At 41.0% G+C, this 60,948-nt stretch overlaps 4 protein-coding genes across 4 annotated transcripts in view; 2 read left to right on the forward strand and 2 right to left on the reverse strand.

The window, feature by feature from the left end:
- GABRR1 (gamma-aminobutyric acid type A receptor subunit rho1) overlaps window positions 1–1,111 on the forward strand; it is an 11,862-nt gene extending 10,751 nt beyond the window's left edge. Inside the window, exon 8 of the mRNA XM_058801819.1 lies at window positions 824–1,111. Within this exon, the coding sequence (XP_058657802.1) occupies window positions 824–1,111 (288 nt within the window). The remainder of the gene's footprint in view (window positions 1–823) is intronic.
- A 5,649-nt stretch (window positions 1,112–6,760) lies between these two features.
- PM20D2 (peptidase M20 domain containing 2) lies at window positions 6,761–23,638 on the reverse strand. The gene is made up of 7 exons (XM_058801700.1): window positions 23,204–23,638; window positions 22,979–23,127; window positions 19,286–19,428; window positions 16,112–16,266; window positions 13,642–13,777; window positions 9,318–9,425; window positions 6,761–8,791 (listed from the first exon to the last, which is right to left on the reverse strand). Exons 1-7 carry the CDS (start codon window positions 23,636–23,638, stop codon window positions 8,589–8,591), a joined length of 1,329 nt encoding a protein of 442 aa, XP_058657683.1. The 3' UTR covers window positions 6,761–8,588.
- A 23,787-nt stretch (window positions 23,639–47,425) lies between these two features.
- PNRC1 (proline rich nuclear receptor coactivator 1) lies at window positions 47,426–49,693 on the reverse strand. The gene is made up of 2 exons (XM_058800773.1): window positions 49,120–49,693; window positions 47,426–48,563 (listed from the first exon to the last, which is right to left on the reverse strand). The coding sequence occupies exons 1-2, from the start codon at window positions 49,498–49,500 to the stop codon at window positions 48,123–48,125; spliced, it is 822 nt and encodes a 273-aa protein (XP_058656756.1). The 5' UTR covers window positions 49,501–49,693; the 3' UTR covers window positions 47,426–48,122.
- Window positions 49,499–50,958, forward strand: BORCS6 (BLOC-1 related complex subunit 6). The gene is given in 6 exon segments (XM_058801510.1): window positions 49,499–49,564; window positions 49,611–49,682; window positions 49,684–49,858; window positions 49,861–49,887; window positions 49,890–49,941; window positions 49,943–50,958. Coding segments are annotated over 6 exon segments (1,125 nt in total). The 3' UTR covers window positions 50,676–50,958.
- Window positions 50,959–60,948: the final 9,990 nt, after the last annotated feature.

Consider the following 60,948-nt stretch of genomic DNA (forward strand, 5'->3'; position numbering starts at 1 on the left):
TTCTATCTCCAACGTCATTTTATTGCCCCTGGGAAAAGGTGTGGCAAAAGTCTGGAAATGTTCAAAGCTTTGCAACTGCAGCTCTCAGCTGCCAGGGGAAAATGCAGTGTGTGCAAAAAGACACCAGCAGTGAGGCATTGCAGGTTATGAAGATTTTGCACACACAACCCACACCCAAGCTCACTGCTCTTTCTTTGGAGTCTGCGTGGGCTAACTTAGGTATAGTCCTCCACTGCCTGTACAAATGGGATGGGTTTAGGATTTTACCTTTAAATATTTTTTTAATAGTGTAGATTAAAACCTGTGGATAGAATCAATTGAATTCTGAGGTTTGGGTTTCAGATAACATGACAGATATCCCCCACTTTTGTCTGTGCACAGTCTAAACTTATACACAGGTCCCAATTTTCTCACTCTGCCCTTGTTACATTAAATTTAAACTAAAATTTCAGCCTAAGGGAGTTTCTCTCCTGCTCCAAATGAGGCAGGCTTCATTCCTTCTTGTGGTTTCTCTCTGTCTTCCTCTGATTTTCTCAGCTACAAAGCACAGTTCCAACCTTTTTTTGCGCCCTAGTACCTGTGCCTAAACCAAAGGAACTTTTCCACAGACAGCCTTGCTCCCTCCCTGACTGCACCTGTGCCTCACAGACATGGAAGTGGAGAAAGCTCCTGCCCAGCTCCACCGTTTTGTTCTTCCTTTTGCATCCCAGCAGCCTGAATCCCCCAGGCCTTTCCCCACCTCTGTGGGATGGGAGGAGGAAAGGGATGTCTGTGAGTGTGTGGACACGGCTGAAACCCCTGCTGCCCCTGTCTGTGCCCACAGCCTGCCTGTGCCTGCAGCCTGCCTCAGCCGCGGGCCATGATGGTGGACGGCAGCTACAACGATGGGGACGTGAACGAGCTGGGGCACTTCATGTCCGAGGACGGGGACAAGCAGGAGCGGATGATGGTGCAGCTGGCGCTGGGCTCGGAGAGGGGCTCAGCCAGGAGGAAAAACCAGAGATACGTCAGCATGCGCATCGACACCCACGCCATCGACAAGTACTCCAGGATAATATTCCCTGGGGCGTACATTCTCTTTAATTTGATATACTGGTCCATTTTTTCATAAGGATTTGTAACTTTAGTCACAGAACATTGTGACATGAAATGAAAGTACAATCTCATAGGCTAAGAGAAAGAAAATAGGGAATAGTTTTATTTGGAAGGAAGATTGAATTTTTCCAGGATTTTTTTTTTATTAGAGGTAATTCACATGTGGCATAAATAATTGTGGAAGTTTCACATGTCAGCAAAATATAGGATACACAATCTCAAATTTTATACTTATTTAAAGATGTGCTATGTTCCTTCTTGTGCCTCACAGGCCACTGTAAACTAATTTAACAAGTGACTATAATTGCCAGTTGCTTATATATGGTGCATCCTCCATTTTGTGCCCCCGAAATCCTAATTCACTGAGTACCTGAGTGCATGCATCTCTCAGCTCAGCACACTGACTACATTCAATACCAATAAATATAAGACTATGCAAATACTTGCATGTTTGCAGGATGAGGTAATTACAAACACAAAATATCCAGTACTGGGAAACGCTTTGGCAAGGTTATTGATGGCTACAACTTTCACAGCTTAATGCATGACTCAATAGCAGTACTGCACTGACAGGTCCACATAGCAATACTTTCAGACTTGTGCTTTGTCTTAATAGTATTTAAAACATGGAAATATTTCCAAACTGTCTTGACTAAGAGTTTTAAAATACGAGTTGCAATGTACATTTAAGAAGGAATGAACAAAAGCCAGACTTCCTGTAATACTTAACCAAATCCTCTGGGAAACACAGGAGCTCTCCTTGGATCTGCTTATTTGGGTCACTGGCAGCTTTGCTCTTGAGTTTCCTGGGAGTGGGTTTCTCTGCAAAATGATCCAGTGAAGACAATCTGTTGTCTATGAAAAAAACCCCAAACTGCTTCAGGAGAAGCCTCTTTCCTCTGATATAGTCTGGGTATTGCCAGCCTGTGTAAGCCTGAAAACCTGTTGCAGCCTGCAATGCCAGCAGTAGTTGTAACTCGCTTTCAGGAAAATCCAGGTTCACCTGTTTGTAGAAAAAGCATAACAGAAAGGTGCTCAACAGCTGACAAAGCAGTAGTAAGGACTTTACAAGAGATACCATGCCAAAACCTTTGGAATAAAGTAAGAAAACAGCTTCCACCATAAGACAGCAGCTCCACTGCAGACACAGGTACAGCTGACAGAATCTGCTTTCATGCTGCATGGCCCCCCAGCATCCTGCAGCCCACCATGCCCTCAGCGAAGGCTCAGCACCTTCCAAGGCCGAGCAAGGGGACACAGCTGCAGCTGGGGGCAGCTGGCACTGACTTAAGTCCCAACCCTCCAACACAGTGTCTGCAGAGCAGCCTGTCAGTGTGAATATACTCCATATGGAAAAGGCAGAATCTGTAATACAGAAGTGATAAAATAGTTCAGAAAAACAAGAATCAGTTGAATGGAATCAGGGGCCTTTACAACACCAGCAGCACCAAAGGTGTCTCAGAATTGTGATAATTCAGTTTTTCTGCTGCTGCATGATATACACCTGTGTTCACAAAGCTACCTGAGGGTTTGCATTCACAGGACTTCAAACACCACATGTTTTTGCACACAATTGCAGAATTCATTACTGCCTGCACAGCAGATACTCTCGTGTTTTACAGGTGGAGCTGCTCTGAGCATCAGACCAAAGCAGTTGTGACTCCAAAAGGAGAGTGAATCTTCTTACATGGCACCTGCCCTGTCCTGCCTGTTCTGTCACTCTACCATCAGGTGTGTGACACAGTCATTGCAGTTGTTTGAACACTGCTGGTTGTTGTTTTCATTTCTTATGTAAATAAATGCTACATAAACCTACTCAGCATTTCTTACAACTGCTAAAATTGTGATCTGAAAAACTCCCTACACTCATCTCACACAGCCTACACTCCATAGGTAGGGCAGTAAAATCACAAAAGCTAAACAACATCAAAAACCACACCCACCCATAAGATAGTTCTGCTACTTATTTCTACAGAGAATTTTTTTACATGCACATGTACTATCCTACCTTATTTTATCAAGTCCCCTTCATAGAATATTAGTCTCCTGTAAGTTTTTACAAGAGATTTAAAAATTGCCTTTTTTTAAACCTGTAAACATTTCAGTCAAATTAAAGTAGAAAGGTCACTCTGGTAAAAGCAGATAAAATGTTGACTTCCAGGTTTGCCCTCTCTACATTATTCTTTATTCCTTATTCTTATGACAGGTTTCCCCACAAATAGATTTTTTGGGCAAACTTGCACAGGAATGTATTTAGATTCTCAGTATTGCAAGAACCCATTTACTTCTACAACTCAAGAATAGCATGAACAAGAGTGCCAGATTTTATAGTAAGCTCTTCAGCTCCATAAGAAGCTTAATGTTCTGTAGTTTTCTGCAGTATGGTACATTCCTTTATAGACTCATTAATCTCATACTACATACATTATTTGGCATCTGATCAGTATATTAAAAGGAGATTTTGAAGATACAAATGGGAGCTGGATTTTGAATTCACTGGCTTTCAGTGGGAACCTAGTTTCCAACTTCCCATATGATTTTTCAAAATTTCCCTTCTAGCACAACCCCCTAAACTTATTCCCCAACCTCAGTGTTTGGATTTACACTATTAATTTACTTGTGTTTTATTTGGGAAACTCTAGTGCCTTTTCAGTCTTATATAAATGTGTATATACATGTACTCTATAACTACAGGATATGTCATATACAGTCAGTGTTTGCTATCAGCAACTGTACTCATTAAACATATTTACATATGCACTTTTTTGGCTTTTAACCTTTCACTGTATAGGTTTTGTATCCAATCATTAACACTCTGCTCCTTTCCACTTCTACAATAAATCAAAGAGGTTTGTTTGCTTTTGTTTATTTCTAGAAACACTGAAAATCACAATAAAACTTCACATTTGTATATCATCATGTGTTTTCTACCTTCAAAAGCATGATCTCCGTGAGTTTATACATGGAGAACTCAGGACCTGAACCAGATGAATACCAAATGCATCCTTAAATCTGGTTATGCAGGTAGGGCTGGAGAGTCCCAGAGTTTCACAGCAGGGCTCTGATAAGAAGCCTGGATGCAAACGCCAGATCACCTTGATGGTGACATTCAGCTTTCCATCTCACACAGCAATTGAGCATTACCATCCTCACTCTCCTTGCTTTGGGTAACACTCTGCAATTTCTGTGAGATGGACCCAAAGCCCAGCCAGGAACGAGGCTGTGTGCAGAAGGCAGGTCTGTGTGTATTGTGCATGGACACAGGGTCTGCCTGTGAGCACTTCTAGCTTTGGAGGCTGAAGCCTTTGGCAGTCTTTAAGGATGATGATAATTACTGATAGGGTAAAGCAGCAAGGAGGCAAACTTCAGTCTGCAACTGAGAAGCTGCAGATATCCCATCCCTGGGAGTGTTGAAGGCCAGGCTGGAGTAGGAAAAGAAATTGTATTATTCTAGGAGTAGTGAGAAGGCAAGAAAAATTAGATGGGCTTTTAATCTCCCTTCCAACCCAAACCATTCTGTGATTCTCTAAACTCTAGAGCCATTATAAAAATAGCCAGTGAATAACGACAGGCACAGCACCTCAAAGTTTCAGTGGCAAAAAGCCCCACTTGAAAATTACAGCCCATTTTTATACAGTCATCCTGTTTTTCAAAGTCATCCTGTTTAATTCTAATCAATTAGTAACATTTTTGCCACTCAATTCATTAGTTAGAAGGTGCTTGTGTGTGCTAAGACTCTCTCTTTACACAAGTGTTTACATATTTTCTTCACAGATTCTCTTGGGATAGACTTTTTATTTCTCACAGGTGCAACCCATTTTTCTCAGCAGGATAGACTGTTATGCAAAATGATTTTCATTCCTAGAATTCTTTCTCATGGGAACTGAATGGCTAGCTGTTAATTCAGCTGAGGAAGGCCTGATTTTATAAGGCCTTTCTTTTATAAGGTTCTACCTGTATGCAACAAAAACAAGAGCACCATATTCTTACACTATCCACAACCATATAGACTCATTAGGACTGAAGCATTGGACTTCCCACTTTATTTTTAAATAAAGACATTAGATGCAGTTGTAGCTTGAGAAAAATCCTCTGAGTTTGTCAGATTCTTCTGACTTCCATTAGTGCCCAGAGGAATCTAAACCAGCAGCAATCTTATCCAGCTTTGGCTTAGTACAGTCTGGGTATGAGCCCTTATGCAGGATGCACTTTTGCTCCCTAGTAAGAACAAAATGTGGGTGGCAGCAGCAGTCAATGAAAGAGTCTGGTGGACAAAGGCTCTGTGGAGGGCTGCTACCTGCAGGATAAGGAAATTGCACACCTCAGGGGTAAAAAGGAAATAATGTAGAGTGACTTTTTCTTTATAATTTCAAAATTATTTATTCCTAAACATTTTGCTCTAAATAAAAGATCGTTTTCAGGAATGCTGTTAGCAAGTTAGGAGATCACTCGGTGAATACTAGAGAGACTTCAACAGCTAATGTGTTGTGGCTCTTCCACAGAGGAACAGTCCTGCTCCTTGTGACTGTAATGGGAGCAGGTACAGAGCACTCACAGTAGGGGGAAGCAATTACAGAAATGAGATTCACAAGAACACAAAACTGCATCCCATTTATGGTTTGAAGAGACTGCTGGGCTCTTCTGCACCAGGAACACAGCAGGTTGCAAGTTCTCGCCTTCAAATCTTTTCATAAAAAAACAAACCCATCACATTTCATCTTTTATTTTTTGCTTTGCTTTGTATCTTTTGCTCAGGTCCTAAGACAGATACTAAATAAGCAAATACAGTAGTTTGGTAGGCTGGCAGAGGCTTTAAGTTCCTCACAACATCTGGACATCATCACCTCATCCTTTCACAGCTGTCATTTGCCATCAGCAGTTCAGAACAATTTCAGGCATTACAGTCCATTACTCACACATTTTGATTCATTATTAAGAATACTGTTCCTGACAAATATCCCAATAGTCTGAAATTACAAACAGCTTGGGGAAGACTGCAGTTAGGGCAACTTAAAAAGCATGCTGGATATGTTCATATATGCGTGATTTCTGAGCATGACTGAAAAATCAAAGTTTTATTCCCACATGATCTAAACTTTTCCCATACATAGTATTACTGTGATAGTAAAATTGCAAGGTTAAATCCCAGACTGCTTTAGTTCTGGACCTCAAGAATGAACATTCTGAGACAAACTGGAATTAGCTCACATGGGGAATTGAGAAAGGAGGCTGAAGGAGGATTCAAGGATTTGGCAAATGAAGCCAAGATCACCTGACCTAGTGCTGGTGATAATCCCACTTCAAACTGGAGCTAGACCAGCTTTAGCCTAACAGAGACCCTTCACAAGCTCACATTCTAACTTATTCTATCAATTCCAGCATGTTTTAACAGTTAAAACAGCCATAGGATTATAAAGACTAACATTAAATATGGCATTTGGAAAGCACTAACCCTCACAAATGCAGACCAAAATGGAAAGCTTAAACCACCCTCAATCTTACATATTGGTAACCAACTAGGGGGGAAAAAGAAAAAATCAAACATGCTACTCACAATCATTCCAATATTAAGCAAAGGACAAGAAAATTCAATCACAATTAAATTCCTTTATTAATATCAACTCATCTTTAATCAGTACTTCAATTCCATTTTTATTCCAGCAATGATTACAACAAAATGAAGACATGCTTTTAGTTCAGAGAAGTTTAATTAACTGATCTTGGATATGATGTAGCTAAGAAGTCTGAACAAAGAGAATTGAGAAGGCTTTAATGCACATCAGCTTGTAGGAAACATAACAACACAGCAAGTGCTATCTATGTGGGATCCAAAGACTCCAAAGCAAGAAGTTAAGCAGTTCTTGCAGGAGGAAATAAAAAGCCACGTGTGGAAAGGAAATCAATGCACTAGCCTGTTAACAAAGTAGATCTTAATGAATTACAATCATGTCTGAGAATGAGCAAGGCAGACTGTAAATGAAAAGTTAAGGACAAAGTTCCTCTGACAAACCTTAGAACAAATTTCAGGTATTTAAGGATTTAGTATTTAACTTACTATCCTGGACACATCTATAGCTCAGAGTCCCACCTTCACCTGTTTCTCACATCCATCTGTGAAAACCCTTTGCTAATGAAAACAAGGATACTGGTGTAAAATTGAAGTGAATATAGAAATAAATAAACTGTAAATGCTGAACAGAATTTTAGAGTTTACCATTTAGAGACTGTTTAAAAAGTATATATATATTTCTGAAAGTCAGTTATTCTGACTTCCTGAGGAATACAGCTTGCCTGCCTTCCTTTCCGAGGCTTTCAGAAGTACCTGTGCTTAGGAAAATGTTAATCAGGAAGTTGCTTTCTCACTCCATCTGTCCATTGACTTCTTTTCCGTGTACTCACAAGATCCTTTAACCAGTGAATCAAAAAGCATCCTAACATGTCTGGGTACACAGAACACCACCTAAATAAAACTGCAGTATCAATGTCCTTGAGAAGCAAAATAAAGAATAAATGGACTAACCACACAACACACAGAAAGGATGACTGGCAAGACTTTACAGATCTGCTGCTTAGGACATGGGAACAAACAGGTTAAAAAAGCCAGCAGTCCTCACTGCAAGCTCCTCTGAGATTACTAGAGAGACTTGCACACAACCATTTATTGCTTCATGGCACCACACTTGTAGCTTTGTCACAAAGATTTCCACTGGTTTAGATAAATTTATACACCTCCTCCAGATCAGTTAAGCTAATGCAACACCTTGTGTGGACACCTTCATTGCCTCAGAGCAGAATTTTTCTTGCAGTAGTTTAAATGTGTTGATTTAATCAAATAAACATTTAGCTGCTTTCCAATTTTGTGATCCATGACTTCTCCACGACACCTCCTAAATTTACCAGGAGGAAAATCAACACATTTCAGGACAATCAAGCTTTACAGATTGCACTCCTATTCAAACAGTCCTTTTCCATTGCTGGAAGTTACTGTTATCAAAACCAACTATATTTTCAAACATAGCCCCTTCTCTCCAGTGAAACCAGCTCATTTTTTAAAAGTCTCCATCTTGTCCCAAGAAAAGTGACTGACCAGAAATTTCATAAAAGCTTCACAGATCAGATTCAGCATATGATCACTGAATGAAAAGGGCTTATTTTAGAACAGAAAACTACTATATTTCCTCTATAAGGAATATTAATATAGCACTACATAGAAAATCACTGACAAGGGATCTAAACACTATAATTCATTCAAAACTGCAAATTAAAGAGAACATATTTGAGATCTCTGTATGAAAATCATCACCATACTGAACACAAACATTACAGCTAGATGAAATTTCACATTTTTGAAAGCAATTATACTATTTACTTCTCCTAAAGTCCAAATTAAATAAAATCATAATTTCTTCAGTTATGTATTTATCCAGCCCCTATTGGGATTTAAATACAGCATCTCCATTAAGTCAATGCTACTGAGAATGTTTTAATCAAGTTTAGTGTGATGCACATGCTCCTTCACCAACACCAGATTCTCTTTTAGGTTCTACTGGATTTGTTTGTTCCTCTTCTTTTAGCTTCACTTCTCTAAAGTCTTCCCTGACTTCTTCTAACAGACCTGGCTTGAAGATGACATCCAGGGCTGTCATTGCCAAAGCCTTTGCTGTGCGCAAGGCGTAGAACTGAGCAGTCTGTGACCCTGCAGAAAAAAATGTAAGGGGAATTTCAGCTTAGATTACCAATATTGAACCACTTGCTTGCTGCACAAGGGATATTTTATAAAGTAAGATTATAAGTTTCAGCTTCAAGAACATTTTCTTTAAAATCTACTTGCATGAAGTAAACCTATTTTCCCATGCCTCAAAACATTTTTTTCTTTTGCAAGTACTTAATTTTCTGCTACTGACACAAACAACTAAGACTGAGAACAGGAATGTTGAATGTTCATATTATGCCCTTCAGAAAATGGGGAGACTTATAAGCTAGCAGTGTTACATTTCCTGTATTTGAGGAGTAAAAATTACTTATCTTTCAGCTCATGTTTAGAAATTCTTCTGAATATGCGGTTATAGATAATCCTTCTAATTTCTTTTTTATCTTTTAGTATGAGGAGTGGTTATCCTACCCGTATACATATAACCTCAAACACAAACCAAGAAATTCTATATTTGTCAGCTTTTTCTGCAACTCTACAATTAATGTTAATTGTTTTCACTTCCACTCACCTGCAGCTTCTGTGTACTGCTCAGTATGATTCAATGCATCAGAGCCAATATAAAAATAAGGATGAATCCCAGGGACCACAAATGTAACATTTCCAAAGTCTGTGGAACCTAGAAGCAGCACAGAGATTTTCTTAATAAAAGTGCTTAATAAAAATTTTGAATGCTGTAAGAAAATGCATGATAGACATTCTCTCCAGCCCATGTCTAAAATGGAGTATCCTTTGCCCTAGATACTAAAATAAGAACATTTCTAATGAGCCATTATCCATACAAATATATCCTGTCATCAAGGTGTTTTTCCCTAACTAGCCATCTTCAGGAGCTGCCCTCCAGTGCACTTCTGATTAATGACCAGTTACTGGACTGCAAGGAAGATGTATCAGCATGTTCTTATTCCTTTTACTGCTCATTTTTATCAAGCATCTCCTGACAGTAAGCTGTTAGTTCAGAAACAGGAAAGCTGCAAACCTTGGGAGTGTCAGGCATTTCAGCTATTTCCCTGTTAGAGCCTTCAGAACTAGGCCAAGCAATTCCTGCTTCTCACCAGTATGCAAATATTCAGCATTCTGTAGGGGACTAAAGTAGAAACTATTAATCTTTAAACAAAAACAGATTGGGTAACTGGTTTTACCCCCACGTGTTTTGATTATTCTCACTGATGGAAATCTCAACAGCACAAGCACCCTTGAAATAAAATCAGAAGTAAACTCCAGATAAAATGCTAGGCCTTTGTAGACAAACACCTGATAGCAATGTTGCACATTTCAATGATGATTCTTTCATGCCTATCACTTTCAGTAGGTTATCTAGCACCTATCTCACAGCCTTATCTACTGAATGGTGTCATCCCAAAGTAGAAGATTCTTCATGGTAAATCATCCAAGAGTCTACAACTACATCCCAAGTGGCTTTGGCTTCTTCTTTTTCCCCCCAAACAAGCAACCCACTCATTATTTGTTAAAATGACATTTCAAAGCTGGAGAAATCAATGTACCACTTATTGTGAAATCCAGGTACCAGAGGAACCATTGTTTTATATCAGGGAAAAAGAGGGATGATCACTAAGATCCCAATTAACTTTCTAGGGCCAGAGATGCAAGAATTTGTTTCTTTAGTAATGGTGTATAAAATTTAATTTTAATACATCAGGTAGCATCTATATTTGTGATACTTTATGAAGAGAAGATATTGCTAGTGCCTTAAGAATTAGTAATTAAACAATGGAAAAACACAGATTTTACTTGGAAGCCTGTAGTTATTGAAAGTGAGTCCACAGAGCCTACATTATGAGGACAAGAGTTTGCTATTTACTCTGCTTACAGATAAGGGAAACAGCAAAGCTTGTTCAAAAACATCTCTTCCCGTAAATTCAGGATGCATTTGAAGAAAATCCAACTCTTGGCACAGCAATAAGTCATTTTAATTTCCAGTAGTCGGTACTACTGATTCCTTCTTTGGTCAATCTGGACACACAAACCAGAAGTTCTGCACGCTCCAGACTAAACCAAGGGTTCTAGACCTGCCTTTCTAAGTCCCAATACACAAACTGCTGCAAAGACTGTGCTGCCCTTTTCCCTACTTCCACTTAGCAAATGAAGCACTAGAAATTTCACGGCATCATAGCTCTCAGTCATGTCATTCCTCCTAAATTTGTATCCATAGTCAATGTACTACCAATTGACATGTTATTTTTGCTGAGTAGAAGATATTTAAATTGGGTATCTTCTAGCAACATGGAGAGGCAAAATCCAGGCAGCTTTTAATAAAATTCTAACAGCTAAATCTTCCCCTCTATCAGACAAAATGTTACACCCTTTATAGGAATAAGATAGAGGTATGTTTAGAACATCAGGTGTTTGGTAATTTCCATAAAAACACCCGAAATTGTGTGCTTGCTAGACACATATTGATTGGGATTCTTTCTGGAAGCATAAGTAATTGCAGTTACCAAGGCAATATACATAATGCAATATATATACATATACCTTTAACAGAGAAATACTGGAGTTCCAGCCTCTCAAAAATATATCCTGAAGCCTCTTCAAGTCACTGCATATTTAATGGAGTCAGTATTACCACAAACATGAACAGAGGGGAAAACACAAAAGATTCCAGGAAACATTTATATAGAATCCCAAGCTTCAAAAGTGGAATTTTCAAATATACTAGACCTTCTTAAGATCTTCTTTATCAGTTTTGTGCACAGGAAGCCAATGAACCCCATGAATACTACATTTTGACTAGATTAAGTTATCACAGGTGTGGGTGCCTCAATTAAGCCCTGTGTAACTAAGCCATCTGCTTTAGGAGATTACGGATATCCTGTAGTAAAGTCCTACGAACAGCAGAAGGAGAAACAGGTCCTGGCACCTGGTCCAAGCTAGCTCAGTCCCACAGGATGTCACACCCCCTGGCTGTGTGCCTGTGGTCTGAGGTGCTCAGGGAAGCCCTGGTGATGCTTATCTGCCTAGAGTGGTACCTGGGAGCAGAGCCACACTAATGCCCACGCAGAGGTGGCAGCGAGTGCGCCCAGCTCTGAACGACTGTTCTGCTGCACAGACATGGAGAAGCAACTGAGCTATCTTCCTTCCCTTTCAACAGAAGAAACTGACATCCTAAAAGAAAACATTGAAAACCACATGAAAACTAAACAGAAAGAGAGGTCTTGAAAAAGATGACACAAAATACTCAATCCCCCCCCCCCCAGAAAAGGGTAGCATACAAAGTTCCACTCCTATGGCTCTGGAGACTCTCCTGAATTCCCACTTCAAAAATTCAGAGGAGAAGCTGTGGAGAGAAAATTCAGTAAACCCCACTGCAATGTGAGATAAAAAAGCAATTGCTCAAGCACATTTTGACATTTGACACGCAATTCAAGGACAGGACAGCCATACAGGGAGTTTTGGTTTAAGCAAGTTAATGGTTAACACTGAACATATCATATAACTTACATATGGAAGCCCTACTGCAGCTGGGTGTCTGTGAAAAGTTCACTTCAAGACCTCTGAACAAAAGCAAAATCACTGATATACATGATCGTTCTTACTACAATGGTTTGAAGGAACCAACTAGCAGAGCTCCAGGAAGTTGCACTCCAGTAAACATTTTAAGGTTCCTCAGTCTCCTTCTTTGGCTAAACAAGCAAAGCAGTAAATCTTATTTGTATTACACTGAAGAAAGTAGGAAGAAATCTGTCTTAAGTTTTAATTTGTTCTTAAACACAAGACAGTGAACCACTGTTTAATTTGAAAGGGAAGTAAGAAACAGAAAAAATCCCATCACCATTAGATACCAAGAATTTCAATAGATACGTCTCCCCTACCCACAAAATGAAATATGGAGAGCTGCTCCTAAACACCAAATTTGTCCAAACTCCAAAGATAATCTGCATTTAATAAAGAGAAGTGCCACAATCAAATTAATTAAAATAACTTTTTACTGAGAACAGTATCTTCCTTCTAAGAGAAAAACCTTTAGCATGAATGGAGTAAAAACGTTCATAAACACAGTTAAGATCAGTAGTGAAGGCTCAAAATATGAGCAGAAGTTGAGACTTGAACAGAGCTCAAGAAGGTAGATTCTGAAGGAATCTGTAGGAAGATTCTGAAAAAGAAAGTGTTAAGGATAACAAGAAATCCACCTAAGCATTCAAGAATTCCCATTGCTGTTACAGCTCAGAGACTAAAAAAGTTAAATTGTTTAAGACATAGTCAAGATCCAAAAGTGAACACCTACTTGAAGAGCACCCTTTGGAAAACTAATCTGTTGAACTCATGAACTAAAATTAGAGGCATGTAATTACTTGTTAATGAAAGGATTAAATTAGAGTTAGTGATAAACTTCAAGTTATAAATCTTTCCAAAAACTCCCTCTAAAATAATTGCTAGATTCTAGTATATTTGGTTATATGTAAGCTTGGAAAATGTTATTAAACAAGGTTCCTGAAAACAAAGTCTCATCCCCATTTATAGCAAACCAGGATTCTGTATTTTAAAGCCACAGAATAAGAGACAATTCATTACACATGGTCATATTCTCAGAAAGACTGCTCTTAGCTTTCTATCCCTTCTCCCAACCAAACTGCTTATTACTTGAAATATTTTCAGAATTATTATTAGAAGGTGTTCACTGCTTTGCTTACCTGTTCTTAGCTTCTACAACAAATACAGAAACGCAGGCCAGAGATATAAACCTTCTACAGAGCTTTAGCTCTGTAATCTGGCTTTTTCTTCTGTGTTTAACTTAGCTCTTATGTGTTATTTTATACACTTGAAGCTTGATGAACCTAAGTTTAAGATACAATGAAAAATGCAGATGGAGTTACCTGACAAACCATTCAAGATAGCATCTTCTGATATAAAATCTATTCCAAGCTTCTTTCCATTCTCCTTGTAAATTTTCTGCAGGCTCTTATTTGGAAGCACATTGTAGTAATCATTTTCACCACCTTTTATTTCCACCTAGACAAAAACCCCAAATCACTGTAAGTTTTTCTCCAGTGTAAGCCAGTTCAATGTAAACAATCTGAAGGCCAAAAAAAAACCCTACATATCCAGACTTCAAGCCCAAGGCAAAACAGACATAAGTGCTAAGTTTATTTCAAAAACACAACATTCTGCCAAATATTACCCTCCATCAAAACACAGCTGATGTTCTGTTCAGTTTGCACTAGACAGCCAAATTCCAGAAGAAAGGATTTCAAAATTTTCTCCAAAAACAGGAAACAAATATTTCCTGTAACAGTGTCTAATGATTTTGCCTGCAAGTACTACTAAACTACATAGAAATAAACATAGGCTTTTATCAAACTATGTTACCTTTTTTCAGAATGCTTCCAATAACTACAGCCCCATTCATGACATGGCTTCATACAGATAAGAAATTTGAAAACAAATGAAAAAAAAAAATCTATCAATGTCATAAAGTGCACTTTCTGAACCTCTTTTCTAGATATAGTGAAGGGGACACGATAGGAAAACAACTTCTATTGTCTCAAGAAGACTATAAAAGTGACATTTGCATATCCCATATCTATTTGTTTTGATGATCACATACATTCTTTTTACAGCTGAATTAGTCATAAGCTTGTAATTAACAGAGCCAAGTAGAACCATCTATCTTAGCAACATAAAAAAGGTAATCTTATTGCTTGAACCAGCTAGATGAGACACACTTCCATTTACTAAAAGCAAAACAAATGAGAATGCTAATTGAGAAATCACTCTGTTGCTACATGAACCTGCTGTTTAATGGGGTAGTGGACCTAATGACCAAGAATATGGGAAAAAAACAGACAGAATACCCAATACCTGTTTTGCTTGTTTCTACAGGTGAGGTTTGCCATCAAGCCTCCCAGGTCTCTGAGCCTAGCAGCACTATCTGTAGGATAGAAGCATCACCCACAGCAAAACAAAAAGAAATTACAGGACACTTAAAGAAATTGAATGTACATGGGATCAGGCAGGATGCATCCAAGGATGCAGAGTAAGAGAAGCAGAAATGCAGTCTGGGAGCTATTATTTTTTTAAGTGTCACTGAAACAGAGGGATGTTCCAGCTCACTGAACAACACCTAAATGTCACATCCTCTTGAAGGGCCAAGAGGAGGTCCTTGAAAACTACACACTCCTCAGACCATCCTAGTCTCAAGTTCCCAGAGGGATTACAGAGCAAATAAATCCTCCTAGAACTCATGCCCAGGCTCAAGAATCACAAGGTGAGTGTAAACATCCACCACGCAAGATGGAACTCATTTAAGAGCAGATAGTGCATGATCAAGCCTTGCTTTACATGACAACATGACTGGCTCAGATGACACAAGACATGCAAGCTCCAAGTGTTTTATAATCAGCAGCACAAAATACCACATTGCTGCCTGTTACTGTAGCACCCATCTGCAACTGAGACTGGTGCCATTAGTATTTTAGTATTTTTATTACTGATGGAGTCAACCCCTGTGACACCACAGCTGGTGCTGTGCTCGTTTGGTTTCTCCTCAAATCAAGACTGGAGCTAGGCCAGGGGAAGGCCACCAAGATGACTGGGTGGAGAACACAATGTACAAGGACAGGCTGAAAGAACTTGATCTGCTGAGCCCTCACAGAACAGAAGGTTAGTGGGGGCATCTTACTGCTGTCTAGAGTTACCAGATGGGAAGGGTACAGCGAAGGCAGAACCAGACTTCTCAGATGTCAAAGTGATGCAACAAGAAGCAGCAAAGGAAATCCTGTTGGATACAACAGAATCACAGAGGGTTGATGTGGGAAAACACCTATGGAGGTCATCTTGTCCAGTTCCCCTGCTCAATCAGGGTCACCTAGAGCTGTTTTCCCAGAACCATACTGAGGCAGCTTTTGAGTATCTCCAAAGAGGGAAACACAGCAATCTCTGCAGGAAACCTGTGTCAGTGCTCAAGTCATTGCAGCATAAACATTAGGAAAACCCTTGCTCACCACGAGGTGTGTAGAGCAGTTTTTGAGAGGTGGTAGAATTTCATCCTTGGAAGTATTCAAAAGTTCACACAGCACTCAGCAACCTGCTCTCACTGGTCTTGCTCTGAATGGAGAATTAGACCAGATGACCTCCAGAGGTCTCTCCCAACACATATTCCTCTAGGATTCTGTGGCATTCTATTTATAAACCAAAGCTTTCTCTCAGGACACAAAGCAACAAAACAGCAAAAAGTGTACCAGTAATTTAGATTTACTTTGGTTAAACACTATGCAGACAAAGTAAACACTGATTTCCTGTTCTGATCTGTGTAACAGAAACACATGACAATGAATATGTTCTTACCTTGCATCCTGTGGCCATTGCTGCAGATTTGAAGCAGTTTTCAACCTTTTCTGTCAGAACAGAAAGCTCTTTCCTTGAAGGAGCACGCAAGTAAAACTCTAGTTCAGTGTAAGAAGGAATGATGTTAGGTTTCACACCACCATTTTTTATTACACCTGCAGAAAGGGAAAAGTTGTGTTGTCAGTATTAAATGCAATTGTTTGATCTTCAGCCCTCTCATTAAATTCCTGGGTCAAGAACTAAAAACATATAAACAAAAACAACAAAACATCAGCTGAACATGAAATACAAGGAATGTAAAAAATGCAGTGTGTGGACAAAGTTTCTTCATCATGTCATATTACATGTGGAACATGTACATGTCTTTCAGCACAATTTCACAGCATTCTTTGGTTAGACATCTGTTTTACATCCCAGAGTCAAGCCAAACTAGCATTTCTAATTAATCCCCTAAAATTCAATGCATTAGAGTCATAAAGTAATCTGTCTGCCAACAGGGAAAAAAATTGCTAAAAGGGATAACTTGGAGTCCAACTTTCAAATGTTTCCTCAATTAGAATGTTTCCAACTTATTTTGTGATCTTGACGAAAATCTGAACAAGTTTCTCAGCAATACTGAAACAATGTATGTATTGCAGTGTGCAGAAAGTTCATTTAATTGCTCATTTTAATTCTTCAGAAATACTGGAATGTATAACACCTGTAGCTTTAGTCACAAGTGCAGTTTGAGCTGAAAGTGCTCCCTCAAGGGAATGTGTGACCAACTACATCTTTTACCATTATGGCATCAAATGCATTTCCATAAAATACAGTAATATTTAGATATTTTGACAAGAACACATCACAGATCCCAGTTTCACATTAGATGTAACTGCACTAACAGCTAGTTGTTTCCAACAGGGTGTTTCCCTGGTCTTCTACCCTCAATTTCTTTTATGTGGAATTAGATTTGTTTTCTGTAGAACCTGAGAAACTTCTACCTTAAATGGAAATATTGCAGAAGTTACTGATGTGTGTCACTGAGGCCTGAAAAGACAGCACTATATTGTTGTAAACAGACAACAAAATATTTCTTTTGGTGCAGAAAACCCATTGAGATTACCAACTTCACCTCCAGTCTCAAATACAGTCCAAATAAAAAACAGTGTTGAATTAATCCAGTATCAGTATTTGTCCATAACAATAGGAACAGCTCAGATGAGAGGGACAGACATCACAGGAAAGGAAGCAGTAAGTATTCATGCAAATTTGAATGACACATATCCATAACAAGCTTTCTCAGAACAAGTAGCTTCATGAGTAAACAGTTTTCACTTGTCTTGTCCAGAACAATTGTAAATGGAACTGGAGAGAGTCTGAATAGGTCTACAGTTAAATTTCAATACAACTGCAATATGGACTGGACAGCAGACCTGAACTACAAGTAGGCTGCCTGCACACTGTTGTAGCACTCAATTTGTCCCTCTGGATAGAAAATCTTATTTACAACCTGTTTAATACAACTTCTTGAACAGGAAAAAAAAAATCTACATTCCCGTTTTTAAGGGGGCAACATATAGTCCATTCATAAGCAGGGAAGAAAGATCACATCAAAATCTCAGATGAACTCAAGACAATGATATTTCAGTACATGAAGCATTGGTTAGAAATTCTAGACTTCAAGCAATGGAAATTATTCCAGCTTTTGTAAGCGGGGTAACACTACTATTTTTAGAATCACTTAATTCAGCCACTGATTATACAGAAAGTCTACAACATGAAGTCTCCTACACAATGTTATAAAGAAAGCATTTCTAAAATTCCATCTCACACTCTGGCTGCTTGTCCTTTCCCAGAAGTAATTTAAATACTTCCACTTTGAAAAAACCAGGTTTATGGCAGCAGTTGTATCAACACAGTAATTTCAGTTTTGCCACTGTTCAGGAAGCATTACCTTAGAAGGCCTTACTGTTTAGGTACTTAGAGTTTTTGCCAACATTACCCATGTAACCTTTAGAAACTATAAAGAAAGCAGTATTTAGGGGTTTAGGCTTAGATTCAACAGAAAACTTAGGCATCTTCAGCCTTAAACCTGCAACACATGGGTTGCAGACACCAAAACTCTAATTATGTGCCTTGTTTTCTACAGAGAAATAGGACAGAGAGGCTGTGCCTGCTGTCTGAAATTCATTTGGGCATGCTGCACAGCAGAACTGCAAATAGCTTCATCTACAGTCAACAGGATCAGGGCTCCATCCAGATATCCTGGAGAGAAATGCACACTTGAATTACATACAGCACAAGCAGCCAAGATACATAATGATCAGCTCAAAACATCTGGAAAGATTTTTAGCTCATAACAAACATTTCAAATAAACAGCTCTACATTCAGAAGTCCTGTAGAATTGGCAAAGTTTCTTATTTTCAACTTGGCAAAAGTTGTGCTGGGTGCAATAAGGAACCCTGGGTTTATAGCTATAGAGCAGCTTCCCCTCACCTTTTGAACCTTTCTCACTGTACAGGTAGAAATGCACAATGTGAAGGAGGACAAATCAAGCTTAATGGTTAACATGTCTTTCTGCAAATTGGCCTGTCTAATCCAAAGCCTACTAGATATTAAATATAAGAATACAGTGAACATCTAGTTGATTGGGCTACTAACCAGGACTATGATCTTCTGCCATCACTTGTTCTTTGTACTTCACCAAATAAACTTCATTCCAGACCACCAGACCCTTCCAATAAATGCCAGCTAATTAATGGAATGTCTACTCAAAAAGTGATGCAGTAAGTAATACCTCACTTTCTGGAACTATTTAATCTTACACCTTTGCAAATCCACACATATTAAGGAATTCAAGGCCATGTACCAAAATAAACTTTGCACTTTTTTCTTTTCTTTTTCTGAACTGCAACTTCAAGACTTAGAATTGATCTAACCTCTACCTAGGCATCGGAGTCCCCTTTCAAATCTGACCTCTCAGCCTATTTTGAGCAGTTAGTTCTGGACACTGACATCACTGTAAAAATTGCAGACAAACCATTTAAATGAAATGGTGCTGTTTCATAATATTTGAGGTGACTAAACTAATTTAGTGCTTTAGTGCAATACTTTGCAATGTGTGATATTCTATGTTAGTACTTCAGCAGCCTAAACTCTAACTTGCTGGACATTAGGTTTAAGAAAGATCTCACCATGAACTCTCCAGGTCGGTTTCATCTGCTGTCTTAAAACAGACAGATTGTTGTAGGCAAGAACAGCAGCATCTAATGCATTAACTCCTTCCCAAGGATAAGCAGCAGCATGAGAAGCTTTTCCATAGTATTTCACAGTCACACTAGGAAATAAAAGGCATTGCTTATTTGTTTCTCATTCACTGAAAAAAAAATCTTTGAAATGAAAAACGTCCTTTTGTTCCCACAAATATATGTTATTTAAATTTTGGTCAGCATAACACCAAACAATTTACCTGGCACTTGACTGTTGCATAGATAAACTATCTTTGAGTGCAAAAAAAACCCTGAAAGACTTCTAGAAAAGCAGCAGAATGGAATGATACCAAGAGCCAGTCAGGCAAGGGAGCTACTGGTAACATCATTATATAGCCTTTTCCTGAAGAGTACACATTCCACATATTAATGAAATTTCTCCTCTGCTTTTTTTATGCTGCCTGACTCTTCTGAAACTTTAAGTTAAAAGCACTCTTCTCAGAGGATAAACAAACCCTTTTCTCTGATTCAAAACTGGAAGTTGAGCGTCCTAATTCTTGTCAAATAAACTGTGTACAGTATGTAAGAAGCAAAAGCACGTAAGACCACATATAACCCATGTCTAAATAATAAAAGTCAAGTTTTATGAGTATGGAAAAGCACAGTCTCTTGTAAAACACACATTATTATGCTACAGCAAGGATCTTCTCTTCTTGCACCCTTCTAAAAAGGTGGTAGAAAGGCTTGCAACAAGGAGGAAATCTAATGCAAAGGCTATCCTCCAACTTCACAGATGTCATAAAATATTGCACCTTAACATATCCAGTAAAAATGAATGCTTTGCTTCATCCGAGGGCCACTAATATTAGCCTTACAAAGTAACTTAGTATTTTAGACTGTTTATGAGAACTGTTTACAAAAGAGGAAAACATTAAATACTGACATCTACATATAAGGTCTCACTATTTATAAAATGCACAAAACAATCTGTACTCCATATCCACTCCTTTATAGAAAAAACTCAATCTTCAAGTGTTCCTCCCACCCCAAGACACACAACCTGTCTCTTATCCAGCCTAACTTGCTTGTCCCCCTGTCTTGCACAAATGCCAACTCAACCAGTTATCCTGAAGTGACCCCCTTGTGCTCAGAACCATGCCACAGCTGCAAGTTAACACCAGCACTTAAACTCTGGAAGGAAAAGGGACACAATGCAGTGTACTGTTGCAACAGGAAACATCTCTTACTGCTCCTGCAACCCAAATTAGGCTTTCCTTTTTTTTATCCCCACTGATCTTCCAAGACAATCACAGAACCCATTCTCTAGACTAAGAATTTTATTTAAAATTTATTATCATTAAGAAATGTAAGAAACTTGTCCATTAATATCCCAAGTATTAGACTGCAACCCCTCAAATCAACTCACAAAGATCCCTGGACATTCTCAAAAAAACAGAAAGAAGGCAAAGTACAGCAGAAAGTCATGCTGCAGTATTCTCTTCCAGAAGGAACATGTGTTTCTTACTAAAAGAAATTATTCCAGCATTCCTTTACTTGTACTTCTTTTGCTACACAAATGTCACAGACACTCAGAAAAACCCAAGAGATTTTGCAGAATAATAACACCCTAAGCCAGTTTAAGAATACCAGCAGAAGAATGTGGATCCTGTTTGTCCAACAATAAATAGGCTGATTAAGTGAAGGGTAATTGAGTAAGAATCAGCAAACTTTGGCATGTATCCACCAGTTATCCCAATATGTTAATCTCATTTCAGGCACAAGCCAGTTTTCAGAATTGCAGACACAGAAATAGCAGCAACTTAGTGAACACCAGTGCTTAAACTCCCTGCAAACAAGCAAAGACCAATTAAAATTAGAAAAGCTGTCTTTCTACCTTTGAAACCTCACAATTACATAAAATATGCAAACTCAGTATTTCAAGCTTTTGGAGGTAATAAGTTGTTTCACTCAGCACTTCAATTCCATGCCCCCTCCATGTTCAAAGGTTTAAAGGCTATCTAGGATTTGCATCCTATTGCAGACTCTGACCTCTTAAGAGAGATTTCCAAATCTTACTGTATCAAACTCAAAAGGCTATTGCAAGCAGAAAGACAGAACTATCATTGAAAACTACATCTTGAAGATTATAATATAGTCTTAAGGTAAAGCAAAGGCAAGTTGGGCTAAGTCTTGAAGGAAGGTGCAACAACCAGTTAAGACTTTAGAAACACGAGGAAGGAAAGTAGCAGAGAACTGGCCAGGTGATGAAAATTAACCCTGTCTGTTTTACCATGTAACTTGGCATTTACAGAAGCAAATTATCCACTGGAAACAACCCTGGTAAAAGCAAAATGGTCAGTAATATCAAGCATATCATAGCACAACAAATCTGAAAACAGTTCCCAGTACAAGTCATAAATGACTGGAAAATTACTTATTTAAATAAATCAGAATTTAGTCTGAAACAGTCAAATGTAATACTTGCAAAAGCTTTTGCACTGGAGGGAGTTTACTAGTGGAGACTCTGCAAGGTAAGACCCTCTGGGATCAGGAATCACATAACAATAGAAGAATGTGACATAAAACATAGGAAAAAAGCCTGCTGGCAGACTACTGCTGGGACACTGTGGAAACAGACATTTACAACACCAAAGGAAGAACAACATGGCCTTGCAGACTGGGAGAGAAAGAAAAGAATGAAGCTCCAAAGCACTTTTTAAAAATCATATACTTAAAGACCAAGCATTTGCCCAAGAGTTGATTGCTTGAAAATGGCTGAAGAGGAAGTCTCAAACGTGCCAGCTATCTCCAAAATTGTAAGGAAACACTATGGTCCCTGCAGAAGCTGAGTAAGACCTAAGGCAATTGCACCTCGTGTAGTGTGTACAATTTTGGGGATGCACATCCAGCAAGGTGCGCTTTAAGGCAAGTCAAGTGACTCAAAGCACAAGTGAGCCAGTGCTGTCTCTGAACATCAGGGCCAATCAAAAGAAGACAAGATATAATTTTCAAAGAGTTATATGGCTGGCAGAAAAGGCAGCTGTGTAGGGTAGGACTGTTGTCCATCCTGACACTAGGGGCAAACATGAAGAAAAGACAGGTACTACCATGGATCAAAACCAAAAAGTTGGTGTGAGAGTTAATACACACAACATGGTTCTGACTAAATTTAGTATGGAAGTTACTACTGATCCAAAGTTCAGTCAGGCTTAGCTGGCCAGTTATTTTCAAACCGAGGAAGGCAAACCTTCCAAACTGATTAAAAATCCATAGAGAACCACATGACTGGCATCCAGGAAAGCATAAAACAATGACCCTTGAGAGAGACCCTGCAGTTGTATCTTTAAATTCTACTTCAACAGATGGCATCATCACATGAATGCTTGCAAGAAACGCCTAGAACCATCACAACAAAAGATGGATTTTTGAGATACGTGGAAGATTATCTCAGATCAGTCAGGGATTTGAGCACTAGGCTGAACACAGCACTTTGGAAGAACGGCTCCGAGTGCCATTCCCTAACACTAACCTGGCTCCTTAGCTGAGAGCAGACACCTTTGTCTGATGGGCACCTGCAAGTCTCCGGGTTCAGCCACGGCTAAAGCAGGTCCCCTTCTCAGGAAGGGGACAAAAAGCTAATAACAAACCATCTCTTTCTACCTGAACCCACGCACTCACTCATGCTCGGCCACGTCGGGCAGGTAAGCAGCGTTTTCTTGGGAGGGGTGCGCCATGAAAACCACATCCAGGCCATCGAACGCCCCAGCCTTGATGAGGTCTATTTTGCCTCCTCCTTGCTCTTCCGCGGGGGTCCCCAGCACGGTGATCTGCAGCACAAAGGCACGGAGAGAGTCAGGGGCTGTCAGGGAGCGCCCACCAGCGCTCCCCCGGGAGGACTCGCACCTGCACGGCCACGGGCTCCGCCAGGCTCTCCAGGGCGGCCTTCAGCGCCAGCGCGGCGGCGGCTCCCACCTCGGCGATGAGGTTGTGGCCGCAGGCGTGCCCCAGCCCGGGCAGCGCGTCGTACTCGCAGAGGAAGGCGAGGCGAAGCGGGTCCTGCGGGGCCGCCGTGCCCCAGTCGGCGCGGAAAGCGGTGCCGAGCTTGTAGCGCGGCTGCACGGCCCAGGCGGCGCCGGGCACGTCCCCGCCGGAGAAGAAGCGGGTCAGGACGTCGTGCGCCTGGTGCTCCGCGTACGCCAGCTCGGGACGGCTCCAGATGTCGCGGCTCAGCGCGCCCAGACGCGCAGCGTTCAGATCCACGCTCTCGCACGCTCGCTGCTTCAGCGCCTCCAGCGCGGCGGCGGCGGGGCCGCTCTCCGGAGGCTCTTGCGGCTTCATGAAGCCTCGGGAGCACCGATCCTCAGCCGAGCTGCACCAGCCGCCCACACCTGCCCCCCGGCGCAACACCTGCGCTGTTCCCCCTTTTAATGCCTCTCTTCGCCGCGAGGCACGGCGGGAAATGTAGTTCCCAATCACGGCCTGGCCTGCAGGCGGCGCCCAGCCGGAACTCCCCGCCCCAGCGTGCCTGGCGCGGCCCTCAACCAGCCGGCGGGGGTTCGGGGGCCCGCCCGCAGCCCGTGCCGGCTGTGCTGCCGGGGCCGCTCACTCAGTCCCCCACCCGCGGGATCGCGGAGGCAATCGGAAGGGTAGAGGTAGGAAACTCACAGATTGAAGTAAAGACAGTACCATAGGGAAAGTAAAAGCCACGCACACAAGCAAAGCAAGGAATGAATTCCCTGCTTCCCATGGGCAGGTGGGAGTTCAGCCATGCCCAGGAGAGCAGGGCCCCATCACACCTCAGGGTCACTTGGGAACACAAACGCCATCGCTGCAAACGTCCTCCCCTTCCTCCCTGCCTTATATACCGAGCGTGATGTTCCATGGTCTGGAATGTCCCTTTGGTCAGTGGGGTCACCTGTGTCTCCTCCCAGGCTCCCCAGCCTGGCAGCACAGAAATCAGGAAACGCCTTGGCTCTGTGTAAGCCCTGCCCAGCAATAACAAAAACGTCTCCACATCATCATCACTGTGTTCAGCACAAATCCAAAACACAGTCCCATGCCAGCCATTGTGAAGAAAATTAACTCCACACCAGCCAAAACCAGCATAAAATATTAGATAAATTACGTGTTGGAAGAATTGCCTTGTTAAACTTTTGGGCTTGGTGTGCTTCAGTGATCTCAGACCTGGTGGGGAGAGGGTGGTGTTAAAAAAGCTTGGGAAGAAGGATGTCCTGCTGATAATGAGTAAAAAGAATGCAGAATTTCCAGACCACAAGGACCTTTGGTAGAGCTCCCTCGATAAGGAAGAAACTAACAAAGCCAATTCAGCAACTGAGCTGAAATCAGCTCCAACTGGGTGAAATGTAATTCTGTAACCACCTACTCATGGCCCCCTGACTCAAAAGAAGGGAAAGACTGAGTATGTGTACTAATTAGCACAAGAAGAGAGGGACTCACTTTACCAATAAAAAATAGAACACTAAGTAGTAGGAGAACTATGGAATTTGTAGCCAAGGAACAATAATGCCTTTGCTAAAATGTGCAAGGAGTGAAATCTTTTGATAGTGGATTTGCCACCCAGCATGCCTTTCTTTGCAGAACTGTAAATAAATATCTGACTCTGAGTGTGGATTGGCCTCTTGCACACTGGGTGTAAGAGCCTAATTTGGCACAACATGCTGATGGAACACATGCCTTGTTACATACATGTGTTACCATCAAAACACCCAGAGGTTGCATTCAAGTGCAAGGTGTGCTGTGGCTGTTCTGGGCTTGGAAACACCCTGTCTCCTTTGACATCTTAATTTTTTTTCCAACCAGGATTCCTGTTTGTCTGGATTTGGGTTAGATCTTTACATTTCTCTGGGATTTCTGCAGTCCAGGCCTGTGAGAGCCAGCTGGTCAGGAGTTTCAGATACAGCTACATAGCAAGAAACCTGCCTATTGAACCAACCCATAGCTGACAAAAATTGAAGTCAACAGGATCAAAATGATAAATTCTGGGTTTTGGAGGTTTTTTTCCTTAATTCACTGTACTCTTTCTCCACAACTTTTCTGTCAGCTGGAGAGGTGCTTTGGTGTGCTGAACTGCAGGATCCCCCTCTCCACAGCAGTTGAGGAAGGTTCTTTTCCTCCTGACACCCAAACCCTACAGGACTCTCGCTCACTCCAAGAAGAGCTCAGGCTCCCATGCATTACATTTGTCATGAGCTATTTTTACCCTTGGAACACACTACAAGTATGTTGACAAGTACTATGGTTATGATCAGTTCTTTCCTCCACCCCCAAATTCTTCCACATGGAATAAAGCCATTAGCCCTAAAACGTGCTGAACTTAGTTTGAACTCTGGACAAATGTTGAACTGTCCTTATGAATACATGCAGTAAGTATTTGTCAGCAGCTGAGGGGGCACATACTCAGCAGAGGGTCACATAATTCAGATCTGTTTGCCAAGGGATTTTTAGGGCTGAAGCCCTTTGGAGCAGGCAGAATGTTCTTGAGCAAAGTGCCAGGCCAGCATTCTTTAGGAACAATCACTTTAGGCATACATCAAACTCAATCACTCTTGCATTCATGGAAAAAGCTGGCTCCCACTTTAAGTTTTAGTGAGAAGGGGGGGGAAAAAACCCTTATGTATGTTTTCTTCCCAAATACCTGATTCCTTGAGGCACTACTGTTCATTATACAGTTTTGTATTTCTTCAATAAAAACACAGGCACCTGTTGGACCTGCACAGATTCATTGAGGACACTCCAGAGCTTTACATACTGATCAGTGTGTGGCATTTCAGCTGGGAATGCTGAGCCTCAGAGCCACAGCTAACAGGAATGGTGAGGCTTGGCCACAGAGCACATTGTTCTGTGGCAGCTGCCTCCAAACAGGCTGGCTGCTGGCTGCTTGTTTGGAGGGCTGAAGAAGGAGTAGAGAGTGCACACAAATGCCAGCATCTGAAAGTGGGACAAAGTTAGCACTGGCTCCTCCAGGAAAATTTACCACTCATGGGGAACAGCTAAATTACTTTTAGGGATTATGTTATCTGCTTACATCTTGAGGTTTTCCTTTCCAACTGAGATCTCAGATAATCAGAGGGTTGAATTACTAATGTGACCACTGTCTCATTTGCTTGAAATTAACCTTTAGAATACAGTTGGAATCCTCTTTGTCTGCTGTGAGGATTTGTGAAGCATGCAGCACTAAGACAGCCAATAATTTTAGAAATTTCAGCATTACAGAGTTTATGCCAGCTTGAGAGTTCCAATTTGCATGTTTGAAAAGGGGCAATATGTATCATAATGAGTGTTAACATCAGTTAATACTGGGTATGTTTGTTATTTTGGTATGTTCCTCTTCACAACCCCAGATATTTTGTGTACAGCCTGAAAGTGTGGTTCCTTGGGAGGGACTTGCTGACCGGAGAGTTTCCCTCCATACCTCCTGGAATGTGCTCCTGCTGCTGCTTCTCCTGTGTTCTCCTGTGTTGTCTTCAATGAGCTAGTTAAGTCATTAAAAATCTGCTTAGAAAAGAAAAATGGATGTATTTCATGAAACAGTTTTGCAAGACACACAATAGATCTCTGCTTCCAAAAGTTCACAGTTCCATCATGATTTTCCTTCATCCAGCCAAGAATTTGTGCCACTCACTAGGCTGCCTTTGGTATTTGCAGGACCTTTACCTGAGCTGCTGCAATTCACTAAAATGGCACAAAAAAGGCTTGTTCAAAAAGTTTGGTAATTTTCTGTTGGTTTAGTGAGTTACATTGGGCAAAGGTCCATGAAGAGCCAGGACAAGGAAGTTGTAGTGAGACTAGATGTGTGGAAGCAGGAGCTGCCTCTCTGATAAATCCTACCCTGAGAGAGCTGCTGGGAGCATCACTGGAAAGGACAGCCCACAGAACTAAAAATAAACACAGCTGCAGCACATATTAAAGCAAAGTGGGGGGCTTGGTTGTGAGCAAAGCCTTCACATTAGCTGAAAACTAAGCAAGGCCACAAGAAATTTTAATCTGGCACAATAAAAACAGTGCTGTGATTCCTGAAATCAGTCCAATTCAGGAAAGAGAAAGGAAAGGGTATAAAGTTCTTTTATTCATAAGAAACAGATGCCTGTTAATGAGACTTTCATTCCTTTAATAAAGAGCCTTTTCACTCCCATTCTTGTTCATATTCTGTTGTTTGTGTGGAAGAACCACTGGATATTTTCCTCAGAGATGGGATGGTACCTTTCAAATTAGCAATAATTTTCTTGCTCCTTATATTAGGAAATTTCAGGTCTCAGTTACTACATTATCATATATTTTCTTCTAATTTAGGAGAAGGCATCAGTCTTTTAACCTTTTATGCTGATTTGAAAATTCATTGAATATCTTCAAGAGGAAGAAAACATTTATATTCATTACCTTTGTTTGCTATAGGTTGTACCTTGGGTCATGATTACAGAAATATTTTATTATAGTCAATCTAAGTTATAAGTCAACAAAATGAAAAACATATAACCATAACATGTTGTTTTCTAAGACAGAGGAAAAATACTGGTCCATTTTTTAAAAAAAAGGTAAAAAATACTATGATGATATTTTGATTGTGCTAAACAAATTATAATGGAGCATTAGACCGTTTAAAATACTGTTACTATAGAGAGGAAAAACCCTGGAAACATTTCTTTGGAAAAAGCAAGAGTTGTACATATATTTGTTCATAAATAAACAAGAACAAACCTCACAGCTGCTAATTCAATTCATATTCCTGGAATCAGCCTGTAAACAAATGCTTGTATTTTTGTTTTGGAGGGTGGATGAAGTTCAGTAGCTTTCCATTGGTCTAAAAGAAGGAACATCTGTTGTGGCCATAAAAAACTGGATGATCAAGTTTACCACATCCCACATTAGCAACATTAGGCATTGAAATCCTGATCACACTGAACTCGGTGAAAGTTTTGCTGTTAAATTCTGGGTGGCCTGGATTTCAAGCCAAACTCCAAAGCTTTAAAAACAAGAGCACAGTGAATATTAAAAACAAAAGTAGGCTGCTGCTGTGTGTAGGAGCTATGCACTGACCTGCCTAAGATAACATTCCAGCCTGGTCTACAAATAGCTTTATATTAGGCAGTTCATATCAAGACATACAATGCTACAACAGTGAATCCTATGTTTAAAAAGAAAGCATGGTAAGGGCTTCCTTGGTCAGATCACAGTATCAACACAGAGCAGAGAATTTTTAGGAACTCAGGAAGATAAATAGCTTGAGTCACTGAAGCATACTGTCTTTTTTAACCATTACTGGATCAGGGATGCCACTACACATCTTATACATTTCTTATTAAGGGAAAATAATGCAGGGTAGGTGGGTTCAGAAAAGTGAAATCTTCTCCCTGTAGACATCTCATTGCCACCACTTAAGAGTTAAACACAGTGAAGTCAAAAATTCAGAGCAGACTGAAACAGAAAACATGAGCTTATTGTTCCCTCTTAATGTCTGGTTACATCGTGTCCAATACTCAGAATTAAATCTGAAACCCCTCACATGGCATGTTTTATTAGCTATTTGATTTAGTGGGTAAGGCCTCACCGTTGGCCCAAGTGCTGTGAGCCTGTAGCAGAAAGGTGAGGGACGTGCTTGGAGCTCAGGCTCCCTCTGTGAGAAGGCAGCTGTGGCTCTTTGCTGCTGCCCCCAGCTCTTTGTGCCTGCCCCAGCTCTGGTGGCAGAATGAGACACAATTGCTTCTGGGCTGTTCCAGTGCAAAGTCCAAAAGCTTAGTTCAAGCTGCCCCCACCCCCCTTGGCATTTTATGCTTTAAACGCTGGATTTTATCTTGAAGCAGCTTGGAGTTATCTGTGTTCTCAGTCTGCTGACTCCACCATGTGGGTGGTATCCTCTGGGAGACAGGCAATAATATTTTAAACTGACACAGTTATTTTCAAAACAATCACTTTCATGCACCATTAGCCACAGAGGCTAGTATAAGCTTTGCCAGCTTTAGACTGGTTTAACAAATAGTACTTTTCTATCTGATGCAGATTTTCATTTGCACTCTGAAAGCTGCAAGAATGCAGCAAGGGATCAGCTGTAGAGCTGTAGCTATTTTTACTTTTTTTTTTTTTTTTTTTTTTTCCGGCTGGGGTGAGATTGTTTTAACAAGGAACATCATTTAACTACAAGAGAAGTTCAAAAATTTCCTGACTTAAACATTGCCAATTAGAGCAGATAGCTCTAGTAAAAAAGGTAGAGCTAGATAAACTTAGATTTCTTTTTTTGGTTTGTCTCTCTGAAGAGTTACATAAAACTTATCAGCTACGAGGCTCTTAGAAGTATGCACAGCGTAATGTAAACAGGGAATTAAATTACTGGTATCCAAGACTCTTAGCACACAAACTTCCTGACTGCTTGCTTTCTCTTTCATACTCAAATTTTACTTTTGTAACAGCAAGAAAAATGTCAAACATCAGAGATCTTACCTCAGCAGAAAATGCCTTTGAGTCCTCACTCCTCCAATAAACTATGCTCTTTTGTTTCTTACACTGTTATATATTCATATGTATTTTAATCTGTGATATGGTAATTATTTCACATTATACTAAAGGTCAATTGTTATATTTGTATAATTTCTGTAGTAGCAGCATCATCCCAGTCATATTGCTATGCCAGTTTGAAAAGATATGTGTTGAAAGCAGTCTGATGATGTACGTGTTTCTTCAAGACACTTGATGCTAAATCAGCTCCATTACTGACAATTATAAACTTTTTTTGTTTTATTTATTTAAGTATTACTTTTTTAATATTATATTTGGTTGTAGCTTAGCTGCTTAGTTCCTTTCTTCCTGTAAGAGGCAGATTTTTCTTATTTAATGTCAGATAAATTCAATGCTTCATTTCATAGCATTGATGCCTTAAAGACCTATAAGTAAAACAACATACTTTCAAGACAATATTAGTATAGGAGGTAATATAAAGGCTGGTCTTTATTGGAGTCTCTAAGGGATGGCTATGGAGAACTGCCCATCCTGCACAGGTAATTTAGCAGATTAGCATAATTGACAAGAATCCCCAGTTAGAAGCACAAGTGATGAAATAATCACCCCCTTTTTGTTCCACCTCTTCTGTAGCCCCCCCTTTAAATAGGAACTAAACTTTGTTTATGAAACTGTGTCTTGAAGAGCTCGTTTCAACCTTGGCTCCCAGGAAGAATCCAGACGGGATAGGGGCCTTGGACCCCTCAGGGCTTGGAGCCTCTGGAAGGTGTTTTGTCTTTCTGCCTGTCAGGGTGGGGGAAAGTACTGGAGCTAGCTAGGAATTATATACAACAATAACTTAATCTAGTCTAATAATCATAAGAGCTATGAATATATATATATAAGAAATATAAAAAACAAAATCATTCTGGCAGCATGAGTTACTAACTGGGCAACAAACACTAACAGCCCAGAATGGAAGGAAAAACTGATGATAAGATGTGGAAAGCTTAAGTCTCTGTGGCTGCCAGCTCCTCTTGAAGGCCTGAGGTACCTCAGCTTTGGCAGGAGAGGAGCCTGGCAATGAGCAGGGACTGCAGCTTTCCCACTGTACGTGTGCTGGCTGACTCACAGACCGCAGCACAGAAAACAAACACACAAAAGAGGTAGGTGTGCTATGGCCACAAACTGCAGCCACTCTGTCCATCGGTGTTACCTGCCCCCATTACCTCTCCAAGAGAGTTAATCCATCCCTGTACACACAAGACCAAATATTTTCCCTGTTAAATCCTGATTGAGCTGAAACAAAGTCAAAAATTGTTACATAATTCTCCACACATTTAATTTCTTCTCTTAGCTCCCAGTTTAAAAATGGTTAATAACATTTTTCATATTTGCAAATGTAAGTGAAAAATGAAATCTAGACTGTGTTAAAATTTTCAAAGTAATGAAAAAAATCTTATCTTTCCTAATGTTAAAATGACCCTTTAGTTGTGCCAGTAATTATTTACATCCTATGCTGCTAGAAATAGTTTAATTTTGCTATTGATTCAAACAGAACCACAGTTAGGTCCTAGCTCTTTTATTCCCTTGGAGGAAGAAAGTACTTTGCAGCTCTTAAAGTTCTTTGTTTTTAATACAGTGAGCCTTTGAAGTATTACAGCTGCTTGTTCACAGACGGTATGTATTTCTGGGTTAAATAAACAGAAGATGACTACTCAACTCAAACAATTCAATATATAATTTTCTCTTTTTAAATTTATATTTAAATATAGATGGGCATTTTCTTCTCACAAAATTTATGTAAAAGCCTCTAGTTTGTTTCATATGAGTATACTATTTTGCAGATAGACAGCAAATTTATTATATCTTTGCAATCCACAGGAACCTTAAATGGATTACATCTGTTAGACATCAAAAATTACTATTAAATACTTTGTTGTGGATTTAGTGGTACTAAGGAGCTATTAAGACAGAAAACCAGCAGCTTACTGTGTCTAATTGAAAATCTCTTTACCCTCAAAGCTTTTATGTTATTATTTTTTAAAAATCAGAAGTGTGATATATTGCATAATAATAAAAACACTTGTATTAGGTGTTGACATTTTCCATAATACCCTGGGAAATGACATTAAAAATAGTAATTATTTTTGTTCTTGATTAGTATAAATTATGCAAATACAAACAAGCCTTAAGGGTGTTCATTAATAATTATTTGCTTAAGATATTAATTTCAAAAAATACGTTCAAGCCCATATTTATCTAGTCACAGTGGGAATATACAAAGCAACAACACAGTAGCTATAATTACTATAGCACACAATGATTTATTAGTCTTTTTTAAAATTTAATTTGTAGTATTATATTGTACATATTATTATGTAGTAATATAAGTAAACACAGCGTATGTTTGCACTCACCATGTATACTTCTGCATTTACTGCTGACAAAAAGAGGTTTATGGGTATAGTGACTTTGCAGGTTTATTGAAATTGATATCAGTTTTCTGGGAAAAAATAAGCAGGTAAGTGAAAAAGGAGAAAAATATATTTTTCTACAGGGCTACTCAAAATAATCATATTTCTAATGTACAATACTATGAACTTTGCTAATTTTGTACAGATAACTCATGAAAGTTGGATTTCTTCAAATCAATGTAACACATGGGCAGAACTTTGTCAGAGTTTCAGGGTCATTTTGAACTTGTGCAGTCATCACCGTGAAATGAAACAAATATGGTTTTGTATTTTTAAAATTCAAGGGAAAAAAGGCATCCAGTATATCAGAAACCTGTAAACAAGAACTGACAACTGCAAATAGTGGAGGTCAAGCTGTGTTACTGAACAAGCTAGTCCAATGCATTTTGGTTTCCACTAATGGTTAAGATGATTTTGAGGTGAAGTCATACATTGCCCAGTGACGTCTGGCAGACTTAGGTAATGTGTTGTAGTTGTTTCTAGCCCAAGAGGGCTTGATCTGTATCTACCTCAGCCTGTTTGTTGTTGCCTACACTTAAGCTGTTCATTTTTAAAGCACATTTTAGAGAAACTGAGCTGCAGTTTATTGGGATGCTTTACTAAAATCCATCTAGTAGCAAGGTGGTCAGGGCCAGTTCCTGTAATTAAAAGCCCATCTCCTACATGCTCAGGCACAATGTTCATGTACCAATGTCTGTGTACGCTGTACAATGTTTTATGTATGTTCTATATAACATGTATGTGAGCTCCCTGCTCCTTACCAATGCTGCTTACTGTACCACATACCAAGGGTATTTGTTGGGAGTTGTGTGCCATGTCAGCGTGGCACCCATGTGGACATGTGCCTTTCCAGAAATCTTCCTGCGGATAAATTGAATATCATTACTTGAAATCAGGAGCCACTAGTGTTTTGGACTTTTTGAAATCATCCTCACAGTGTGTGGGTGATTCACAATGAACAGGCACATGGCAGAGTCCCGAGAATGCTGTGCAAGGAACCTAAAGGCAACTGTGGATGTGGAATACTCTTCAATTCACATACCCACAGTTAGAGAACAAGAGAAGCAAATTTAACTACACCCTGAAAAAACCTATCTGAGGACTGACTGCTTTCTTAAGCTTTCAACAAGGCTGCTGGAGAAGCAGAAAGCAGGTGGAGCACCTCTTTGTTGAAAGCCCTATTGCCCAGGATTCACCATCAGCAAAAAAACCAGGCCCTTCTTGTTGTGTTCCCTTCCCTCTCAGCCATACTCACCTCTAGTATATTACTTCAAGACCTGCACTCCTTTGCATTATGTGATTGAACAAGCTGTTGTGATTAGTAGTCTCAGTACATCCAGCAGCTAGGTAGAGCAACAGGGTATTAAAAATACATGTTAAACTGCAGGAGACCACAGGGAATCTGGAAACCTCCATAGGTTTTAAGTGTCAACAGATGGCACGGCATGACCTACTTTGGAATAAATAAATTAAAGAAGAAAGGGTAGAGTTGCTCTGTCAAGAAGTGTCTGTGCTGGTACTGGGAAGCTGTGGAGCTGCAGAGCTCAGGGGACCAACAATGGGGTGTCTGGAGGCTGCCAGCTGACTTTGCAGCCCAGGCATCATTAGTATGTGTTGGCTGTTCAGTAGCCTACTCAATATGTGCTGGTAATATTAATCTGGGTTTCCTAGCAGCAGGTGCCTCTATCATAAGATTTTCTAGCCTGATTACTTTGCAGATTGGCAGAAAGTCCAAGGTTTGAGTGACTCAAAATAGCAAAATTAAATTTCCAGCCCTAGCAATGTCTCTTCTGGAGTCAGGCAGGGTACTGATTCTATGGTATCACCTTTTACTTTTAAAGGATGCTTACAAAAGAAGACTTCATTCTCCAAAGAAAAGAATACAGCCCAGTACTTTCAATAAGGACCACACACATAAAAACAATTGTCAGATTTTTCAACTCTCATATTTACTTTAAGGTATACACCATCTATTATTACTACTGCTAATTTCAATGAGAACATGAATTGTGTTCTTTCCATAGCATCAAGGTGTCCTCACTCCCCTCATCAGCTATTTTATAAATTTCACCTATCTTCATTATTGTATCCAGCCTTTTCCAGAATGTCCCTTTTAAAAGGAGCGTATAAATCCTTCTAAAAGCATAAAGAAAAAAAAAACCAAACAAACTGGAGAACATTGTCTGTTGTGAGACACAGTGTGCAGACAGGTCAGATGCTTTACTGAGCTCTGCTTGTGGAGTAACATGGATGTGAAGCTCACAGTTCCAGCATGTATTCACTTGATTTTATGGACAGTTAATGCAAAACTGCTATTTGCTACCTGGCAAAGAGAATGAGCTATCTTAAGCCCACTGAGCACCCTGTTTGTAGAACAATATAACCAATTAATTATGTAATATGGATAACTTAAGTTTTTTTAATCTGTTCAAATTTTGACAAATTAAATGCATGTAAACATTCAGTTCAGTTATGAATACAGTGTATGTTCTTGGCATCCTACTTGTAACATAAGGATATGCTTTCCCACCAATCTGGGACAAATCCTCCCAAGGGACACTAGACTAAATAACCATTTGATTTTAGATGACAGTTGAAGAATGAAAACATTTTACATAAAACCCATTGTGATTTTTTAAATCTGCTTATTCTTTTAATCCTGTTCATTCTTAAATATTTTCAATCTTTCAGCCCTTTTAACTCAATATACAGGTAACAGGGACAGATTGATTTTAAAGCTTTTCCAACTTGTTAGCATTATGGAGATATATTTATACTCTCTGACAGGGAGAATCCTGTATGACAGGGAAAGGCTAGGGGCATTCAGCCATCCAACCCTCTGCCAGGCTCCATTTCAGATGGTCAGAATTGGCCCTGGGTAACCTGGCCTGACCTGGCAGCCACCCCTGCTGTGAGCAGGAGGCAGGACCAGAAGACTCCTGAGATTCCTTCCAGCCTGCATTACCTCATGGTCAGGTTTTGGGAGCTACTGGTTACATTGGACTTTAATACCTTTAATATGGTGAGTCTTAGCAAAGCAATTTTTCTGGAGTGCCAGAAGAACTTTCCAAACCTCCAAATGTGCAGATACACCTGCAGCTCTCCCCATGGTGTGGGTATTCAGTTTGCATGAGAAACATCTCAGATACCCCACCTTGGAGCCACACACCTGCCTTGAAAGAGAAGAAGAAATTGTTATAACTCATTGATATCCTCAAAATATACATCTCACTTCCTACAAGAGCTGTGACAAGGTCTTTCTGCTCCTTCACTTAATACAAGCCATGGAGGTCCCAGGGAGGCACACTAGCACTGCAACCACCCCATGCCATGCACAGGCCTTCCCATCAAGCAGGCACAAATCCTTGCTGCCCTCCCATGGCAGCAGATCTGATGTCACCTCTTTGGCTGGGGAGGGTTAGAGACCATCAAATCGATGGCCTGCAGCACACAACATGTTTCTTCCTGCCTCAAAAGGATGCACCAACACCCTTTGGATGAGTACATCATTGAGGTGATTGTGTAGGAACAACACACCCTTCTCACAAGGCAAGTCTCGCCCTAGTCCATGGGGTGACCGCCATCCATCACATTTGCTTCCTTCGTGCCCTTAGTGGGATACACATAAGAGGAGTGAAAATTAATGAGGTGTATAGAGTTTGTGGGGAAATTATTAGTAACTTCATGGCTAGTGTGCAAACATGGACCTTTGTTCAGTACCTGCTCGGTTTTGTTTTGAATTGTCACATCACTAAGTCCACTCACTAATAGGAAAAAATGACCATGACTGTAAGTGTCTGTAGAGTCAGGTCTTACACCCATGGTGACATTTTCTGTGACTGATTTCATTTGTTGTGCATGTTTGTACTTAGTTTTTCTCAGAAATATCTCTCCCAGCACTTTGAATGTCCTCTCCTTAGTAATGCAGAAGTGCTGCTGTCTGACAGGAGACCCACACTTAGTTGAAAAGCTAAAGAATGAGAACTGTCCAGACATGTGGTAAATGTTCCAGCATGAAGTGAACTTTATCCCATTATTATGAAGGACTAAATCATTAATGAAGCTTCATTTAGCTTCCTGGTCAGGATGTCCCTAAATTTTCATCTGTTACATATCTCAATTGCTTTTATCTCCTCCAGATTCTGTGCTTAGACAGGAATACTCAGTTTACATGTAGAATATAGAAAAGTTCTTATGAAATTACTTTGAACAAAGGCCTAGATTCACAAAAACCTGCCAGCACCATTTTCTTTTGAGGAGATGGTACAGATAATGTTGTCTTTTAAATGTTTTCTTCTATTTATTCTGCTGATGATATCATCCAATTCACAGCAATATTTTTTATTCTTCACATGACTAATTTGATAGCACAAATCCAGAGCTGTCACAAATCTGAATGCAAAGAAACTATTCTTAAAAATGAAAAACAGTGTTGTGAGGTATCTAGATGTAAGACCAAGCAATATATATGAACACTGTTTATAGAATTGACAAGACAGATTAAGGATGCATGACTAAGATGTAATTTCTGCTATAAAAAATACTTTAGTTTTTCTGAAGAAGTGCTGTAATAATAGTCTTTAGGGTTTGCCTGCCAGAGAATAGGTGACACTTTGACACTTCTACAGCTGAGACTTGAGAACTGAGATGACAGTCTCAGTTCCACTCCAGATAATTTCCAAGATGCTGTATATTAACAGGGTAATCAAGGACAAAGTCACAGTCTGAGTCATTACAGGAAAGGCCAAAGGACGTGGAAACATCAGTGTCAAGCTCCCAGAAAAGGTCCTCAGGTTCAGGAACTAGTATTTCCATTGTCAAGAGAAAATCTGTCCTGGTACAGTGACACTCCAAGACCTCCATTAAATCAGAGTGACTGTTCATGTGAGGAAGCAGAGAAGGAGAACATCAGTTTCTGATGTTCTGTACCTAGATGCTGTTCAAGTGCCTGTGACATTGAAGTGATGTCATGAGCACCTCCAGAACAGAGCTGAGGCTAAACTGTCAAGTCTTGCAAAACCTAATCAAAAAAATTAATAGCTAACTGAACAAAAGGCCAGGCTGAGTGAGTATGAAATAGGATCCATACTCTGAAGTGCAATTAGCTCATTTGGGTCAGGTGAACAGTTGGACTGGTTTCATGGGGTATTGTTAAAAGACTTAGATTAATTACAGTGAACGGTGATGCACAGGTAAATTAGACAAGTAATCATCTGGTATCTCATATAGAAATTCTATTTTAAAAGTATATTCAGTTAAAAGTATTAGGGACATTTTGATAAGCTGTAGTATTTTTGTTTTATCCTGTGTAGAGGAGGATTTTCAGTTGTGATAATGTATGGGTTTTAGGCTTTTAACTGAAGTGTTAAACATTTTACTGGGGTTAGTCACTAAGTATGAGCACAGTCCAAGCATACAATTTGATTGGTTCTAAATTCAGAGTGAGATGGTATATCATAAATAAATTGTTTTCAACAATTAGGATGCTTTTAATAAAAAAGAAACTTAAAAGGCCTTCTTCTTTTTTCTTAAATATTTTTGCCAATTGAGTAATAGCTCTCATTAGCCATGAAATTGCCTGTACATTCATGTAGCAGTGAATCTTTCATTTGTCACTTAATGGGCATCTAGTCTGCAAAATGTAGTGCTGAAAAATACTGCTAAAGTTAAAATCCATCAGGCCTGAAAAGTACTGTAACTTATTTACATTTATAAATACTATAATTAATCAAAATAATAAGAAATATTTTTTTAAAAGGGAAGTTTGAAAGAGAAATGGAAAAGCATTGTATTTTACGCTACTGTCTAAAAGCTTACAGATTTCTTTGGAAATATATGACTTGATACCTATCTCTTCTATGTTCTGACTGGCTTAGTACTGACAATATGTACCAGCCTAGATAAACTAGTGAAGTTCTGAAAAACAGAGTTATTTATAATCTCCTCCAAACCTGTAAAAATAGTTCCTAGAAATATACATTCCCCTTTTTGTTTGCTGACTGTTAAGTTGCAGCCAGGGTTAGACATATTTTCAGGCCCTTGATTTGTGACATGTTCCTCACTGTTTATCCTGTCATAAAAGGACAGGATAGAGAGCAACAATGCACAGTTCTATTTATTGAAATTTCCTCCAAAGTTCATCAGTTTGCAGAAGGAAATGTGATTATTCTAATTTTTTAAAACCCCAGGGATGCAGTCATTAATATGTTATGAGCTTGTGTTTCACAAAAGACACTATTTCTAGTGTATTTTGTACATGGTGCCAAAAGTGCACTGGATGTTTTCTTTTAGAAATTAAGGTTTCCTGCCTAATCCACTTGTTCTAATCTCCAGCTCCCTTTTTGGTAAAACACCTGCTGAAGAAAAACAAAAATATTAACTTTTTTGTTGGTTTTCTTCTATTCCTTTTTGGTTGCTATTCTTTCATTGTTCTGACACACCAGTGCAACAGTAATTCAAAAATATTTTTGCCTAATAAATTACTGCCTGCTATTCTCTACAAACAAATACATTACACTGAGTCACAAATACAGATTGATCTGCTGCTGGCGGTGTTTTCCATCTACAGAGCCTTTCCCCAAACTGCCTGACGACATCACATAGATTATTCTGACTCACTGTGATCTCACAAACCCCTGCCTAACGCAAGTATTAGTAGCAGCAAGTATTAGCAGTGGACATCAACTTGATGAAGCAGCAGAGTAAAGCAGATAGAGAATTTTTAAGAGTAGTTGAGTCTGCCTATGATGAAAAATAAATACAGGGAAGGATTTAATCTGTTTACATAACTGACTTTAAATTAACTTGTAATTAGGCCCTCACCAAGAATTACTCAGTGATTTTACCCTCCAGCTGCCCAACACAAGCATGGTTTCTGGGCAAGGCTGTAATGAAGAGGGATGGGCTACTGCTCCCCAAATGTGTCCTTTCGGGGTACCCCTGTGGAATGCCAAAGCAAGCCACTAGAGGGAACTCAGCCTATGCCCTACAAGGCCTTGACGCTGGGTTTTCCCTACTACTCACTCCCTTGGGCCCTAAGCAGAGCAGACACGAAGCTATGGGTGTATGCTTTAAAGACACCTGCGGCAATGACTCCATCTGCTGAAGCAAACGTACCAGTGCTCTTTTGCATCCCATATGCACATGGCACATTTCATCTTTTCTCTCAATAGTAATGTGTTTTTTTAACCTTCTGCCTGTTAATTCTTTTCTTTCCTTGTCACCTCTGTGTCCATCTAGTGTCACTGCTCCCTGGATGTGGACCAAAAAGTTGCTGAATGTGTCCATGGTTACTTTGTGTGTAAAATGCATTCCCTTACATTTCTGCAATGGAAGTTAAGGAAGGGTAGAGGTGTACTAGAGGTCCTTAAAAAGCGATGCCAGGGAGGCTGGATGCAGCTGAGGAAGATAATATGGAGAAAGGTTTCTGTGTCAGCAGAGCTCCTTCCACTGGTCATCAGGTATCAGCTTCCCACTCCTTCACCTTCTTCAGTATCTCACTGAAGCCCAGAGGCAAAGCACGTCCTTCCCAGCCCCAAGAGCGCTGCCCACATCCCCATCTCAGCAGTGTAAAACGTGAGCAAAGCCTTTCCTAAGAAAATTGTGACTAAGATGGCATTTGGATCAAGGCTGCAAGACTTTTACCCTTCCCCCACATCTTCACACTGTTTTCCCATAGTATTTGAAAAGTAGGGCATGTATGTGTTAAAAATCATATAAACATACAACAGTTTGGAAGACTGGAAATAATCAGTTGTAAAAGCAATACATATCAAGTCTTCAGTGTTGCCACAGGGGAGAGGACAAAATCAGGCTGTGTTGCCTGTATAGAAGTTTCTGTTTCATTTCAAGGCTATTTAGGAGTGTGGGCCGCCCTCTCGCTGAGTTCTGCTTCTGGGGCTGTGGAGGGGAAACCAGAAAACCTGGGTTTTTTTGGAAGGCAGCCTTCTTTAAACACTCTGAAATACACTAATACAGCCATCAAAGCTGGCATGTTTCAGAACATTACTGAGGCTGGTGGCTATGCAATCCAGATGGAGGCTCATCAGAACTGGGGGTCCTAACCCAACCTCTCCTTTTACCGCAACACTTCCTAAAGACAGAAATTTCAATGTGTATGTTGCTTGTTCATTTTTGTGTACCAGCTATGGTTCTCCAGAGCTTCAGCATGTATTCCCAACAGCATTGTAGTCAGAAAAATAAAAGAAATAAAAATTCATAAGTGAAAAATAAAGAGGGAAAAAGTGTTGAAAATAGGAGTTGAGTTGAACTAACAGTGCACAGGCACAGTTAGTTGATCATAGTTATCTCTGTGGACAAAGCAATGGCATCTGTGTTACCAGTTTCTCTTTATTAAAGTTAACTTACATGCAGCAAGAAGTCACATGGCTGCTGTTGACTTCAGTCTCAATGGTTATAAATTAGAAAGACTACCCTTGACCAAAATGAGAGAAAACACAAAGCAGCAATGTAAACTCTTACCTTGAATTGCCTATGACACAAACAGGTCAGAAATGTTTGGCCAACTATGGAACTACCACTGAACACTCCAACAGCCACCACCCTACAGCAGGAGGCTAAGGAGTTTTGGACCTGGACATGTGACAGGCTCTCAGACAGCAGACCCAGCCTAGAAAATTAGATTAAAAGCCTTGGTTCATGAGTGTCAGAGCTGCAGACTGCATTTGCATCTTCCTGTATGTCTCCTGCCAGTCACCAGTCCATGTCAGACCTCTCAGACTTTCTGATCTCTGAGGAAAGTCTTCTTAAATTCTAATTGTTTGGGGTTTTGAGTTGTGTTTGACAGATAATTCTGTTGTATCTGTGTGGACCAGTACATCAGTTGTTTCTAGTCCTCCAGGATATCAAGTGAGGTATATTATGGTTATCAAGGCTTGACAGGTCAATTCGTATTAGGTTGACAGGAGAAATCTCAAGAGAATCATTGCCTCTTGTAAAAATCTAACTGTCCTCTAGGAAAAAGTACATACTGTCTTGGAGCAATTGTACCCAGAACAGAATAAATGTGGCACACTCCGTTTGATTTTTCAGGTGAAAAAACCTACATGTGTGAACATTTGCCTGGAAGTGAGGGAAACTGAGAATAAGTAAATGTATTTAGGAGGAAATGCAAGAAAAAAGAGAGAGCTGTAGTGAAAAATAAAGAAAACAGTTTGGGAAAGTGATGGGAAGGCTTGAGGTGTTAAGAAGGACTGGCTGGTAGTAACAAAAACTGGATCAGTCACAAATGACACGTTCTGTTCTCCTTAAGGAAGATGTTTTCTCTTGAAAACAACTGGGCTTCTCTCTTTCTTCCAGGATCTAATAAAAGGCTAAAGATAAAGCAAATGTAAACTCAAGGAACTCTGAGGGTACTGCACATGGCCCTCTCAGCCAGCTGCTGGCTGCAGCATGTTTGTGCAGCAGTGGAGAGTAGCAGCTAATGAACAGAAACTGCTGATTTATCATCAGCCACCCCACTGCTGGTCATGGGGGGAGGACAGTGGTGTGTATAGATTATATATTGTATCAAAGGATCCAAAAAAAGGATGGAAAAAAGTGTAATATTAATCTTTATTGTGCAAATTACTAAAACTATCGTGTAATAAAACTGCGTACCACACAAAACCTAGGTGCATCCTGATTTATCTCACCAGTCCTATCAAACTACAAACATTTCTAAGCAGAACCTTATATTAACTGCATTTTACATACTATGCAGTGGGTAAGGAAGACTTGCAGATCACACACAAAACAAACCATATGTACTGGCAAAGACAAAACCTGGCCGGACCTCCAGACACTATGGTTCACTTTCTGGGTGTATGAACAGCCTACTGAGGGACTTCAAGCCAGCTAGTTCCCTTCTAGCATGCCTGTATTCCCAGCTGCAAAACATACAGGAGGCTTCTAACATACAGTAATGTACATACTTTATCTAGCTACTTCTAAAAAAAGTGAAAACCTGAGAGCAGTAAGCACTTGTGACATTTTGTGACACTTGAAGCAGCGCTAACCATTAAGAACGCTGCAGCAAGGTGCAATTTCTAGTAATGGACAGTAGGTACTGAGCAGTCAGATAAAAAGTCAGTTACAAAATCTGCCATCTCACATGGTCATTCTTCAGATGGTCCCAGTCAAGGAGTAGAAGCAAATTGAGTTTCATCTAGCCATTAAAATTCCTTAAATTTGCAGTAACATCAACTACCTCAGGAGACAATTTTTTCTTGCAGTATCTTTCCTTCCAGCATTAAATAATGGTGACATCTACGCTGCTACTCTCGTCTCTTAGTTGACCTTGTTTTTCAGAGTATTTTTTCTCCCTGTCTCGCCATTTTTTCCCTTTTCACTCCTAGTACACAGGAGAAGGGGCACAAAACAATCATCCCTTTTTTATTACTTGCATACAAAAAATATCTAAAATTTGGACAAGATCCGTCAATTTATGACTTCATTAATTCTTACAATGACTTATTGCTATTCTAAATAACATGACAACATACAATTTGTGAATATCCTGATGCTAGGAATGAAACTTACAAAAGCTTCATACTACATACACACAGAAGCAAATTACAGATCTAAAATTACATATCATTTCAAGTAAGGGCACACCTTATTCTTTGTTTGCAGCTATGTCTCTAGGCAGTGAAGGACACCAGAATCAGGTGATGAGAGAAACTAGAGGAAAGCCTGAGTCTCTATATTAAGCCCTTTATTAAATGAAGCTCTAGGTCTTGTTTCAGGAAATGAAAAACGAAGTAAATTTTATTTTGATGGCCATTGCCATCACCACTTATAAGGACATTGGCAAATTAAAGGGTTCAAAGGCCTACTTGATGAAAGCACACCGCTTCATTAAAGGAGCAAATGGCATCTTTAATACAAACAGCAATCTCCTCAAAACCTTTTGCTTTATGACCTTAAGAATGGCACAATGGCCATAATGATTATACCACTTCTTGAAATGGATGCAGCCACTTACTGAACTACAACAAAAGAGTCAGCAAAGTCTGACTATAAATACGAGAAAAGTCCTGGATCCCCAAACACTTCCTCTTCCAGGTATAATCTAGGGAAATCACACCAGTTTACTCACCACTGGCAACCTACACTGAAAGTGCACGTAACCAGCCTAGTTCTCAAACTGAAGACAAGGGTTTATGGACCACTCAGACTGAGTGGTGCATCTGCCACACACTTGTAGTAATGTCATTAGGCTAATGTTAAATAAAAGTACCAATGCAGCATTCCAAGTGAGCCAGAGCTTTGCGAAATCTAAATCTGTTTTCTGGGAGTTGAACAAATGAGATTTTATTACCCCATGGGAAAAAAGTTAGAGAGAAATGCTGACTTGAACACAGGGGAAGACTCTGCTAGGACATATTGGTTGTGCAAATTAATTCCTCAGGAAACTTCTTCAAATTCGGCTGAATTGTTGACCTTCCTGCCTTAGTTCTGATAACATTCTACTGCACTTTCAGAGCAATCCAGAAAGTTCACACCCTCAAAATTGCTGATAACATTCTATTGCTCAACCTCAGCACTTAGGTCCTTTTATTGGATAATGTATTTCTCCTTAATTGATGGATATGCCCTTCATCTATCTTTTCTAGTGAAACAGCAACTAAACATTTATTTCTCATTATCAAAAATATTTAGCACTGTAGTTCCTGTTCAACAAAGTAGCATCAGTTTTTCACAGTAGATGTTTACATTTTACAACTTTACCTCTTGCTTACATCATAGCCTCTTTCAGGTGAGAACCAGCCTACTCCTAACAGAAACCCATCTTAGAAATGTCAACAGAAAATAAAATCCCCTTAAAAAGTTCAGTCAAGCATATAATATGAAAAAGAATATTTAAGGAACACATTGTAAAATCAAAATTCAAAGAGCACAAGAAGTTGTAGAAGAAAATAAGGAATTTGTTTAACTGCATAATGGAAGCATCAAGGCTTTCCTTCCAGGACCTGAAGAGAACCTACAGGAAAGATGGAGAGAAGATTTTTTACAAGAGCATAGAGGGACAGGACAAAGGGGAATGGCTTCAAACTGAAAGAGAATAGGTTTAGATTAGATATTAGGACTAAGTTCTTTGCTACAAAGGTTGTGAGGCACTGGAACAGATTATCCAGAGAAAGCTGGGGATGCCCCATCCCTGGAGGTGCTCTAGGCCAGGCTGGATGGGGCCCTGAGCAGCCTGGTCTAGAGGAGTGTCCCTGCCCATGGCAAGGGGGCTGCAACTAGGTGACCTTTGATGCTCCTTCCAACCCAAGCCATTCTATGATTCTATGACTCTATGTAGAAAATAAAGGTAAACTTATTTTCAAAATTACGATGAAATATAATCTATAATCTTCAGACTTTATATAATCTACACAGCTTTGTACATGATTTCAAAACTGTCTAAATAAGAAAAAAATCCTAAAGTGTGACAGTTATCAAATGTTTTATCATGCAAAAGCTAAAAAAAACCAATCTGAAAATAATGAAAATACAGTTTAAAATTACATGCCTTGGATAAAATATTAATCAGATGGAATTAAATTAAATTTACAATCTCATATGCAGATTGCTTAAGTATTCAGCACAATTCAGCAAAATCTCTGAAGAGATCCTGGTGTAATACAGTTCAAATGCTCATAGGATTTCTAGCTCCTGTTGCATTAGGAGGCAGAAACATTTCAGCCTTGGAGCACCAAGCCAGCCATTACTAATGGAGGTGTGTAATGGGCTGAGCCTCAGCCACGAATGAGAACCCAACAACAGATACCTCTGTCCTCCGTGAGAGCTGCATTTCAGGACTGTCAATGCATTAACATTTAACTGTTTAAAAGTAAGGCGGTAGCTAATTCTCAGTAGATTCCCCTGCAGTTCTGCATAGCATTGCACTAGAGTTTCAAACAGAAAGGATTATCTGAAGAGCTAATGTTCAGTTTCCTTAATGACCTCAGAAGATTTAATAAGGTATTTATTTATTCCTGTACAGCAAACACATGACTAGCTGATAACACATCCACTGATTTTGTTCATTTTCTTCCTTAAAGGCTGGTCACTCCTTAAGTGTCACTCCATAATTTTATATTGCACTGCAAACAAGCCCTCCAAATATGACACTAATGTTTTGCTGGCTCTGAACTCAAAATTTAAGAGTACATTCATGTAATACAATGGCTCCTCTTCAGGAAACTGGGATAAGGAATCTGTCAAAGTGAAGGAAATCTTGAGAGTGAAAATCCCTGTAAGATGGTATTGTAAAAACATAAAGAAAAAAAAAGCAGGAAAGTGACAACTAAGGTGCAGAACATAGTCCTAAAAGATGACTACGTTTTTATTTTCAGCTGGTCATGTTGAAGTGCATGTTGCCCTTAGGCCCAATACGCAAACCTGTCCACTGTGCAGGAAGGGGCACAGCCCAAAGATCTCAGGAAGTCAGAAAAAGGAAGTGCTCCAACACTTCTGCGGGATCATTGACACAGACGGGCGCCAAATAAGCTTTGGGTTTTTTGCTACTATTTAGAAACACCACATTGTTATCTTATCCTTTAGGGTCCAACAAGTTATGGGAAATTTTATGTTCCCAACACTTCAGAAGTCTCAACCAGCAGCTCTCAAAGAATTGACTGAGGAGCTAAGAACTACTGGCAATTAACATTTAATGGATTCTTTAACCCTAAGGGATGTGTTGGCACATCAGGGCAGGAACAAAGAGGTATGCGACTTTGATAAATTTTATGCAGGATCAGAGCTAGCATTCACTCTGTAAGCTCCGAAAGGTGGGGAAGAGGCTGCTGGCAATGAGATAATCAGGAGGATAGAGGACACATCATTCTAAACAACGCCAACCCACTGGCCGATGGAAACGCCCTCTTGTCAAGCTAGTTAGCAAGATTCACGGCGACCAGACCAAATTAACCATTGCCTAAAGCTATGGGTAAGACATTTTGTTTTGCACTTGGGTGACATGCAGGCAAAAGAAAAAAAGGGAAAAAAAAAAGAGAAAAGCACAACGGCAGATCAATACAGCATTTACCAAACATAGCAAACTCAGACTTACAGTCTCCTTGAGTCATCCTCGGCGAGATTCCAGTGGCATTTTTCTTTGCCCTAATACTGTTTATTTTAAAAAAATCCCACAAACAGAAAACCAGGAGGGGTTTTGTTCATTTTTAGAATAGAAAATGGGGGACACCAAATTAGAGAGTATTTAGATTAGGCAGGAAACTGGGTTGTTGAAGCCACTCACTGACCTCGAGTACACCAATACCAGTCTCTTTTGCAAGACCGTGAACCACTAATTCTTTGGAGTAAACCAAAAATTTTGTATCAACCCTTAATTTAGAGCATCGATAGCTAAACAGCCTAATTTTACAATTACATAACTAGTATCTACAGGCAAGCCAAAAACCCCTTAATTTTTGAGCTTTTAACCAGGCTCATGTCAGGGCTGTACTAATGAACCCTGCCAACTGCCCCGTGCGGAATGCAGCGATGCTCTGGGCCAAAGGTGCAGCATGAACACCCCTAATGCAGCTCAGTCTCTGAAGATGCTGCTCACACCAGGGAGCCACCTCAGCCATTTTCATCCTACGTACTCTCCTCTCCTAGGACACCAGAGAACAGACAGTGTATCGTTTCTGGGGATCCAAAAACTTAAAAACATTTTTCTAGCTTATGTAAATTTCACAAACTTCCTGGTATTAATTTTATTTAAACACTAGATTACGAAAATAACTGCAAATCTGTTACCTCCTCAACATGCCTGTCAGGCTAATCTACAGTCCAATTCCTAAAGAATTTTAAGTCAGGGGGATGCATTTTCCAGCATAGCTATGAGCAGGAGACAAACCTGGTGAAAACACAAAATTCGACTTGCTCCATTCATTTTCTGCGACTCGCTTAATAGCCACATACTATGAAAACGTTTAAGGAGCATTACCGCATGAATTTCAATGTCTAAGTGCCCAACTTGCTTGAACTCTCAGTTTTCAACAAACAAAACAATCCTGGAACGATTTGTCACAAAGGTGGCGTTTTTTTTAAACATAAGGAATTCTTGGTGCATTATTTATCTCCTAATTTTCCCTGAGATAATTAAAAGATGAAGTATTTCTACCAATGCACTAGAAGGCTATCAAGTGATTTAAATTCACATACTTGAATTAACAGACACACACTCAAAGAAAAACAGAGACATGTATAAGGGGAGGCCAAATTGTTTTATTTAATTTTTTAGTGACCAATTGAATTTTTGGCAGAAAGCTCTGCTCTTTCCTTTTTTTTTTTTCCTTGGTTTTTGTTTTTGAACTTTTTTAAAGAAATCAGCAGTGCTCAAATTGGTGGGTTGGAATTTTAGTCAAACTCCAGTTAATTTTAAAAACGAACAGATGAACAGGAATTCCAGATAGTTTCCAGAGCAGAGGGCAAAACTTCACATTTGTATGGAAAATTCCATGTTAATACTTGATTGGGAGACAGAATGTAAAACTATTGTCAGTAGTGCACGAATAGAACATTCACATTTGATCTGGAACCTTAATCAAAAAGCTGTACTCTCCTTCCAAAATTTTCATTACCTTGTGCAAAGCAAGTCAAGTCTTCATGTGTCAAGCACACACGTAAAATTGTCCATATTTTATATACAAGACATCTACCAATCAGGCAGTGCAAAATACATCCTTTCATAACAAAACTAAAATGTACCTCTCAAAGTATGAACAAGAATATACACATAATACAAGATGTACACTATTTACACAACCATAAAAAATATAATACAAGGATTTTTTTATGTGATTATAAGACTTGACAGTCTTTTGCAATTTTTGTTGCAACAAGGCATGTTTAAGTTTCCTGGATGGAGTTTTCTTTGCCAATTACTCGAGAGATCCTGGAAACTACGCTTGAACTTTTAGGAGAGTTTTCAAATGGACTGCCATCAACTCCCTGTTTTGGTCGGACAGTTCAGCTGTGCCACCCACCCAGTGGCTGGGGGGCTTTGGAAGGACACTGGGAGATGGTGGATCACTGAACTTTGCCCCAGCGTAATTTTCTTTTTGGCTCACTTCATTTAGGGCGATAGGTTTCTTGGACTTGGCATTTCTGAAGTTTTCTGTGTTTTTAAGTGGCTTTTTCTCCTGCTTCTGAACTATTTCTGGCGACACAGAATCCTGCCAAAAGTTCTCTATCTTTTTCGCCGAGGCGATCTTCGTCACTGGCGTGTTACACTTACTCTTCTGCCTGTTAATCTTTGGTTGTTCACACAGGTGTAAGCTGTGAACGGGCTGGCCGTAGGGAACGGCCGCCTTCTCTGTCTTTCCCATCTTGTTTTTTAAGAACTGCGGAGACAAAGAACAATCAACTCAACTACGACCCCTCTCCTCCGCGCTCCCTCACCGCCCCCGACACTTACTGAAGCGCGGGGAGCCAACTCGGCAGCGGGAGGGGTACCGAGAAACCTTCTCCCCGCTATTTCCCGCAGCTCATCCCGCCGCTCGGCCGGCACCGGGGGCCTGAGGGCGCGGAGCCCCGCCGGCCGCCATGGGGCGCTGCGCGCCGCGCACGTCCCGCCTTCGGCGAGCGCGGGGCGGGGCTGGCGCGCGGCCAGCGGCAGCGCTAAATCCGGCTTGTTGCTGGGGCGCAGCGCCGCGCGCCCATTGGTGGGCGCTGGGCAGCCAATCATCGCCCACGGTTCTCCCTCAGCTCCGCCCCGCCCCGTCCGAGCGTAACGGAAACTCTGCCGCCCCCCCGCCCGCTCCCCCCCTCACCGCTTTGAGGGGGCGCCCCGCTCGCCGTTCCCCCCCCCACCCCGAGGGAAAGGGAAAGCCGTCGGCCGGCTCGCCGGGCACCGGGAGCGGGCTGAAGTGAGGAAAAGTAGCACAGTCTTGTCTTTACCTCCTTCCTGAGGGGTTTGCCGGGCGCGGGTCTCGAGGGGGCAGGCGCAGGGGGCTCCTCCGGGGGGGCGTCCGTCACCAAGTCGGTTCCTAGCGGCGTCCGTCTCCCCAGGCCGGCGCGGTGCTGCTGGTACTGCTGGTAGCGGCTGGGTAGAAGCCCCGCGGGGCCGGGCCGGATCTTTCCCTTCCTCCGCCGCACCCTCTTCAGCGCAGGGCGGGCGCTGCCCCCCGGGCCCGCTAGGCAGCAGCTGGGCTGGTTCTCGCAGTTGCTGTCCCCGCGCCGGAGGCGCTGGAGCAGGGCGGAGGGCGGCAGCCGCCGCGGGTCTTCGGTGCCCGCCGAGATCCGAGCCAGGAAGGGCGGTGGCGCCGTGGTGGTAACCATGGTAGGACGTGGGTACCCAGAGTTGTGCCGGGGAGAAGGGTCAAGCCCAAGCAGGGACGAGCGGGTCGGATTGCTGGGGAGGGTCTGCCCGAGCTTTGTGACGGGGTGAGGAAGTGGTGGCGCAACCGGAGCCGCCGCTAGGAGAACATGGCGGGGGAGTGAGGCGAGCCACCAACAGCTCCCCGGTGTTGTTACCCGGGTGCGTCCCGCCCACTTCCGCCCCCGCGCCAACCGCCGTGCGCGGATGGCGCCAGCATCGCCCCTCTCTGCCCCGCCCCGCCAATCGCGGGGGAGCGGCGGCCTCTCTGCCCTGGCTCCAGCCAATCGAAAGCGACACAAACACTCGGGGCCACGCCTCCCTTAGGGGCCGCCCAATCCGGGCCGACACGCCCTCCCGGTCTCCGAGTCACGGGCTCGCAGTGCGCGGCAGGCGGGCGATGCTCCACCGGCCAATCGGGATCCGCACGAACAGCCGAGGCCACGCCTCCCCGGGCCCCTCAGCCAATCGCGGGAGACGTAAACAGGCGTCGGCGCGCCCCCGGTGGGCGGTGGCAGCGGGCGGGCACGCGTCGCTCGCCATGGAGGAGCCGGGCCCGGCCGCGGCGCCGGCGGCGGGGCGGGGGCGGGACGAGCGGAGCCTGGAGGCGCTCAGCCTGGCTGGCGGCGGAGGGGCGGCGGTGGCGGGGCGGCAGCTGTCGGAGGGGCGGCGGGCGACGCTGGCGAGCGCCCTGGAACTGGAGGGGACGGTGCTGCGGGAAGGGCGCCTCACCCAGTTCGTAGCCAACAACCTGGAGCGGCGGATCCGGCTGAGCAGCGCCCCGCGGGGCGAGCCTCCGGCGGGGGGCGGCGGGTCCTCCATCCCCGCCATCGACCCCGGGGCGCTGCAGGACGTGGTGGCCCTGGCCGGGCAGGTGGCGGCGCAGGTGGACGAGCTGCTGCGGAACGTGCACTGCGGGCTGCAGGCGCTGACGGCGCTCAGCGTCGGCTGCATCCAGACCTACCGCGACGGCGTGGAGAGCCTGGGCGAGGCGGCCGACCTCAGCATCCGCGCCATGTACGCGCTGGTGGCGCGCTGCGAGGAGCTGGACCGCGCCATGCAGCCCGTGCCCGCCCTGGCCAAGCGCATCCGTGACATGAAGGGCACGCTGGAGCGGCTGGAGGGGCTCTGCAAGTAGCTGCTCCCGCCGCCGCTCCTCCCGTGCCGGCAGCCGGGCCTGGGGCTGCTGCTATTTCGCTCCGGCGGCCCCACCGCTCACGGCGTCCGCAGCTCCCACCTGCACATCCTCGCTCGCTCTCCCCGTGCGTGACTTGCCGGCAGCCGTGGCCAGATCGCCTGGGTTGATCTGGACGAAGGGAAATTTTTGCGGCGGACGAAGGAAAAAGTCCCGGTTGAAAACCGCGGGGTACATGGCAGATGGTGCTTTTTAGCTTCAGCTCCATTAAAGAATTTGGATTTCACATGCCTTACGCTTTCTATTTATTGAGGGCTAAGAGAAAGTAACGAGTATTAATTAAAAGTAGATTTTTAAAAAAATCAAATTAAAAATTCTTGTGAGTACCTGCTTGATGCTTACAGGCATCTGTGCTTATTTGTAGTTGGTTTGGAGCCTGAAGAGTAATTCTCACCTATGTTTTTAAAGCAAATAAACTCACTGAACACCACTCTTTCTTACAGGACACAGTTTCAAGATAGGAGTAAGTTTAATACATATAGCAAAGACACTTGTTTTCTGAGAAGAACATAAAGTCCATGGAAGATAATTTAGATTCAGATAAGAACAAATCATAAGCAAAGTTCTAAATAAAAGCTTTCAGATTAAGTGTGCTTTGCCTCTATTAATCTTTACAGTTTTCATGGTGTAAAAGTTTAAATGTCATCACTGTGAAATGATCCTATTATTTTGTCATTTGTTTTTTGTTTTTTATTTTGGTTTTTTTTTCTTTCCAGTTGGGAAAATATCTAATTACATGAGGAATAGAAGTACATGATGACATTACGTGGGTGTATGACTGACATAAAATGACTGCTTTGGAATAATTCATTTGTATAACTTTGAAGCTTTTGTATACAAATCACAGTGTGCAGAAGTGATTCTGCTATATCAGGGAGTGTTTCCTCTGAGACCTGAAAGTAGCTGAATTCTCTACTCACTAATGTTCCTATGCAAAAAGCCTATTAGGTGATGCTTTTAGCAATCTGTTTAGGTCACAAATGTCCCTGTAACAAAATTTCAGCAGAAAAAGGATCAATAATCTTATGTAAATGTAATAGTGCTTTTGGTGACCAGCAGCTTGTAAAAACGTTGGAATGAAGATAGCCAGAAATACTGCTCTGGTCCTGGACCTGTGGTTGAAGAGCAGACAGGTTTACGATGGGCAGAGCTGCTACCCCCCCCCCCCCCCCGTAATCTCCTCAAAAACACCAGGTGAGGGATGAGCACTGTGATACCCTGTGCTTCTGCATGCAGACAATAGTGAATTAGAACAAAATAATTTGTGTTAATGCTACCCTGCTTTGCATGATGCCACTCTCTGGCCTGTTTTGAGCCCCTTGGCACGGCCACGTGTCCCTCAGCACAGGGCTGTGTTTCATGTGTGACCTCGTAGCCCTAGCAACGGGACAAGACTGGAACTGGGTTGTGCCAAGGTAGGGCTGTCTCTGGTATTGTTTGCTGTGGCTCCAGGAGGGGACCAGAGGCCTACCAGAAGTCAGGGGGAAGAAAAAGAGCTGAACTGCTGCTGCATCCCATGGGCCTAGAAGACACTAAAGATGGCTCAATACCACAGCAGCAGCTGCACTTTTAATAGTTCTGTTATTCCTGGGAAAGTTTGAACTCGTCTATTATGCAGATGCAGTAGTTTTGCTAAGTGTGTTTGGTACATGCCAAGAGTGAACACCAAAGGTTGATCTTGCACAATTTGTGAATACTGTTGAAATGTACAGGAAAGACCTGCAAGCTTATTTGTGTAGCCACATATGTACAGCTACTCCTCACTCACACAAGCTAAGGTGAAGCCTTTAAAGTGTTTCAGTACACTCTTGGGTTTTGATAGTCTTTCATTTGTAGTCATCTTCATTCAATGCTAATTCCCTACTAAAATTGTTGAGTCTGTAGAATAAAGTTATTACTTTTATGTTTTTAATTGTTAGTGGTTAGTTGTTGTTGAGGTGTTTCACTTATTGTGTTTCTTATTTGGAAAAATAATTTGAAAGCTAATTTAAACTCTGCTTCTGCATCTGCACAGGAGATTGCAGAGCTGGTTTCAGTCTAGGTCCTCAGGCAATCATTTCTGACAGTGATGTCATTCATGTGATGAAAAAGGAATGACTGATTTGTGAATTGCAAGCATGAAGAAAGCAGTAATTATGCTGTTTGGGTTTGTTTTTAAAATATTTTTCTGAACACATCAGCTTTTTTGAAGGGCAGATTTAACTGAACTTGTTGAAGTGACTCCTGTTGCCTGGTGTCTGCCTTGTGCCTTTGCCGTCCCTGGGGCAGGCCCAGCCCAGTTGATGTCAGCCTGTTGTGTGTCCCCACAATTGGTATTGGTTGGTAGCCCCATGGCTGCTGTAGTTCCCAGCCCCCTGTCCGTAGCAGCCTGCATTGCTGCCGGAGTGGTGACACTTGCCAGCGTCTGTGTCAGCGCAGCTCTGGTGGCGGCCCTGCCCTTGAAATCCCGTGGGAATCCCTGGGAGCTACAGTGCAGTGCGGCTCTGTCACTTATGGTGAAGCTGGTCCTTCTGCAGCCATATGCTTCTCTACTGCCCTTTTCATCCTAGTCCAGGCTTTCTTGTGCACATCCTGTGTTAATTCTAGCACCTTCCCAGCTTTTGGATGTTGAGAGTGAAAACTTACAAGTTCTTTTAGCCTTTTTTGCTTAGTCTGTCGGTGAGCAGTGTAAAACCATGTTTGGGTTTTCCAAGACCTTCAAATGGCTTGCATGTATTTTCTTGCTTAGTCACTCAGTGATACAATTGTTTGCTTTCCTTATCAGCTGCCAAGTGAACTTTCATTGTAACAAGATGGGCAAGGTCAGGGAAGAAAATTAACAAAATATAATGATTTGCATAGCACTAAGCAAAGCCAGATGCAGAATTATTTGTGGACTAGGAATGACTTCTCTACTCTGAGAACCACCACTCCATTAGGAATTGGTTTAGTCGGATAATTTTTTTTTTCAAGTGTGAGGTGTGACTGTAGAAATCCTTTTTCTGATTAAGGTATGGTTGGTTCTGCTTCATTCAGGGCATTTTTAGTCTTCCTTTGTTTGTGAGGTTTTCTGTTCCTTGACTCTGATCCAGCTCTATATTTGTGCTATTTAAAGATGCTTTACCAGCTAGAACCTTACTACAGTGGAGAAAAAACATGGTCACAAAAAGCAAGAATGAACTTCACCAACACTTCACTTTTAAGACCTTTTTCCCAGTGTTGCTTAACTGTATCAAATGTTCAGTAAGTGAATGCATCATCTTTGTGTGTGTTTTATATCTAAAATATACAATATTTTTGGCTGCAATGTGCAGCTTTTAGGTGGTACTTACTCCCATGAGTAGGCTCTTGACTGAGTTACCAGTGCGAGGAGCAGCATGTGAGTTAAATCCAAGAACAAACCTCTTAGCATTACAGATGCAACTATTTTGAAATGGTTTCAAACAGCATGATTGTAGTACCAAAAGACAAAAAATTGCAAAGCTTCCAAATTATCAACAGCTCTCCAGAGGAGTAAGATCAATTCTTCTAGCAAACTTTGTAAGCCAAAACTGAAAAGAGTGTTAAGACAGACATCTCTTGCAATAGATGTCATCCAACATAAGACAGGTTCTGGCTGTCAGATGCCACGCTACCTTGTCCCGATCAACCCTAGTGTGTACTCATGAAAAAAACAACTTTTAAAGAACAGCAAATCATGTTTATGATACTGTCACAACCTGGTTTTATTGCCTGAAAATTACTTTGAGAAAAGAACATTCCTATAAAAATTATAAATTAGTCCAATTAGTACATTTTTGCAAGCATTGTCTGTACTTCTGGCATTGTCCCCAGCCTAGCCACATCCTGGAACCTCCTGCCCTGCATGTAAGAGCACACATGGAAAATTGATGACGCTTCTCTTTTAGAAAGCATAACGCAGTAACTGCGTCAGATGCAGGAATTGAAACACGACTGAATTTAACATTTGCCCCTTCAGCTTAGTGCTTCAGGAAAGCTTTTGTTGCTGTTGTTCTCTGTTGTTTGAAGCTCCAAAACTAGAGATGTGACCAATGGACTTGAGGCCTGAGCTCCCATCTTAGCAGTCGAGATCCTTGTGCCCCTTGTTGCCACAGCAGTAACATTACCCTTATCTTGTAACAGGAAAAACGATCATCAAAATTTGAAACCTTCCTGAAGTTCTGGTTCCCTTATATTATTTATACACATTAGAAGCTAAATGAAAAACAAACCAAAAACTCATAACCTCTTTGTCCAAAGACTCTTAATTGATCCTCTTGCCAAGTCTGAGAGAATGTGAAAAGGTTTGCTAGCAGGGTTGGACTGTCATATGCATAGGCCAGGATCCAGCTGCACTCATTAAGTGGGGGAGCAGAAAAGCAAAGGTAAAACCATCTTGATTATTTTCCTCAATTACTGCTACAAAGTGCTGCCACTGTAATTGTTTCCAGAATTTGAGTTAACATTGCTGTGATTAATTACTATGAAGTACCTTTGTTGAAAGTAGATTTTTATTAGAGAAGGGTAATAATTTATGTCAGTATTTTTGTTTTTATGAATGCTAGCTAGAGAGGTAAGAATCCTAGAATTTTATCTGACACTATATTTCTTGTCTCATTGCCACTGAGGGAGTTTTCCCCTTGTTTTCTTTATAGACAAGCTGGAAAAATTCTCACCACTGAACTTGCGTGCAATACAAAGAGCCATGCCCAGGAGTTGTTCAGAAGGGTTTAGTTAAGGACTTTGTCTAGAAACACATGTAAATTAAGGGAAAAAAATCCACAAACTTGCTCAATCCTGGGTATCTGGTTTGTCAGTGGGATCATTTTACTACACTCAGTAGCTGAAAATTCAAGAACTCCCAGGTTGAAATCCTAGATTTTTAATAAGTGAGCTTTCTTTCAATGGCCTAATACCAGCAGTAAAGTTTACCAGCCATTTTCACTCTAATGAGATTTTTCTTGTCTGAACTTGAGCTGATGCCATTCAAGGAAATGCTAACCTGAAAATAAACTCCTTTAAAGCCAAAGTATCTTTTGACTTTGTTCCACTTTCTGTTTTCACTGCCTATGCAATTTGTTTACTCAGTGGATTTTTTTTTTCTCAGACTGGGACTTTTCCAGTGACGTGTCCTCAGCTGGAAGGGATGGGGAGTTTCTCACTACTGAGCAACATTGTGATTTTCCATTTTCCAAAACTCTTCCTCCATGCCATTTATAGTTGATGATACTGATTTAGTTTGGTTTTGTTTCCCTCTTTAAAGAAAGAGATGTGCAACTAAAAGCCTTTCATCTCTCCTGCTCCGCTGCCGTCAGCTTTCTTTTGTCTGCTGAGAGGAACTGGAAAGTAGAACTGTGTCCTCACCCCCTCCTTCCCCTGCCCCGTTCACCATTTTCGACAGCCACCAGCTGTACCCCATTTCCCCTGGCAAAACCTTGTTCTGGACCTCATCAGTTCTCGGTGCTGTTCTTTGATCCCACTTATCTTCTGTCTGCAATTGCATGACTTACTACATCTGTGTTATCGTACTGGCAAGGCACCAGCCTTATTAGCTCAGTTGTGTCCTCTTCTGGCTGCCCTTGTTTTTCATTCCCGTTTGCCTCAAATTTCAAATGGCTATCTGCAGGTCCTGGCCAATGCTTCTGCTGCCTACCTGATCTGTTTTCTTTTGATGTCATACATTCCTTTAGCCTTCAAAATGTCACAGTAAATTACCTTACACTTTCTTCTATAATTCCTTGCTGCTGTCTTCTGCAATGCTTCTTGTACCCAGAATGGCCACCACCAATTTTCTTGCTTTAAAATCAAACCGCAGGCACTGGCAAGTCAGAAACTACATATATAGCAGATAATTATACTAACAGGAGGCATTATAGAAAAATTAAGTATCTGTAATTGGAGAGAGCTAGGTCTTATTATTTGGTTCTGATTTATTTTAACAACAGGCCAACAAATGCGACTAAAAATTACAAACTACTTGCAAAATAAGACTAGTATAACTGTGAGTGGTGTGATGTATCTGGCAGGAGAGGTGCCAATCAATCAGCTGCTGCTTATGTAGGCTCCCAGTGCTGGGTTTATAGAACACCAAATAGGACGTGACATGGTGAGGTGATGCAATATGTGCAAGTCCCCAAAGCAAACTTTATTGTTTTTCTTTTTAATCATAGAAAGATTAAGTAAATATTGTAGTAAGGCTACTGCTAAAAGAAATTCTGGTCTCCCTGCCTACATTTTGGCATGCATTCACACAGGGCTTTTGCTGACTTTACAAAGAGCTGGATGTATTTTGGTGGAAGTTATGAAACTCAATGGGATGTGTTATATTTATTACCTGCAACAGACACTGGAAAGAAATCATGGTAAAAAAGGATGGGATGGAATGTTTGGAGTACAGGGTATGCCAAAGCAGCTCCTTTCTTTTGTTCACCAAGAATCATACGTACATACTTTAGTATGCAAAATCAATTCCTTTTAACAAGATTATTCATACTGTCTGTGCCACACAGACAATGGAAAAAATGCAAATAATGACCAAAACACTAATTCTACAAAATTATAAAACATCTGTTTCAAAGCAAAAATTAATGTTGTACTGTACTGAGTAGAATAGCTGTAAAAAGTCAAGCTTAAAAGTTGTTAAAATTCAGTTTTTAATAATGGCCAGCTGTGTAGATCTTAATAAGTATGTACAATCTTAGTATGTAAAATACACATCGGCAATGATAGAAAACACTTCAGTCCAACCTAATGCTAAGGTCTGTTTCTTACACTTAAACTGAACAATGAGGCAACTGATTGGGACAGTCGGCAAAGTAGGAGTCATGGAACGTTTCCCTTGTGTGTTAATATAAACCAGAAAGTTCTGTAACTTGTTGATGTCTACTGGAATTGACGTAGCACTGTAGGAATTTTTGGTTGCGGCATTCATTCATCAGCACTTACAGTTGTGAAATCACTTGTGCATGCTCTTTGTCCTTGATTACTTATAAGCTATGCTTCAAGATAAGGGTCAGCTCTTTTTCTCAGAAATAGTTCAACTTGGCTAACAGACAAAACGAGACTGGAACAGAACTATATTTGTTTCTCTACCAATCTGTAATGCGACTTTTAATTAAGTATCCTGCTGATATCCATTTGCAAAATACCTGGGAAACAAAAGTTTTCTGGGTTGAACATAACACTGTGTTACACATGCATGACACACATACAGCAGCATGTATGTGCTTGTAACTGCTGCCTGCTAGATGGATCTTTAATAGTATGTATTACTTACATGAAAAGGCAGCTGGATGATGCAGACACTGGGGAGTCCTATCAAAAGGTTTCTCTGTTTTATGTGTAAGGCTTTTTTTTTTTTTTTTTTAATCCCTTTTTAGTTCTTAACAGCTCCCTCAGGGAATGCTACTACTGAGCCCTTTTTTTCCATTCCCAGCTTTCATTCCTGGTTAGTGGATTCTTCTTTCTAGGTTACACTGTTGTTCTGAACAACTTCTAAGAAAGTAAATTAACAAATGTACTTTGTGTATACATCGTGTTGGCTCAGCCAGTGTGCTAGTAGGCTGAAATACTTGTATTTTGGCAACCTATTCAACAGCAGGTGTGATTGAAAGTGAGCTCTCATTGCAGAAGAGTTTTTTCGAGTTGCTGCAGAAGTGGCATGCCCTTAGGGCAGAAAGAGATCAGCGATCCCACAGGGAGCTCTGCAAGCTTGGCTCCAGGTTTCTTTAGAAGGCAGAATAAAGAATAAATAGGCCAGGTGGTAAATTGCTTGTAGCACCACAGATCGGCTGGGGTGGATCCGCGGGGCTGGCAAGTACTCACTGCAGGCCACCTGATACAGAAGTTTCTGTATCTCCAAGGTGACTAATGCTGTCAAAACTGGATAGACAGTTACTTATCAGGGTTTTGGATATTATGGGTCATGTAGAAGAAAATAATATTTGACATTAAATAGACGATGAATGTAATTGAACCATCCTTTGCAGCCCTCACCCCGTAAAAAAAGAAAAAGCAATTGCCAATTTTTGTACATGTGGTTTTGCCACCCAAAACTAAAATAAAAATATTGTTTATGGTGACAGTGGGTGTCAGTAACAGATGGAACAAAACATAGCTAGATCAGGAACAACAAGGGATATAACCCCAGTTTGCTAATTGTGGTTGTGAGAACGGTCCTGGGTTTAACTTTGTCTTTTCTATATTGCAAATCTGAAGAGACACAGGAATAAAATTCCCCCCTCATTTTTCATTGAGTATAATTGCTATGTTTGTTTCAAGATCTGGATTAATAATGTCAGTTCTAACTTCAATTAGTTCAGCTCTACACATAAAGCTAACCCAGATTTCCTTGGTAGATCACAAACCTAAGAAAATCTGAGGCTCTGTTTCAATATTTGTCTGCAATGCCAGGCATGTGCTAAAGCAGCCTGAACAGCTCCTCTCCTGCCCAAGCCATGCCCACTTGTTCCTTTTCATCCACTGCATTTCCCTCTGAGTTTATCCAGACTCCTTGTGCAGCCACAAAACAAACCAGAGTGAGGAACTCCACCCAGCTGAGCCAAGCAAAGAGGGAGTGGAAAACTTGTTTGTTTTTTGGATGCATTGATTCCCAGCCTTGTCCCACTGCTCAGACAGTTGCTCAGCACAAGGGAAGGATCCTTGTGGAGAAGAAAGGGTGTTCCAGCCAGATGCACACAGCTGAGATAAGGGAAATGCTCAGGGAGGGTTTGCAGCTGCTACCACTTAAATCACGTTGACCCTCAGCCTAGGAAAGTGCATTGCTTGTGCTGGTGGTTGGGTTGGCCCCAGGAAGGAGGCCCATAGTTAGAAGCAGGGTTGAGTTGAAAACAGTTATTAATGCCTTAGAATTTAATTTTATTCTGTTAGAGATATAAAAACTCTTTTCAGCCGGCTGAAATTTCAGCTACAAAGTGGATAAAGAAGATCACCTAGCAACAGCTCTACTCGTTTCAAAGCAGATACAACTGCAGTACAGAGAAGAATAGAAAATAATGGAGTGGGCTGTTTTTTAGGACAAAATGTCTTGTCTTTTCGTTCTCCCTGTTCAAACTTTGAATCAGAGGCAAATAAGCAAAACAGGCTTCCTATTTGGAAACAGCATAACCTTGTGTATGACCACCATTGTGTACATGTTGTTTATACTCATATGGGCATCTTAATCTCTGTGTCGTTGTTCAATAATTTACATTTAATCAATCACTTTTAGTTCTGTTCATGACTCTTTGCTGTTGTGTAGCGACACATGCTGGCATGTTTTTCTAATTCTCTGTGTTAGAGAACATGCATAGGCCTGGCCTAAATTCACAGAGACTGCTAAGTCTTTCACTGAGGTTTGGAAAGCCTAGAATATGTGACATAGTGGATCTCCGACAAAGCATCAAATTATATTAAAAAATACAATATTAAATTCATTTAAGCAGATCTAACTCCCAGAAAGTAGAAGAACATGTGAAGATTTTTCTCCCAAAGGGGATTTTTGAGAAGCTGTTTCTGCAGGGCTGAGCTAGATACAGGACTTCACAAAGTGACTTCTCTGAAGAAGTGTTAACATTTTCCAGTAACTGCCTGCACTCTTTCAGAGTGTACAGATTGCAAACTCAAAACTTTAAACTACTCAGAGACCTTGGAAATTCATTTCAGGCCATTACAGAGTAATTTTCTTACCTCCTTCCCTTTCTGGGGGAACTTAACGTCTCTGAGTAATTCCTTAAAAGTCCATCTGGACAAGGACATTTTCCACACTGAGTGAAGGTTTGAGGATAAGGATGACAAGGTTTTTTTTTTTTTTTTCCATTAATCTTAACCTAGTTGAAGTAGGTAAAATCAGCAGTGGAAAGATGTGGCATTGACTCCAACTGTAGCTGTTTGAATAGCAATGGACCACAGGCACTGTGTTCTCTGAGGGCAAGTCTATTTCATCATGTCCATCATAAAATATCATTGTTCCGTGAAGCCTAAAGTGGTGAGAATGTGAAAGGAGCATAGGAAGTTACAGACATACTCCAAACAAAATTTTTTTTTCCCTTTCTCTAAGGAATGCTTGGATGACAATAATTTACAAACTATTTAACATCATTATTTAAAATTACATTTGCCAGTTTATTCTTAAAGTTCTCTAGATCAGTGGTGCTGCAGATGTAGGATATGCCTCCCTCTCCCTACTTTGGAGTGAGGCTTTTTTGGGAAAGAGTAGCATGTGTTCTTGTACAGCTTG

Source organism: Ammospiza caudacuta, chromosome 3 (genome assembly GCF_027887145.1).
Source record: "Ammospiza caudacuta isolate bAmmCau1 chromosome 3, bAmmCau1.pri, whole genome shotgun sequence".
Lineage (NCBI taxonomy): Eukaryota > Metazoa > Chordata > Aves > Passeriformes > Passerellidae > Ammospiza > Ammospiza caudacuta.

Coding starts and splice junctions, on each gene's coding strand:
- PM20D2 (XM_058801700.1), bottom strand. CDS start 23,638: ATGAAGCCGCAAGAGCCTCCGGAGAGCGGCCCCGCCGCCGCCGCGCTG. Junction 19,429..22,978: donor CCCGACGTGGCCGAGCATGA/GTGAGTGCGTGG, acceptor TTTATTTCCTAG/TGTGACTGTGAAATACTATG. Junction 13,778..16,111: donor CAATGGCCACAGGATGCAAG/GTAAGAACATAT, acceptor GTTTTTGTCTAG/GTGGAAATAAAAGGTGGTGA.
- PNRC1 (XM_058800773.1), bottom strand. CDS start 49,500: ATGGTTACCACCACGGCGCCACCGCCCTTCCTGGCTCGGATCTCGGCG. Junction 48,564..49,119: donor GCAAACCCCTCAGGAAGGAG/GTAAAGACAAGA, acceptor TTGTCTCCGCAG/TTCTTAAAAAACAAGATGGG.